Source organism: Lotus japonicus, chromosome 4 (genome assembly GCF_012489685.1).
Source record: "Lotus japonicus ecotype B-129 chromosome 4, LjGifu_v1.2".
Classification (NCBI taxonomy): Eukaryota; Viridiplantae; Streptophyta; class Magnoliopsida; order Fabales; family Fabaceae; genus Lotus; species Lotus japonicus.
The window spans coordinates 23,967,258-24,039,346 of NC_080044.1; the positions used below are offsets into that span (position 1 = coordinate 23,967,258).

Here is a 72,089-nt window from a genome sequence, read left to right on the forward strand (position 1 = left end):
TGTATTCCATCTCCTCTTTGCACTCTATTTGATGGAAGAAATCAAGAAACCGATGGAGGAGGATAACAATCTTGCTCTATTTTCATGGAATAATGGGCATCATCACAAGAACAACAACAGTGTCAATCATATTCATAGCAGCTCTTTCTCTTTGAAAGATCAAAGCTCTGAAACTTCACATCAGAACAGTAACACCAACACCAACCAAAGTGGCAGTGCTTCAACTGGATTGGGCTTAAGCATCAAGATCAAAATCAAAGGTCCTACAGCTCCTACTATAGCTGCAGCCATTTAGAATGAGCAACAACCTTGTTACGTGTGCCATATTTGCAACTAAGGGTTTACATCAGGACAAGCTCTGGGAGGACACATGGGAATCCATTCCCTCTCCATAAAGCAAGATCAAAAGGACACAAAAGACTCTTCTTGCATTGCAAAATCCAACAACGTTAACGGCAGTAGCAGCAAACACACTTGCTCCCTTTGCGGAAAAACCTTCCCTTCCAACAAGTCCTTGTGTGGTCACATGAGGGTTCATTCTCAAAGTGTGAGGAAATCAGGAATTGAATCTCCTTTGAGATGGCATGTGTCTCATAGAAGGCCCAGATTCAGCACAAGCAGCTTATCCTACAGATTCAAAGATAGTCCTTCTTGTTTGGAATTAAATGGGTTTCAAGAAGTTGATCCTCTTATGCAAGAAGCCGCATATACACTCTTGTTGATGTCAAAGGGGGAATTTCGAACGTGAGGAGCCAAATCAGGTTGCCAGTGGTCGATCAGGTTGATTTTTTCCTCTCCAAGAAGATCAAAATCCAAGAGCTAGTACTGTACAGACATGCTGATTGGAACGTTTTAGCTTCTTGTTAAATTGGTTTTATTCTAGGATCGATCCTTTTGTTTTATATTTTTGTATATATTTTTAGTCCCTACACAATATGACTTCTGACATATTGTGTAGAATACTGTACAGTCATATTATTGTATATGTTTTTAGGCCCTACACAATATGTCAGAGGAAGTAGACATGCTTCCGAATGATGAACAACTAGAGGTTGAGCATGTTCATTCGAGTGACGTGGTACACATATTGGCGACATGTGATGATCTTGTACAAGCCGAGTAAAGATCCTTTGACATTCAAGTATGAAGCAACTGAAATTAGAAAATTTGAGTGTTCTTTCAGACTAAAGGAAGACCAAGAAAGGTGGAAGGAGGGTGGTGGTAGCAAGTTATGTGTGGTATTCACAACCATGGAGCACTAAAGACATTAGTCGGTCACACATATGTTTGTCGAATAACACATGACGAATAGAGTTTGGTTGAAGATATGGCTAAGAATGTCGTTGCACCAAGAAACATGTTGTTTTCGTTGAAAGTTCATAATCTGGGAAACTTGACTACCATCCAACAAGTGTACAGTTTTTGTCAAATAATTCATAGGTCTAAAAGGGGTCACTAACATAAATGTAACATTTGATGAAGTTGTTGACCTCGAAAAATACGTTCATTAGCACAGGCTACAAGAGGATTCAAATATGTTAAGAGATATTTTATGGACAAATCTTGATGCTATATAACTTTTCAATAGCTTCCGTACATTAGTTGTAGTTGATAGGGTCTACATGACTAACAAGTACATTATTCCTATGCTTGGAATGGTTGGTATGATGCCAACCGGTATGAATTTCTCTATAGCCTTTGCGTACATGATATCAGAGCGCAGGATGACTTTATTTGGGCTTTGAGAAAAATGAAGGGCTTAATTCTTAAAAAAGAAAATTGGCCACAAGTGATTGTGATTGACAAAGACAACGCTTTATTAAATACAATAGCTGTTGTTTTCCCTACATCAAAATATTTGCTATGTCAGTCACATTGCAAAGAATGTGAAGGCAAAGTGAAAGTTGCTTGTACATCTAAGAACGCTTTGGGATTCAGTTATGGATGCATGGAGTGACTTGGTGTGGTCTTCGACTGTGGAAGAGTATGAAATATAAATCTCAACTCATGACCTTCAATAGTGTGTGTGAAAGCTTTCCTTTTGATGGCTTAGAGAAGGAACTTTAGACGGATTGTTTGTGGATCTGATTGCTGTGAATTGGTGGATGCTCTAAAGCGAAATAGGTACGACTTCCATGTGTATGGAAGTGCACTGTTGAACATGCATCTTCTTATCTCGTGTGACTGAGACATTCATATTCATCATGTTCTTCGTGAAGCTAATGCGCTAGTGGATTATCTCGAGCTTGGTGCGGAGTTGCAGTGCCCCATGGTAGAGTTGGATTCCCCACCTAGCTACTTATGTTTTGCCTCGTTTGGTTAGAGATTTGTTAGCTTTGTAATTTCGTTGTCTTTTATTCCCGTTCATTATTTTTTTTGTCATTAATTTGTTTTTTCAGAAATTGAATTAGTTTCAAATAAATAAGTTTAATGTTTATGCTTACATATAAGTGTTCCGGGTGCCGATGCATGTGATGACTAATCTCCTGAGACTCTTAAATTATGTTAAATGTCCGTCTCTCCCAACAAATTCTTATCTATACATACGGATCAGAAATCGACAACTAAGCAACACAACTATTTACTGATATTAGACTAGACGTTTAAGTAGCAAAATTATTTACCAACTATGCTAGACATTGTTGATACAAGAGTTTGCAATTAATGCTTTATACCTAACTTGAAATATATATTTTAAATAACTAAATTAATTTTTTTTTGTCTTTATGAGGATATTCCACGATTAATAGTTGTAAAACTAATCTCTCACCTTAAGAGTGTTAACTAACTCAATCAATCTAAATAATTTTTTTAAGTATCAATCTAAATAACTTATTCACGATAAATTTCAAAAAAAAAACTTATTCATGATAATACTAATTCCATTGGCCATTTCAAAAAAAAAATTCATCGGCACATTCTAAATTAACACCAAGAATTTGGTTTAACACCAAGAAGAGAAGCTAATCCTAATAAATTTATTTTCTCCTCCTTAAAAATTGCCTTACAAAATGAGGCTTTGGATTGATTTAGTTAATTAGGGTGAGCGATGAAATTATCATTTATCACATGATAATTTGATAATTTACTAACATTTCTAACCACTAACATTTACTTATAATTGTAAACACCAGCACGCGTGTAGTATTTCACATTTGTAATCCTAGTAAAACACCAGTTAGTTTGTGCTACTTAACTTACACAGTACGCTCAGCTTATGCTTTCTTATAGGAACATGCCTTGGCCGTACCAAATTTGGCTCTCAAGCTTGTATGGAAATCCTTGCTCCGTCTACTGTGAAGGCCTTCGCTTGGAGATGTTTTCTTGAGGGTTCCAACCATGGATAATTGGTGAGGCGCAGAGTTATTTTAAATAAAGAAGCAGCTTTGAGTTGGTTTTGTTTGGCAAATGAGGAATCTGTTTCCCACCTCTTGCTTACTTGTAATTGCTATTGGGGATTGTGGATGCAGTGTTATAATTGGTTGGGATTCCAAACAGTGCTGCCTGCTTCAATTCGCGATCATTTTCTTCAATTTAAGTTTGGGTGGAATGAGTCTCAACATCTGGTACTTTTGTTTATTTGGTTAGATATTACTTGGACAATTTGGGGATTAGAAATGGAATGATGTTTAGGGGAGAAAATGTTTGTTGGACTTGTGCATTGAAGCTGGTAAAATGGAGGTCTTGGCAGTTAAATAGAGCAAATATGAAAGGGTTTGAATATTCTCTTTTTGAATGGTCAACAAATCCAATGATGTGTGTGCTCGATGTAGTGCTGTGGGAATAGTACAGGAACCGGTTGAAGAAGCATTTTCAATTTGGCTTGTTAGTGCCATGGCGTTTTATTGCTTTGTGAGGACCTACTGGTTGGGCTTATTTTATTGGGATGGGTCATGATTATTTGTTTGTGATTCTCTTGGGCTGGTTTAGGGTTTGATTGTTGGGGCCATTTATTTACTGTGTTAAGGCTTTCATGTTTTGTGCGTGTTGAGCCTTCTAGATGGATAGTTTTGTTTGGTTTTTGCTGGAAGCTTATTTGGCTATTGCATTTTTTTTTCTTTGTATTTGGGTTTAACACCCCTTTACTAAGTGTGAATACAATATTTTGGCTTATAAAAAAAAACTTATCTGATTTCGATCTTTCTGATAATTAATTTTCACAACTGTAATACTCCAGTTTAAGTTGTTTTGATAAGATACAAATCTATTTTCAAAAGATTTTTATTGGTCATATAATTCTGACAAGTTTTTTTTTGCACTCTTTTTAAATCCTAACTAACTATCCAGATTCAGCAGAAGCAGCTTATCCAGCTTCAAAGAAAATTCTTGTGCGTTCAACGAGCTACTTACTAGTTTATGTTTATATAGAAGTACCTGTGACATATGAGGTATTTTCTAGTTAAATTTGTTACACCCCGATTTCAGTGGCGTCACTTTAGTAACTCAAAAATAAAATAAAGCGGAAAAGCAGGTATTTTTTTTTTCGTTTTGATTAAATAAAATGACTTGTCGAAATAAAGACTCAACCCAATCGCGATTAACAGCGACTAATATACAGTATAAGTACAACCCTCGCTGCAACTTAAAACATCGTCACGAGTGTCCTCAAGTGACGGAAAGTAACATCAAGTAACTGAAAGTAGTGCCCGCAGGCAAATAAGTGTGACCCATAGTCAGAGTCATAAGTTTTATAAATACAATCATCCAAGAAAGCAATTCAGGCCAGAACGGCTTTCAAAAGACCTCCTACGTCCGACAAACTCCCTGTGATCCTCATGGAAGAGAATCACACAAAAAGCTAATAGTCGGGGACCTACCCTGCCCCAAATTAAGAAATGAAAATCAGAGCTATGACAACGAAACCCGATATACTACACCCCTAGCATCGACCCTCATCCGATCCTGCATGAAGTCCGGGTCCACGTCGAAGGCTCAATAGTAGTCATTTCGCTCCGGGTCCTCCCCGAATGACGAAGCATCACGAAACAATCCGTCAACGGCATCTGACAAAAAGGGCATACATAGCCCCCCACACACAGGTAGCACGCGCAAGGGTCAACTTACAGAATATAGTATAATGAATACAAGACAAAAGGTAAAGTATAAGGGGGTATATATATATGTTGTATATATATATACATATAAGTTCTGCATTGTCTACCCTAAGGTATATACATAGCATGTTATCAAATCTCTATTACGATTCAATTATCAAAACACATAACGATGTTTATTAACATCAAATCATCCAAAACACATAACGATGTTTATCAACATCAAATCATCAAGATCTCAACAAATATAGTTAGAGTGCATGATATGTCAATGCAACGTCAATTCAAAAGGTTCCGGAAGAAGTAGGTTGGGCACGATCGAGTCGGTCCTAACACTGGCATCGTGTCGACCATAACCCTCGAGTGTCACTTACAACCTTGACATAGCCGGATCAGTCCTAACCCTGTGGGTCGACTTTTCCCTCCGCTATGCCTGACAATCAACAGGTCGATCCTAACCATATGGTCGATCATATCCCCCATCGAATGCCCGAGTTACCCGAAGGCATATACTGTACCCGAAGGTATATACTGTACCCGAAGGCATATACAGTACCCGAAGGCATATACTGTACCCGAAGGTATATACTGTACCCGAAGGTATATACTGTTTCTGCGACAAAAGACAGATAACTATAAAAGGAGTGCAATCACCCTGGATGACTTCTCGAGTCATCTGACTCACCTAATTCGATGGTCAAAACTGCTCAGCGAGCGAAGAGTAACAATGTACTTGGAAACCTATAGCTCCCTGACTTATCCTTTAGATAGTCGAATAAATAAACTGCTCATCGAGCGGAAAAGTATAAGCATACTCAGAAACTTTTGAGCTTCCCCAAAACTTCGATTCGGCGACACTTCTCATTGTCCAAAACTAATATCCAAATCCTAGGAGTTCATTTGAGATCCTTAACATTTAATTAGAAGAGTTTGAATGTTGTTTAAAGCATTATGGAATTTCTCATGAAAATATTTTCTTTCCGAAACTATAAGTTCAAAAGATCCCGATATCCCCGAAATCCCATGAGAAGGTCTTGAAACTACAAAAGGAGACAAGAGTCTGAACCTCAGTTCGTCTTGTCGAGATAAACCCTTAAGAATTCGCCACCAACGGGGCATAACTAACCGTTATTCCTCACATTTTGGTAGTCCACGAATAAACAATATAAATTGCACTATATGGTCAGCATATTCCAATAACAATTGCATGTTCCAAAATAATGCGCACAAGTATTCACATAGCCTAAGATTAACCATTTAACCACTTAGCAAGTATGGCATGTGAATCAAGTAATTGCGGTAAAACATAACCCTGTCCTATCCACTAGGAAGCAGTAAGACGGAAACCAGTAAACGACCGAAGCCTCTCAGAAAATGGAGACACACGTCTCATATTAGTTTCACACGGCCGAAGCCTCAAAACATTTTCTCCAGTCAAAGCGATAAAGAAACATAAATAAGCAAGTCGAAGTTATCGACGCCTAAAGCATTAGCTAGCAGTGTAAGTTGCCCTTACCTCTAGTTCTTCCAGAATCACAGTGTAAGTCACACTCCCAAGCTTGCTCAGTCAAGTCTAAGGTTTCCACAAACGAACCTTAGAGCAAACAAAGCAAAATCAATCAAAATAAGTCGATACACTCGAAACAATACTAACTAACATTAGACAAAGCTCAAGGAGCTTCAGAGTACCACATTTAGGCACGAATGGAAAGGATTTTCCCGAATGGATGAGTTTTGACTCGATTCAAGTTTTGTACAAAAACACTTTATTCGCTAAAACGTGCATAACTCGAGCTACAGAACTCGGAATGACACGAAACCAAAGCCAAAATTTCGACAACGGAGAGAGCTACGCTATAACTCAGGTCATACAGACCCAAAAAATATTTTTGGACACGGTACCATGGCATATAAGTTTCGGCCATTATCAAAATAGGGCTTCCCGAACTTTTTCTTCGATCTAATTTAATTCCTAGGTATTCTTAGGCGATATCTAGGCCAAGGAAACTCTCAGAAAAATTATCGGGTCGAAAACTGTCGCATGGGTATTTTGGTCAATATTTTCAGCTCAGAATTTCAAAATTGGAATTTCGAAAAACAAATTGGATGGGGACGTCACCAACGATGTTTATGACGACTAATCCTACTAGCACTAAGCTAAGTCGAGAGTTTTAAGCCGAAAGAACGAAACTTTGCCTCAAAATGGGTTTTTCAAGCAGAACTGAAACTCGGCGGCAATTCGGCGAGATTCAGCAGAAAACAACCGGATATTCATGCTCTTGGGCATGTAGGCAACAAGTTTAGACACTGAAATCAAGTTATTTGGACAGTTTTAAAAAAAGCTCAAAACTTTGAGCATAGAAAGGCATAGAGAAAAGCGACAGAATTGACGATCCGAAGTAAGGAATAACATCTATACCTCGAGGTCTACGCGTAGCAACGAACGGTGCAACGATCAGGCAAGAAACGGCGAAAAACTTTTTCTCCTCCTCCTCCTTGGGTGCTCGCGGGTTCAAGGGAAGAAAATGGTGAGTTTTTGAAAAAATTTTCATTTTCTTGCTATTTATAGGTTTTGGAAAATTTGGAAAAATGAAAATTTCGCGATTTCGATTTTTCCTGCGTATTCCTCGGAGAATTCTAAGATAGGTTCTGGCGACAGAATTCCAGAACTTAAAACAGGTTTCTTGGAATTTAACCAAACGATCAAAAGTCGGTGTAAATCGATTTTACCCGAAAAACTACTTTTTGCAGTTGATGTCGGATGAGAAAACTTCGTTCTGAAGAAAGATTAGGAATATCGGGAGAAATAGGCGTAAGCGTGTGGAATCTTCGTTTGAAGCTCCGAATAGAAAAAGTCTTCATCGTCCGTTGATTTTAGGGTTTTTGAACTATCAGGGTTTTGGTTTCGGCAAACTTCCGAGTATTGGAATTTGACGTTCGTACATTCCAGGGTTTCGTATCGAAACGCTTGTTTATAGACGAATAAGAGAAGTTCTAACATTTCTCTGAAGATTTTTGGAATTAGTTTCCATCGTGTCTTAAAGAGTAAATTAGCTATTTACTAGCGTTTTTGACCTAGGTTTAAGCGAGTACTAATCGTGCTATAACTTTTATCGACTTTGATACGATCCTTAGCTTTTTCCTGAACTTTCTCCTTCATAAATTTATTCCATTCAATAAACACTTGTTCAGGTTTTCCTCTACGTTACATCAAATTAATCGTGAAAAGGAATTTTATTCGGTTTATTCCAAACTTAAAAACTTGGGCCTCACAAAATTAATCAAGTGGATTGACCTAGTGTTCAACACTTTGTCAATTAAAAAGCAAGTAGTTGGGGTTTGATTCTCAACTCAATAGAAAAAACTCACAGGCCAGCCTCTTACTGTGTAGTACGTTAACAGTAAGGCGAGAGATTAATCTCATGACTATCGGTTGTGTTAATAACTTGGGTAACACGTAATAAATATGTTGGCCAAGTTTTTTTTTTTTGGGTTAAGTTAAAATACACTTTACTGATAATAATTGGATTTTTAATCCCATATCTCATAGAATTATAAATGTTGATTTTGAATTTGAAATTAAAATTATTTTAAACGAATTATGAATGTGCTTACTTTTTTTTTTGTTACAAATGGAAGATAAACAAAGAAACAAACTAATCTCAAGGTTGTCAAACTCGAGAGTTTACGTAAACTCGTTGAGTGCCCGTAAACTCGACTCGTGAACTCGACTCGTAAACTCGTAAGTGGTTACCTCATGCCAAAATAATACTTATAAGTTATAAAATCACAATAATGGTGAAAAAACTAATAAAATAAAAAATATGTGCTTAAATAACAAAATAATAAAAAAAGAAATGTTAGAGAAAAGAGGAAAAGAGACACAAAGCAGGATTGATTTGTGAATAATAAAAATAGTATTGCAAAGACTTTGTCATGAAATTTGTAATTTTGATAAATAAATGATTTTCTCCTTTTTTTGGTAAACTCGCGAGCTGAGTTTATCGAGTTTACCGAAATTTATAAAAAAAAGAGTTTACTGCGATTTAACTCGTTTTGATTACATAGGATCGTAAACTCGTAAGAGTTTAAGAGTTAAAACTAGGGGTGAACATGGGCCGGGTAAATCCAATGAACCCGCCCAACCCAATCCGATCCAATAGAAAAAATGCGGGTTGGATCGGGCAATCGGGTTAGTCGGATGAATTTTACTACAACCCAACTAAGTTCGGATCGGATTTCGGATTCAGTTCAAATCCATCCAACCCAACCCAACCCATAATCCATACATATAATAATAATTTTTATAATTTTACTCATACTTGGAGTGCTAGTGTCGGAGTGATGACTTTTTGAAACTTTGAGACTTAAGTATTTGTAGTTATTTGTCATATTTGAACTTAGAGTATTTGTTCGTAGTTATTTGTTACATGTTTATATATAGTTATTTGACATGTTGAAGAAATTTAAGTTCTAAGTGTCATGGCATGCCATTTAGTGTTGTTTTTCACTTTTTTGATACTATTTATAATAGATTGTTTCATGTCATTTGGTAATGAAGTTTTATGTTTTCATGATATTTGGCTATATGTCATTTATTTGGTATTATTTCTATAACTTTTTATGTCTTTTTCATGCTATTTAGTATTATAACATATTTAGTATTTTTTATAACTTTTTCTGAATTTATAATAATTTTTGCAAGGTTTTTTTAATATTTCAGATATATTATTATTTTAATATAGTGACCCAATAAATCCATCTAACTCAATCCAAACTTCGTCGGGTTGGTTCGGATTGGGTCCGAAGAAGAAATTCGTGAAATCCAACCCAACCCAACCCAGACAATTTTGATCGGTTCGGATTTTATTTTGACCAAAATTCATCCAACCCAACCCATGTGCACCCCTAGTTAAAACTAGAGTTTAATAAAACGTCCTAGCAAAGCAAGGACACAACAAGCGCCGGATGCAATCTCCACACCCGCCAGCTGCAGCTAGCTTGAGTCATAGTTGGATTTTTAATACGATATCTCATAGAATTATAAATGTTGATTTTTAATTTGAAATTAAAATTATTTTTTTTGAAAACTAAATTAAAATTATTTTAAACGAATGATGAATGTGCTTATTTTTTTTTGTAGGAATTATGAATGTGCTTATATTTTAAAATGTTTTCGCTTTTACATATATACATTTTAAAAATGAATTTCACATTTTTAATTTTTAAAAAATTTCCTTTTAATTTGTATTTTTAATTAACTTAATTTTAAAACATTCAACAAGGACTACAATTGGCAAGTCATGCTTTATAGATACCTAATTTTCACTATTTTTTTTAGTACTTTGGCCACCAGTCTACACGGGGGAAATGAGTTACACGTGACCAATATGACTCGGGATACGGTAGGGATGTCCCTGACCACAAAGGTATTATTTTTTACTTCAGGGGGGATTGAACCCGAGCAAAAAACCTAGGCGAAATCCCTTAAGGAAATAAACATTTACCACTTTGTGTCACCCCTTACTTATTCCTGATAATGATATGATAATTTCATCAGCACATGCTACTAATGATCAAAATTATGTAATTATTGGATGTCTAGGAAAGATTAATGGCGTATTTTTCTCTCATTTTAATGGAATCCAAATAGGTTTCTTTTCAATTCAAAAACAAAAATTCAGGGTGATACGCGTCCAATTTTAACAACTGTAATCCTAGTAGAACACCCCTTTATATGCTACTTAACATGTTTTGCTCTAACGTTAAAAAATAAAATAAAAAATGTTTTGCTCTAACTGTAATCAATGGAATTATTGGATGTGCAGTCGCAAGATTAATGGAATTCAAATAGGCTTTGTGATAGAAACGCTATTCAGGTGGGCACGGGTATTGTATTTCACAACTCTAATCCTAATAAAACACCAGTTATTTCACCAACTGTTTAAGTTGTTTTGATAAGATATTCTAATTTTCAAAAGATTTTTATTGGTCATATAATTCTGAAAAAAAAAATTACACTATATATTTTTAAATCCTAACTAACTAAATCAATCTAAAAAACTTTTTTTTGAAGGTCAATCTAAATAACAGTTACGATAAATAATAATTTCATCGTTAACCCTAACAAACTAAATGAATCTAAAGCCTCATATTATAAAACCCACCAAGGCAATTTTTAAGGGGGAGATAATTAAAATATTAGAACACCAGTTTAAGTTGTTTTGATAAGATATTCTAATTTTCAAAAGATTTTTATTAGTCATATAATTGAGTGAATTTTTTTTTCACTATATATTTTTAAATCCTAACTAACTAAATCAATCTAAACAACTTAGTCATGATAAATGATAATACAAAGCTACCAACTCTTTGATGGAAGAAATCAAGAAACCGATGGAGGAAGATAACCATGCTCTATTTTCATGGAAAGGGAAGAACAAGGATCATAGTTGCTCTGAAATTTCACATGAGAACAGCAACATGACCAACCAAAGTGGAGATGTTTCACCTGGAACACGCTTACGCATCAAGATCAAAGGTCCTACGGCTCCTACTATAGCAGCCAATGCCATTAACAACAACATTGAGCAACAACCTTACTTGTGCCATATCTGCAACAAAGGCTTTATCTCTGTTAATGCTCTCAGTGGACACATGAGAGTGCACTCCCTCTCCAAAAGGAATAAGGATCACAACAACAACTGCAGTAGCAAACACACTTGTTCCCTTTGCAGAAAAACCTTCCCTTCCAACAAGTCTTTGTGCGGTCACATGAGGGTTCATTCAGCTCAAAGTGTCAGGAAATCAGGAATTGAATCTCCTTTGAGATGGCCTGTGTCTCGTAAAAGAAGCCCCAGATTCAGCAGAAGCAGCTTATCCAGCTTCAAAGAAAATTCTTGTTTGGAATCAAAAGGGTTTGAAGAAGTTGATCCTCTTATGCAAGAAGCCGCATATACACTCGTGTTGATGTCAAAGGGGAAAGTTTGAACATGAGGAGCCAAAGCAGCTTGCTAGTGATCACTAATCAGGATGATTTTTCTCCATCAATTTTCCCTTCACTAAGAAGATCAAAATCTAAGAGTGTAGACATGCCGAGGAACGTTTTAGATTCTTCTTGTTATATTGGTTCTGTTCTAGGGTCGATGCTTTTGTTTTTGTTTTATATTTGTGTAGATGTTTTTAGTCCCTACACAATATGGCTTCTTTGTATTGGTTTCTACCTTTTTTATTTCTATGGTAGTTTTAGTTCTTATTTGCAAAGATATACTTCATCCGTTCCTATTTATCTGTTCAGGAAGAGAACGTTCACACAAATTAAGGAAGACAATTAATTGTGTTGATTTTCTTAAAAGTATTATTTATTTTCCTCTATAACCCTTTAGAATGTATTTTATCTTTCTTCATTTATTGTTTCTGGAAGGGCATTTCTTGGAAAAACATCAATTAATGCTCTCTTGAAACTTTAAGTGGGTATATAGGAACACAATTTTTCCTTCAAAGTGTACGGTTAATAAGGAACGGAGTGAGTATGTGATTTTAATCTTTGCAGTTAATTTTCGTTACAAAAAACGTGAGTTAGCAGACGAAGGGTGACATGGTTGTTGCCCACATGACATTTTAATCTTTCGAAGCTTAATAAAATGAAGAAAACAATTTTAACCCACACCCCTAAGACCGAGGGGGGGAACTTAGGGATTTGGGATAAAGTTTCATACACACCTCTCTTTTGAGGTGGAGAGGTGAAATGAGGAGAGAGATAGGAAGAAAAGAAAAAGTAAGAGAGAGAAAGTATGAGATGTGATAGATGATAAGAAGAGAGAGACAGAAATAAAAAGAGGTGGAGATGAAGTGTTTAAAAAAAGAGGTGTGTATATATCATTACTCGGATCTTAGTTATGATAAGAAGGCATGTCAATCCAAACTTTTCAAAGAAATAAGAATAAAATATAGTATGAAGTGAAAAAAAATGGTGAAACATGAAGATAGCTTATAAGAGAGGAAGAGCATTTTCAAATAATTTGACTTCCTAATTCCTAAATATGAGTAATTTGAAGATTAGGACTCTTCTGTTTTGTATCCTTTTCCCATGTCTTCCTTGGTGGTTTTTTCATTTACTTAATGAGTATTCTGATAAATTGTAGAGAAGGAGTGCTTGTTGCAGTTATTTTAGTATACAGGCCTTGGGGTGATCTCATACAAATATATATAGTCTATGGCTATATGCACACATTAATCGGTTTTCTTAGAGCTGAAGCAAGTTCTCTTGAGCTTGAGCTTGAGATTGCTCACTTAGTTAGCATGAATCCTGGTTCAGTCTGGTTTGCTATATAACTGGAATGGTAAAGACAAGGTTCATAGTCGTCTTTCTAGACTCAACATTAATTGATGCTATCAATATACCTGCTGTTTCATTGAATTTAATGTCTTCAAAATTCAATAATGGTTGTCATAAAAAAAAATTCAATCATGGTTTGCTTCCATGAAAATCAATAATTTCCTAATATACCTGTCTTTAGTCTTTACTAAGCGAAAATTACAATGAATTATGAGAATGCACTACACAAGGTTAATTTTGCATATTTATGTGGGTATAATCACCCCATAATCAGAAGAAAATGGACACTTAACAAGCAAAATGGCCAAAATCAAGCACATGAACTGAAAGAAAAGGAAAAATGTCAGCTTGCATACTCTTCTCTGAATCGTAAAACTCTCCTCAACTTGTAAAATGCCGCCACAGTATTTATCCACTTCATCAGCTCTGGTCTTCAGTCTTGAACCCACACTGTGTGCCTCTTCAAGATTGTTCGGAACCTGGACTTTATTTCCAGAGACTGTTTCTTGTTTTTCCATTAACATACAAGCTGATGCAGCCTTCAAGTTCTGCATCGTCTTAGTGATGGTAAGGTATTCAATCTCAGCTTCAACCTTTTGCCTGAAAAGGGTCTCAAGCTCAGACTCCACATTGTTAAAATTTTTGTCTAAAAATCCTGTGGGACAAGTAGATTCTTCTTTATCAAACTTTTCACCAGTAAGGGATATTTCAAGTTCAGAAATCCTGGAATCCTTAATTGCAAGCATACTCTGTTGTTCTTCTGACTTGCTTTGCAAATTGTTTTTCTTTTCTGTCAGGCATAATATCTTAACTTCCAAGGAATTTGATGAAACTCGCTTAACTTCTGCCCCAGACTGACCAGATAAGCATGACTCTTCATATCCAACAGCATCAGCAGTTGTGAAAGGTTCATTCCCAATCTCTGCAATTTTTTTAACTTCTGCAATAGTAAACATAAATTGGTTTAACTTTTAAGCATTCACAGAATGCAATGCCACATACCATACTTGATACTTCCATTAAAGACAGCTATTACAAGGGGTAAACATTTTTCTCTTTCTTTACATAAGCATTTGAATCAATTACTTTCAGCAGTAATAAAATAGCATAGAAAAATTCATGATATAAGCTGTTGTCAGCTTATTATGGTAAACTATGTAAAGCCATTTTAGGTAATGGTAATGAGAGGAAAATGGAATATTTTGGTTCCATTATGTAATTACTATTGCACATCCAATAATGAATCACCCATCAATGTTTCCTATAGCTAGCACAAGCAAGGTCATGTTCTAAATTGGTTTTAAGGACAAAAAGATATCAGTTGATCTTGGATTTATTTGATCTTTTAATAAGTAATTGATTTAAATTTAACTATTGTTGGGGAGATAGAAGAAGTCAAGCAACAATGGGCCAAGGAAACATGATACCAATAGAACCAGACATGACCATCTCCAGGCATTGGGTATGTGTGTCTCATCGCTTTGTCTTCATCTTGTAATTCTTAACTAATGTGAGACTTCACACTCACACTTATATTCACAACAAAATTACTATGAACAGAAACATTATGATAAAAGAAAACCAGATACAACAAAAATTTGCAACAGCAATAGAACACAGGACGTAAGAATACATTATCCTACTAATGATATAAAGCTTTAATAAAGGGAGTAAATGGGTGAGCCAGAGTCAGATTTTGAAGCTCCAAGTTCACATTAATTGTTCTCATTTTGCTACCCAAGTTTCTTCAATTTTCAAAGTGGATAAATTCAACTTAAGAACTTCATCGTAAAGGTGAGAAATATTCGGGATTGCACCAAAAAAAAGTCATAATTTCAATTCCATTAAACTCCAAATCAATATACTTGAGCAGAACCACATGCTGATTTTTTATCAAGGCAAAGCATGATATAATGCTTAGGCCACATTGTCTTTTTCAATCAATTACATCTAACCCATAAATGGGCATCTCTCAGTAATATTTACCATTTATGACCAAAATTGTACTAGACAGCCAGAACCCTGAACTGAATCCAGACCAGATTTTCATTTTCTTTCACCATACAAAATGATGCATAAGACCCTCAATGAAATATCCTATGATGTTATTAGGGGCAGTATATACAAAACTTAATTCCACTTTTAATTCCTCAATTACAGTTGGGGTGTGATTTTGATCCCCTATAATTTTTTAGCAAATTTAAGCCCTCATTCATTAAAATTGTTACAGCTAAGTCCACCAATCACTTTTATCCTACCTAGAACTCTCAAAATCTAATGTTTAGTGAAATCTTGATTTGATTAAATCACTATAAACCTTCTTCTGCCCAACCTGAACCACCAATTAAAATATCAAATTTTACATAAAATTTTGAAAATCTAAAAATTTCCCTATTTAAACCCTAAGGGGGACTTAATTATCTTGAAACAAACTAAGAAAATCACAAAAAGTCCAAAAGGGATCAAAACTGCAAATAAAACTTCCAATCATGGTTTCAACTTTTAACTATGCGTATCATAGCTATGTCAAAGTCCTTAAGGAAATTTCATGAAATTAGAAAAATAGCAATGTCAATGGCACATTGTAAAGTCACTAAAGTGGCATAACAAAAGAAAAAACAAAATTTGTGAGGAACAAAAATGGAGAAATTAACCTTGTTCAAGTGCGTCCTGCACAGCCTGAAGGCCGGTAGAAATGGAGTGAATGAAACTAGGGTTTCTTGAATGACACTCAACGCTTGAAGAATCATGAGAACTTGTTTCACACTCTCCTTCACTCTTCCAATTCATATTTGGAAATAACAATGGCTACTCCAATCCAATCCAATCAATCTTGTTTTTGTAAACTCTAAAGAGGATTGGGTTTAATTATATAAATTGGAACGACTTTGTTATGATCGTGGGTGGGTTGGTTCGGTTCTGTTTGGGAAAATAAACAACTGCAACTTTCTTTCAGTTAGTCCCGTTTACGAGGGCGGGGCATTCGCATTCCCAACTAAAGTAAAATCAACACGTTTAACTTGATATCTCCATTCAAAAAAAAAAAAAAACTTGGGGGTGTTTGTTTCAAGGTTTGAGATCACATTTCCGGGAATGTTATTCCCAGGAATATGATTACCGGATATGTTATTCCTGGGTAAATTTTATAAATGTGTTTGTTAAGTATTTTGTATTTCCGGGAACATTTTAAAATTTTCTTAATTTAAAAATTAAAAAAACTTAAAAATAGAGGTAAAAATGATAAATTGTGGGAGGAGTGAGAAGTTACATTCATCTTTCCCTTGGGAATGTAAGATTCTCAACCCTTTTCATGGGAATCAATATGAAGGAAATCATGGGAATTATGGAAGTTATTTTATTCCCGGGAATGATTGATACCCAGGAATCATAGTTTCCAATCTTGTAACAAACGCAGGAACGTTCATTCCCAACCTTCATATTCCCGGGAATCTCTTTCCAAATCTTGAAACAAACGCCTCCTTGATATCTACCCTTTCAAAAAAAAAACTTGATATCTATATTTTTTTTGGTACATCGGAAAATTAAACAGACAAGAAACAAAAACTACAAAGCTAACAAATCTCTAGCCAGAATCGACTAAAGCTCTTGAGGAGGGCTCTCAAGACAAGTCAGGGGGCAAAGGAGGCTAGCTCCAAGTCCTGCGAGGCAATCAGCTGCTGCATTCGCCTCTCTAGGGACATAAGCAAGAGTAACAGTCCAATCCCGATCCAGGAGAAGACGAATATCCAGGAGCTCAGACGCCAAGGCATGAAACTGATACCGATCATTCTCCAAAGCTTCCACAATATCCAAACAATCAACTTCGCAAGTAGCTCTCCTAATATTGGCATTCCACAACAGTGTTAGACCATGCTTTAGAGCTGCAATCTCCGCCCGAAGAGCATCTCCTCCGAGGCTACCTGCATAGAAACTGGATATCCAAGCACCATGGGCATCCCGAACAATGCCACCCATTCCCATTCGATCATCATCATGCTTAAACGCTCCATCTGAGACTGGAGCATCGTCGACCATGGACAACGACAGACCTCTCGTGAGTAATAGATCATAGTCCCTGTGCTCCGTAATAATCCAATTCACAGTGCTTACCACTGTCCAATCGTTTATCGCCTAGGACTTCATTATTCCTCCATCTCCATATACCCCATATTGCTGTAAAAAACAGAGAAGCATGAGGACCTTGAGCTTGGTATCTATATGTCATTAATTAATAACTTAATTACTTTTATTACTATTTTCTGGATTTTCTGTCCTATTTAACTATAGTTTCTATTTAATTTTTAATAAAAAAACTACTGTTCGAACCGGGAACATCTACATCATGGTGGAGCTAACTCGCCTAGGGATTTTTTTTTCCATCCACAAGACTTGAACCCGAGACGTTGCTTAAAGGAAATCAAACATATACCACTTGAACCAACCACTCGTTGGTTACTAACTAAGAAGGGTTTTATGTACAAGGGCATTGAATTTATTCTTAATTTCAACTCCTAAAATGTCTTTTAACACAATTTTTTTAATTTCTATCTATCATGAATGCTTAGTTAGGAGAGTAAAAAAGAGAAAAAAAAAGTTTAATTAAATAAGGGTATATTCTTGTTAAAGAGTAATTAATGCTTAATGGACTATAAACTTCAAATTGGTTCTTATAAAAAAGGATCAAGTAAATCTCTCATTTGGTTCTTAGAAATGAGATCAGAGATAGCAATAATTACAATGATTCACTCTCTCAGTTTTTAATATTTTGAAATTAAATCATGTATAGGTATTTGGTAAATAATTTTTTTTTAACATGGGTGATTTTTTGAATATTAGGATTTGATGGTGTCATTTTCTCATGTTTTGTCTCAACGTTTCTAATTCAGCCATGATCACCACTGAAGTGGTAACCTTGACCCATGTTGTTGCCGCTTCAAACATCCAGATTCAGGCATCATCATCGTTGAAGCAAATAACCTAGATCCCTGTCATCGCCGCTTCTAACACAACGTTCCTGGCCAATTTAACCATCGTCGCCGCAAAAGCAATAACCTCAATAACTGTCATCGTCGTTCATAGTTTATAGGTTGTTTGACTTTTCACCGTGGATTACGTTGTTAGCTCCTATTTCATTTCCTCTCAACTGCCCTATCCAACTATATAATTATCTAAGCATCAATAGGAAGTTGCAACCCATGCGTGGATTTTAGTTCATATACATAACGAATCAAACCTTTTTTTCGTATTTACTATATGTATATGTTGTTGAAATTGATTTAATGAAATTTCCCTAGTTTTGGGTTTTTAGGGGCAATTTGAAACCCTAATTTTTCTAGGATATAAAGTTTAATTTGGCTAGTTTCCTCACCATATTAAGCAAAGTAGAAAAAGATCTCTAGCAGCCATGAGGTGTTTAACCCTAAGAAAAACAATGAGGTGTTTAACCCTAAGAAAAACAATGAGGTGTTTAAAAGAAAGGGAATTGTTCTATGATGTAAAGTTAACTTTACAGCAGAACAAACTACCCAATTCACAAATCTAAACACCCCAAATCAACAACAAAACACAACAAGCAATATCCCAAAAAAAGAGAAAATAGGGCACTTGCTAGGAGAATTCCTTTACCCAGCTGCCAGAAAACAACGCCCAGCCCAAACACAAGACCAAACCAACAACCGCCAAAAAACACCCAAAAGACCAAAATATGAAGACAAAATTAAACAAATAACAAAAGAACTACCCTAATTAAGCTGACAAAAAGAAACAGAAAAATACAGAAAACTACAACGGAAGGACAAAACACACTAACCTGAACAACTCCATCCAACCACTTTGCCACACAAAACCAGCAAGCAAACAAATATTTCTTTGCAAATAAGAACTAATATTACCATAGAAAGGAAAATGTAGAGACCAATATAAAGAAGTCAAATTGTGTAGGAACTAAAAACATACTACACAAGAATATAAAACAAAAGCATAGCTAGAACAAAACCAATTTAACAAGAAGAAGCTAAAACTAGTTCTCCTCTCAGCATGTCTGTACTCTTGGATTTTGATCTTCTCAGTGATGGGAAAAATCAACCTGATCGATTACTAGCAAGCTGGTTGGCTCCTCAAGTTCAAAATTTCCCCTTTGACATCAACACAAGTGTATATGCGGCTTCTTGCATAAGAGGATCAACTTCTTGAAATCCGTTTAATTCCAAACAAGAAGGACTTTCTTTGAATCTGGGGCTTCTTTTAGGAGACACAGGCCATCTCAAAGGAGATTCAATTCCTGATTTCCTCACACTTTGAGAATGAACCCTCATGTGACCACACAAGGACTTGTTGGAAGGGAAGGTTTTTCCGCAAAGGGAGCAAGTGTGTTTGCTGCTACTGCCGTTAACGTTGTTGGATTTTGCAATGCAAGAAGAGTCTTTTGTGTCCTTTTGATCTTGCTTTATGGAGACGGAGTGGATTCCCATGTGTCCACCCAGAGCTTGTCCTGATGTAAACCCTTGGTTGCAAATATGGCACAAGTAACAAGGTTCTTGCTCAATTTTAATGGCTGCAGCTGTAGTAGGAGCTGTAGGACCTTTGATGCGGAATCCTAATCCAGGTGAAACATTACCACTTTGGTTGCTGATGTTGCTGCTGTTGCTATGATCATGGTTGTTCTTGTTATCTTCCTCCATCGGTTTCTTGATTTCTTCCAGCAAAGAGATGGTAGCTTTGTCACCAAGTGAGTCTATAACACTGCTTCTCTTTACAGTTTTGAGGGTTAACACCAAGAGACGCTAATCCTAATATATTTATTTTGTCCTCCTTAAAAATTACCTTGGTGGATTTTATAATATGAGGGTTTGGATTCATTTAGTTAGTTAGGGTTAACGCTGAGATTACCATTTATCATGACTAAGTTATTTAGATTGAATTTAAAAAAAAAGTTATTTAGATTGATTTAGATAGTTAGGATTTAAAAATATATAGTGCAAAAAAAAACTTTTCAGAATTATATGACCAATAAAAATCTTTTGAAAATTAGAATATCTTATCAAAACAACTTAAACTGGTGCTCTAGCTACTAGGATTAGAATTGTGAAAATTAATTATCAGATAAGTTAAGTATCACAAACTAACATGTGTTTTACTAGGATTACACTTGTGAAACTACACGTTCAAAAAAACAATTGGGAAACTACACGCGTGCCCACCTGAATAGCGTTTCTATCACAAAGCCTATTTGAATTCCATTAATCTTGCCTCAGCCCATCAAATAATTGCAAAATTTTGATTTTAATTAGAATGTTTCGAGAGTTCAAAAAACAAATTTAGAATGTGCCGATGGAATTATTATAATCATGAATAAGTTGTTTTTTTACAATGAATAAGTTATTTAGATTGATTTAGTTAGTTAAAACTCCTAATGTGAAAGATTAGTCCCACAACTACGGTGAGATCTCTTGCTAAAGAAAAAAATAATTCAGTTAGTTAAAATTTAAAATTTAAAATTAGGTGTAAAACTATTTTACACTGTCAGTGCATATCCATTAAACTCAAACTTTAATTGGAAACTCTTGTATCAACAAGGTCTAATATATAGTTGGTAAATAACTATGCTAATTAAGCATTTTATCTAAGGTTTGATTTCTGGATAAAAATTTATTGGGAGAGACATACTCACTCAGCTTGATCTGAGAATAACTTTCATCACTTGCTTCGGCATCCGTTGTGCATTCATGGATACTTCTATATAAACATAAACATTAAACTGATCTTTTTGAGACTAATTTAATTGCTGAAAAATCATACTAATGATTAAAAATTAAAAATTATTAATGAATACAATATTTGATGTTTTTTTTGTTACATCGGAAAGATAAATTGCACTCTCCCAGGATTGATCCATGGACCTCCACCACCCAACCCATAGGTCCCCTACGTCTTACTGTTGAGCTATCATTCGAGTACAATATTTGATATTGTTTGAGGTTACTAGAGAATTTATTTAAGAAATTTAGAAAAGTAAAACAATGCTCAAATGGAACTATTAATTAAGGTCAATATTGTTTCATAAAAAATTAAGGAAAATTTATTATTGATTTTTTTGTATTTAATATGTGAACTAGTGAAACTTATAATACCATTAAAAACATGCAATTGTGAGAATCAAGAGTATGATGGGTTCCTCAAAATTAAGAATAATAATTTGAATTTTTTTGACAAAACTATAATCAAATTCCGATTGATAAGGGTGAATTAAAAAAAGTTATTGATTGCTTATTCAATTAGTTAAAAATAATATGTATTTTTTATTATTTTCATTCAATAAAATTTAGTTAATAACTAGTGTGTAGTCCTTGGATTCATTCATCTACCTTGATGTCGAAATTGGAGATGAAGAAACCTTGTGGGGTGATTGGCAAAGGGCCTCCATCAATAATCGCAGTGTTGAAAGTAATATGGCTATTATCAAATTACTTTTATGGGTTAATCATCAAATTAGTCAATGTCTTTATAAGGTTGTTTCCATTTAGTCCCTCCTTGGAAATATTTTGATCATTGCCCTACAATTGCATCAACTGTGGTTAAGGCGATGACAACGATTTGCCCTCCATGCATTGATGCTCTAATTCAGGATTGTAGGAGTATGGCGAAGAACTTTAGAGATGTGAGGTTCTCACATGTATGCGAAAAGGCCAACATGGTTGCACATAGGCTAGCTGGTCATGCTAATATGTACCCAATGAATGAATGGTGGGATGACCCTCCTGACAATTCGTAACTCATGCTATCTTTGCAGACAGTTGTCTAGCTTAACAATATTACGAACTTCCTATAAAAAAAATCTAGGCTTCACTTCAATTGATTGATTGATCGCATAAAATAGTAAATTGCTCGAAGAGTAAACAGAATGCAAGCAAGCATCATGGAAATATACAATGTTGGAATAGCGAGTAAGAAAGTTTTAGTTTCCACGGGCCAAACTGATAGTATAAAAAATGATAAAACAATTGGGGACATGTTTGTATCTGCTTGAAAAATAAGTGATTTTAAAGTTGAATAAAAAATAATCAGTTCCTGCCCCTCTTTTTTTTCTTTTCAAATTCTGCTTTTTGAAAAAAGCATACACAAACTTAAAAAATTACATATTAAGGGTTTGAAAAAGTAAGTGATTATATTATCAAATAAGCAATGCCAAATGAGCCCAATAACATATATCACTTATTTTCTTTCATTCACTTTCTATCAATCAAAACAAGTAGCAGAAAGTTTACTTCTCCTTCCTATCATTTTCTTTCCTCTCATAGCTTGCCTTTCATTTCCCCCTCTAATCCATACTGAAGCCCTAAAATACCTTGTTGCTAGGGATAGTATTGACATCCCAGGTAGGCTATGTAGTATAGCCCAATAAAACAAATATGTGAGTGAAGGATCTCAAATGGGGCTCTAACTGAAGAGTCTAGACTATTAGGAAGATGAGAGCATTTTAGAGCTTCATAGGGCTCTACAGTCTACACAATGGAAGACAAGAACGATAACATTCAATATTAAAATTTTTGGCACGCAACCAACTCCTTTAAGACCTGTTGTTATGACATCAGCGCATATGGTGCCTAAGAATTGTCAAACACCAATACCCTAATAAATAATCAATGGCAATGCAAACTACAATCATAAATTATTTTAAAGCACAAGCACAATAAATGATCAAAGGTAGAGAAGGGTTTGTTAATGAGCCATTTGCTCCACCCCCTCCCCCCTCTTTTGTTTTCTCTTTTTTCCCACTTTACCCCTTCAAATCCCTTCCTATTTTCCCTTCTGTAGACTACCCTTGTCATGAACCCAAATAATAGTAAAGAAAAGCCAAGCTGATCCACTGAACTGAAATCGGCTAGTCTATCCTTGCATAATCTTTTCTTGTGCGCGATGCAGGTGGTATGTTTGAGACTGGAGGGTTCATTCTTCGCCCTACAATAGATACCAGCCAAGTTAGAGTGGTGTACGCACATCATAATATAATATTTGAATAAAAGTTGAAAAAGAAGGAGATGCAGATGAATTGCCCTAGGGGCTAGGGAAGTTGCTAAAGTAGAATTACCCCAAGGACCTTATCACTGTTATTTTATGCAGATTAAACCATTAAATTATTTTTCCTCCCTGAAAGATGAATAAATTGATCTAGTCCTTTTGCGACGTCAATTTAGTTCCTGAAAATGTCTAAACTGATAATCTCCGAGGGGTAAAATTAATTTACTTTTTTTCAGAGACTAGAGTAACTGATCCAAAATCTTCCGAGACAAAAATGATGGTTTATCCTTTTATTCTCCATTAATTCTCAATAAATATTTTATGGTCACCAAGTTAAACCAGCAAGTACAAACTTCACATCTAATCAGGATAAGGGCAAAGGGTCATAGAAGAAAACTAGCATATTCGAGTGATCCTAATGCGTGGAGTATATTACTTTGAAGGTAATAAAATCCAAACACTAAAAAAACAATTGGAAAACAACGAGGATGGATGGAACAAAGAGGCACATACCCCATGACATACTGTTGGTGAATGAGGTATTCCTGGGAGAACGTGGCCCCACACTGTTGAAACCAGAAGGAGGAGCCTGAAGCTTAATTTGATTCCAGTCACCCCCTGGGGGGGGTCTCCCATGTGTGAACCTTTGAACAGATTGGTGTCCAAGACGGCTTGGAGTATTTTGTGAAATATGAGGCATGGCATGAAAAGGCTTTGACATAGAGGGTATATATGATGCGTGAAGATCATGTGTTGGAGGACTACCCATCTCTACATTAGAAAATGTTTGACCTGGTCCATTTCTTCTGAAGCACACAGTAAAATACAGTATAAGGGATCAATGAGGTTAAACAAGAATCCAGATTTAGTGGACAGAAATTATAAGGGAAGGGAAATATTGCATAGATTCTTATTTACCCTTTTAAGTGAATCAAATCATTTCATAAATTGCAACAATTTCCATGTTTTCATAATTCTATAACACAAAAAGGAATGTCACATTAACACGTACGTTGATACAGTGAAATCATTTATTTTAAGTAATGTTATAAGGAGTCCACTTCATATGCAAAGCTTAAACTTATGAGGTAAATCATTAACATATTAACAAATCAACCCAGGCTGCAACCAAGGAAGGGACAATCTGTATGTGGGGAAACCAGAAGAACAAAGTATAAAAGTAAAGGTAAGTGAGTAAAAAAAATCCAACAGCAGACAAACCCACCTTTGCACGAATATTGGAGTGCTAGAGTTGGAGACGGGATTGAACCTTCCAAATCCAGACCATGGTTCAGTGGAACCGAGATTCATACTGCCGAACTCAGTTGTCAAGGAGCTTTCATCTGAACCATCCTCTTGAAGTAGTAGTTCATCACTGGAATGAAATTAAAATCACTGAGTCTGCCTCATGACCATCATTAACAAAAAATAGTTGAATTCCTCCACAAATGGATTCTAGTGTCATTCAATTCAATCGAGGGGAAGAGTATATTCTCTGATCACTTGTCTATTTAATTTCTTTTTCCCTCTTAACCTCTTGTATCATCATATTTTTGTATTTCGTTTTTTTCAAGATATCTCTCGGATTCAAGCTATCTTCTATTAAAATTCTCCTCATTCCGTATTTCAATTAAAAGGAAAAAAAACAGTACCTAATATTACTCACACATTAGGCCCATTATTGCTGACATGAATTACATCCTTATTTCTTGTTAGTCTCAAACTTGCACCAAATATTCAGTCTTGTTTACTATTTAAAAGGTCTCCATATTGTTAGTATCAAACAGCACAATACTTCGTCTCTACTGGATCTAGCAACTATGTTCTGTATCTTAATTGTCAATGAAATTAACTTACCTCCGCCAAAGACAGAATACCCCAAAATTGATCTTTTATTATAACGTTAACCTGCCCCCTCAGCATCATAATAGTCAAGAAAGTGAGTATTGCATTTGTTTTCATGCCCTCTCTACTCAAGTTCCCTCTTTATTCTATCCATTCAAACCAACTGTTTATTCGTTTTACCACCTAAGTTAAATGCATCTTGCTGCCCAAATTGTATGTTGTAAACAAATAAAACTTTCAATAAGACAGTATGAAAATTGAGACTCATTTTGTGAAAGTTAACATTGCATAAAACATAAAAAATCAGACATCCAAGATAGCAGTATAATATAAAAGATTAAAAATAAGCTGGTTTGGAACCAAATGTGTACCTATAATTAGGATCCCAATCTCCAGGATCAGGCAGTGAAATGCCTGTCTCCACATCATCACAAACCAATTCTGTCAATTGTGAGTTTCGATTAGAACTAGGCATCATAGAGCATGTGATATTCTGATTAGCAGATATGCCTCCACTTCCTCGCTGCTTCCAGTTTCCAGGATTAGTATTTGGTTGTAGATAAGATGGTGAACTGCCAAGAGCTTGTGATGTTCCCTCAGCATGGCTTGAGCTGTCAGGATATTGACCGTGCCAATGCGAAGAAAATGTTGTTTCCTGAGTTTGAGGACTTCCGGAATGTCCCCAATTCTTTCTTCTATTAAATTGGCTAGCTGCAGCTGTCTTTCCCAAAGGTGATCCATGAGTAGTTCCTCTCGCGGGAGATGTAGGTCCATAGTGTCCTGGAGAACCAACAGATACCTGACTATAGGAATTTGGCGGAGTAAACTGTGAGGGGCTAGCACCAAGGGGCAGAGGAGCAAAATTTCCAGCTGATGGACTTACACCAAGCCCATTCCCCGGTTGATACTTAACTCTTCTCCGAGCATCAGGACTATTTCCAAGCATTGACATACTTCCCTGACTGTGCATGTTCATACCAGATGGAACAATAGGTGAATAGTAAGCAAACATGTTACTGCTCTCTCCGTAACTTCCATAGCTGCTTCCAAGCCCAGCACTCTCATTATAGCTCCCATGGCTTCCTATGCTGCCATAACTATTAGCAGATGGATGTTGCCCCATCTGAAAATGTGGACTGCTATAGAGGGAACCTCTTTTGCCTGGAACCTGTAGGAACAAAACATACTCAAAAAATTGGATATCCTTGTTTGAAAATTGACTTTCCAAGTTGAGGTAGCCCTATTAGATTGGAATTCAATTAATGGCTAAGTATCAATTATCAAATGGGCATTCAGCAAGAAGAGTTGGGTATTAGTAATTAGTGGTTATAAAAGACATACTTTTATGAGCAGCAAAATATCATTGTGGATATGCGATGAAACAATGTATTTGGTGGGTTTTAAATATAATACTTCAATGATTTCAATAGAAAATGAACTACTAAGTTTCTCAATTTTCTTGTCAAGATCAAAGATCGAAGTTCCTGCTCAGGAACCTCGAATCCTTCCCACGGTAAGTCACTCATTTGAATTTCGAACACCCTCAATATAATTAATACTAACAAATAACAAGAAGTTTTAGATCTGCACTCCTAACAAGGTTGTCTTGGCCACATGTACGATTTGCATTTTCAGTTAAGAAATAACTGCAAATTTAGTTCTACATTGCCCAACTGCTATCCTACAAAAAGTTTTAGGAAGCATTTAGTGATTATTGACTACATCCATGGATGGAAACAAATGCTTTGTACTTTGAAGCAAAAAACCTCCTAAGTCCTAACAGGTCAAGCAATCCATACCTTTTTGGGAATTGAATTGATGATTGGCTTTGATACAAATTGTATTGAGCTCTTACAACTAAACCAAAAGCAATTGCTACTGGTTAGGGCCAACTTCTTCTATTTTAGAACATCAGCAAGCACCAAAGTTTGATCGGGTCCGGCTCGTCTAAAGTGAGGGGTAAAGTAAGTCATCGCAACAATTGATTGAGTTGCTTTGTTGACTTCAAAGCAGGTAATCACTATTAATGGTTGTAGTGACTTACTTTAACCTCTAAAGTGACTCTAACCCTCTAAAGTGACTCTCACTTTAGAGGAGCCAAATCCGTTCATCAGAATATGGTTTTTCTTCACAACACCTCTGTAATCATATTAATAGTGTGCACGGCTAAGCTTATGTATGAAGCTTCTCCTGCTTTATTTAACTGTATACTCACTAGTTAGAGCACAAAATTTGTAAATCAGTGAGACATAAATTCTCTAGGCAATCACGAGTTTGAGTCACTATAGCTTTTACTCAACAGGACTTTTTTACTATCCTTTTGTCCAATTAGAGGTTTGGCCTGCTGCCCCATCTTATGGATAAAATTATTTTCCCTTTGAAATCTATTTAACATGCTTTCTTGTCATTTTAAAGTTAAAAAGTTATCATAAATGCACCTAACTTCCCTGTACTTGAGATAGAGGTAGTAATATATACAGTAGTAGCAGGCTTACGTTGGGTGATAGACCAGCAGCAAACCAGTGCCCTCCTCCTGGATGATTATCAACCTTGATATTTTGAACTACCGGCTAAAAAGTCACAGATAAATTAAATGAACATTAGATCATGGAGAGATTGGAATCAATCTCAATCAAACAACTTACTGCAGTGACAGAACAGCAACATCCAAATAAAATAGGACATAATTATAATATCTTAAAATTATATATTTCTTGACTTATTTAAAGATTTAAGCATGTTGGAATAGAGTTTTGAGCCTATAAACCTAATTAGAAATAAATTATGACGTACTTGAGTATCTTATCATAAAATAGGCTTTTGAGAAGACTTTCAGGCCAAGCCAGACTTTAAAAAAATGATAGGCCATATGATAGAACCAGAGATGAAAAGAAGAAACTGAGAATATTATAGAAAGAAAAATAGAGCAAAGCTCAATTACAGATGAGTATGCACTACCCAGAGCCCCAGCTCCTACCAGAGAGAAGAATCTCTCCTAACAAACTAACCAATTCTCATACTGACTCACACACTCCCCTCACCTCTCCCTTCATACCCCAGATTCCTTTCCACGTCACTAACTAATTCTCCTTTTGATAGCCTGATTTTATTGATAGAAAACCCTAATTCCCAATTGGAAACTAGGGAGAGATACAAGAGAAAGGGATACCAAACACCCTTCCAAGCCTAAGAGAGAACCACTTCTCTCTCTAACCCAATTCCTAAACTGAATAACCAAGATACTAATGTTCTCTACCTCTTTCTTATTTATAGGCAACCAGCCTTACTAACCCTCTTAACTAACTAACTAACCCCTAACCTTGAGTTCCTATCAATACTCCCCCCCTGAAAATTCACCTTGTCCTCAAGGTGAGGAACAAAAAGCAAACTAAAACAGTGAACAAGTATGCCTACTATACAAAAGTGACAAATTCAAGCTAAAACAATGAACCACCCAAAATACAGCATGCTAACAATACAAAAGTGACAATAATCACAGCTTCCGCCTGGATCCCACAACCTAAAGCAAAGAGTCCAACACAATTTGCAGAAGATCTCATTGATGCAAATTGGTTGAGGCAGCAAGATAGCAGCATCGTTCAAAGCAAACCCATAACCAGCCAACAAGTTCTCAAGTAGTCCAGTAAGTGAATCAACACCAACAATAAACCCTCCTCCAAGTGACCCAAATTGGGTGAATGTCCAACTACCACCAATATGTTGATGCCTCCAATACGTTTCTTGCCTCCAAACCCAAACATTGAACTCAGAAATTTGAGAATTCAAACTCTGATACCCAGTAACTAAATCAGCTAAGACATGTGGGTTACATGACCAAGCACTTTATTAGAGTACATCACATACCGTGTAGTAGAAGCTACTATTAAGTAGCTGCTGACTGTGTATACAGTCAATCTTAGAGTTAGTTATGCTAGCTGTCAAAGTTAGTTTTGCTTAGCTGTCATGCTGAGTTGTCATAACTGTTTTTGTTAGAGTTTGTTAAGATTGGTTAGCTTGATTGACAAGCTAGAGTGTTCACTATATAAACTGTATTCACTCTTGTATTCAGTAACTTTGAAAATCAATGAGAATGAGATTCATAGAATAGAGTTTTCAACATGGTATCAAGAGCTCAGTACGATCCCTGAGATTTTTCTCTCATTTTTTCTCTTCTTCTTCTTCATCACCATGGCTGATGAAGAACCTGCTCAGGAAACTGCGATTCCTGCAACTCCAGTTCCAGTTTCTGTTGCTGCGAGTGCTTCTTCTCTGACTCACAAGCTTACTCTGAAGCTTGATGACACTGACTTCCTTTCATGGAAGCAAGACGTTGAAGGCATTGCTCGCACTCATCGATTGCAGCACTTCCTCAACAGTCCCGATATTCCACCTCGCTTTCTCAATGAAGTTGATCGCATGAACGCCATTGAAAATCCTGCGTATCTTGCTTGGGAGCAGCAAGATTCTGCTCTATTCACATGGCTTCTCTCCTCGCTCTCGCCATCGGTGTTTCCTACGGTGGTCAATTGCACTCAGTCGTGGCAGATCTGGGAGGCGGTGCTCGATTTCTTCCAAGCGCACTCACTGGCGCAGAGCACGCAACTCAGATCTGAGTTGTGATCCATAACCAAAGGATCGAAGAGCACGTCGGAATATCTCAAACGCATCAAATCGATCGTGAATGCGTTGATCACCATCGGTGATCCCGTCACCTATCGCGAGCACCTTGAAGCTGTCTTCGATGGACTTCCCGATGACTATAGTCCTCTCATGACGATCGTGTACAATCGTGAAGCTCCGACTCCTGTTTCGCAAGTTGAGGCGATGATTATCGCACATGAAACGCGTTTGGATCGCGCTCGATCTCATCAGTTGAATGCGAATCCTCCATCGGCGCTACTGACGCAGGCTTCGCCACCGCCAGCGACGCAACCTCCACCGTTGACGCCGTCGCCGGTGGCTTCTGAGGCAAATTATGCTTCCAGCTCCGTTGATTCTTCCTATGAGGAGCGCTCGTTTGATGAGCGCGGTGATGAACGCAGTGGTTTCTCTTATTCGCGTGTTCGTGGTGGTTACAATGGACGTGGTGGAGGCAACAACTCTCGCGGTGGCTACAATGGACGTGGCGGAGGCAGAGGCAACAATCGCAGTGTGCAATGTCAGATCTGCAAGAAGTATGGTCATGATGCCAGTATCTGCTATCATCGTGCTTCTTCCACTCCTTCTACTGGCATGTTTGGCATGAACTCAGACTATGGAATGCAATTTCCTAATTTCCCTATGGTTTCTATGCCTCATTTTGGTTTCTCTCCTTACTGTGGTTCTCCTCAGTTTGGAAATCCAACTCAGTTTGGACAACAGCAATATTCTGGACCTGGTTCTTCTTTTCCAGGATTTCCTTTTGGTCCTCAGCAGTTTGGTTTTCATCCTTTTGCTGGTACACCTTGGAATAATTCATCCTCTTCTCAGTTCACAAGTGGAGGGCACAGATCTGGGAATTACAATGCAAGACCACCTCAAGCTATGATTACTGGTCCATCACAAGCAGGAGGCTCTTCTGCTTCAGCAAATCTGAGCACTTGGTTCCCTGATTCTGGTGCTACTCACCATGTGACTAATGATGCATCAGTTGTCTCAGATAGTGTTTCTCTTGCTGGTAATGATCACATCTTCATGGGGAATGGACAAGGTTTGCCAATCCTCTCTATAGGATCTGCTTCTTTTCCCTCTCCCTATCATCCTAACACCACACTCACTCTCAAAAATCTGCTTTTAGTTCCTGATATAACCAAAAATCTGGTTAGTGTGAGTAAATTTGCAAGAGATAATAATGTTTACTTTGAGTTTCACTCCTCTTTTTGTGTTGTGAAATGTCAGGTCACCTCTAGGGTCCTTCTTAAAGGTCTTGTTGGTCCAGATGGCTTGTATGCCTTTGAAGGCATGCACACTCCTTCTCTTTCCAAGAGTTCTTCTGTTCAAGTTCCAAATTCCTTGCCTCCAGTTGCTGTTTCAGATTCAGTTTCTGCCTTGTCAGCTGTTTTACCTAGTTCTACTATACCTAGTTCTAGTAACAAGTCATCTACTATTGTAAGCCCAACCTCTTATGGTTTATGGCACTCTAGACTAGGTCATCCTCATCATGAGGCTTTACATTCAGCTTTAACTTCTTGTAATATTCCAGTACCTAATAAAACAAAGTTCACTGTTTGTTCAGCATGTTGTCTTTCAAAGTCACATAGATTGCCTTCTCATTCTTCTAATACTGTCTATACTTTACCTTTGGAACTGGTTTTTGCTGACCTATGGGGGCCTGCTTCTATTGAGTCTTCTTGTGGTTTCTCTTACTTTCTCAATTGTGTGGATGCCTTCTCTCGTTTCACTTGGATTTTTCCAATGAGAAAGAAGTCTGATACATGTTCTGTTTTTCTCCAGTTTCAAGCTATGGTTGAATTGAAATTTAACTTGAAACTTAAGTCTGTACAAACTGATAATGACACAGAGTTCAAACCACTCACACCCTATTTTACAAAATTAGGGATTGTTCATAGACTAACTTGTCCCTATACACACCATCAAAATGGTAGTGTAGAACGAAAGCATCGCCATATTGTTGAGACTGGTCTTTCCTTGCTAGCACATGCTCATTTGCCATATCAGTTTTGGGATCATGCTTTTCAGGCAGCTGTTTTTCTTATTAACAGATTACCTACCTCAGTTTTAGGCAACATGAGTCCACATTTCAAGCTTTTTAACACACACCCTGACTACAACCTGCTTAAGGTTTTTGGTTGTGCTTGTTATCCACATTTAAGGCCTTATACACACTCTAAGCTGTCTCTCCGGTCTAAGCTATGTGTGTTCTTGGGATATTCTTCACAACATCAAGGTTACAAGTGTATGGACAATGAGGGTAAGATCTATGTCTCAAGAGATGTGGTCTTTGATGAGTTCAACTTCCCATACTCTCATATGTTTCCCTCTTCTGAGGCTGTTGTTTCTGACCAAGGTGTTTCTTCAGTTATTCCTATTGTTCCTACTACTGTGACTGCTGAGCAACCTGCTGCTACTGTTTCACACCCTCCTGCAGCTTCTGCCTCATCTTCAGAGGCTAGTCATCATAGTGACTTTTCAGTACAGCAGCAGCTTAGTCCCTCTTCTATGCCTGCCTTACCTTTTGGTTCAGCCAACCAAGTGGACAATCACACAGAGTCTTCTGCTGGAGCTATTCCTCAGCCTATTGGGAATGCTCATCCCATGCAAACAAGGGCAAAGTCTGGCATTGTTATGCCAAGGTTGTTTCCTACTTTACTTCTCACACAGGCAGAACCTACAACCTCTACTCAAGCTCTTAAGGATCCTAAGTGGAAAGCTGCTATGCAGGCAGAATATGATGCTTTAATGGCTAATGATACCTGGACTTTGGTCCCTCTTCCTAAGGATAGGAAGCCTATTGGCTGTAAATGGGTATTCAGGATTAAAGAGAATCCAGATGGGACCATCAATAGATACAAGGCAAGGTTGGTAGCCAAGGGTTATCATCAAGTGAAAGGTTTTGACTACTCTGAAACTTTTTCTCCAGTAGTAAAGCCTATAACTATTCGTATTATCCTCACATTGGCCATCACTAAGAAGTGGCACATTCATCAGCTTGATGTGAATAATGCCTTTCTCAATGGGGCACTTCAAGAGGAAGTCTATATGACTCAACCCTCTGGTTTTCAATGTGCAGATAGGTCTCTCGTGTGCAAGCTGCACAAAGCCCTCTATGGCCTCAAGCAAGCTCCAAGGGCTTGGTTTGAGAGGCTGCGAGCAGCCCTAGTAAAGTATGGTTTTGCTCCTAGCAAATGTGACCCTTCTTTGTTCACATTTTACACTAAAGGGTGCTGCATCTACATTCTTGTTTATGTGGATGACATTATCATCACTGGCAATTCACTGCCTCAGGTTCAGCAAGTGGTTCAGAACCTTGATTCAGAGTTCTCTTTGAAGCAATTGGGGCAGCTTGATTATTTCTTGGGAGTACAAGTTCATCACTTGAAGGATCAGTCTTTACTTTTAACTCAAACAAAGTACATTACTGATTTACTTGAGAGAGCTGAAATGGGGGATGCTAGAGGCATTTCTACTCCCATGATTGGAGGTGCCAAACTCAGCAAATATGGCTCAGATTATTTTGCAGATCCTACTCTATACAGATCAATTGTTGGTGCACTGCAGTATGCTACTTTGACAAGACCAGAAATTAGTTTTGCTGTCAATAAAGTGTGTCAGTTTCACAGTCAGCCCTTGGAAGATCATTGGAAGGCAGTGAAACGCATACTTAGGTATCTTAAAGGCACTTTACATCATGGTCTTCATCTTAGACCTTGTTCCTTGCATACTTCTGTTCCCCTTGTTGCTTTTTGTGATGCTGACTGGGGATCAGATCCTGATGACAGAAGATCAACCTCAGGGACTTGTGTCTTTTTTGGTCCCAATCTAGTCTCCTGGAGCTCCAAGAAGCAGACCTTGGTGGCTAGGTCTAGCACAGAGGCTGAATACCGCAGCTTGGCCAATACCTCAGCAGAGTTACTTTGGGTTCAATCCTTGTTACAGGAACTTCAGGTTCCCTTTACTCCTCCAAGAGTGTTCTGTGATAATATGGGGGCTGTTGCTCTTACTCATAATCCAGTTCTTCACACCAGAACTAAGCATATGGAGCTTGATATCTTCTTTGTGCGGGAGGAAGTTCTTGCTAAGTCCCTTTTTGTTCATCACATTCCTTCTGAGGATCAGCTAGCAGATCTCTTCACTAAAGCCCTCTCTCCTACCCGGTTTGAGCTTCTTCGTTCCAAACTCAATGTGATTGAGAAAGTTCCTTCTCCCCCACCTTGAGTTTGAGGGGGTCTATTAGAGTACATCACATACCGTGTAGTAGAAGCTACTATTAAGTAGCTGCTGACTGTGTATACAGTCAATCTTAGAGTTAGTTATGCTAGCTGTCAAAGTTAGTTTTGCTTAGCTGTCATGCTGAGTTGTCATAACTGTTTTTGTTAGAGTTTGTTAAGATTGGTTAGCTTGATTGACAAGCTAGAGTGTTCACTATATAAACTGTATTCACTCTTGTATTCAGTAACTTTGAAAATCAATGAGAATGAGATTCATAGAATAGAGTTTTCAACACACTTGTTTGCCAATGGAATAGCAATTCTGGAACTGAGTACCACTCCAGCTTATAGCTTATCCTCCTTTGCAAAAGTTCAGCCATGTGTGATGTGTTGGGCCAACCCCCAAAACAATTAAAACAGATTCTGATGTGGTTCCTTAACCTTTGAAACCCAGCAACTAATTCAGCAGAAACATTTAGTTGGCATGACCAAGAACTTGAGTGACCTTGTGTTAGAAATGGTGGAACAAAATAATTTCCCCAAACCCAGATTTTTATCACCTCCCAACATGCAAACCTCCAAATCTGTTCATGTTCCCACCTCAGCAAATTGATCTCAGTACCCATGAATTTCCACTCACCAAATTTGAATTCATTTGGAATAGCAACCTGACTCAATGTAAGGTCTGAATCTTGGTAAAACTCCAAGCTCTTTTCAACATATAGTCGACCATTTGAGCTCTCATGGGCAATTCCAGCTGCTTGTTTAATTCGACACATCCAGACCAAATCCAAATTTTCCTGGGCTTTCTGTGTCTCCGGAACCCATTTTCTAAAATGGCCTTGGCTCATTTGTTCATTAAGTAGTTGGAGTGGACATCCCCTGCATGTTGCTCTCACCAAACTCACCCATTTGTTGTTCCCTCCTTGAGCTGCCAGCAAATAACTCAAATACTTTGCCATCAAGACACCTGGATCCCACTGCAAATAGCTTTTTAACCAAACATATATTCCAAGGTTTTCAACAACTCCTGCTAGTTGAATTTGGCACAGAAAGTCCAAAATTGTATGGGCTTTTACTTCCTGCCAACATGTAATCATTGCTTCCAAACCAGTCTGACAAATCAGAAACAACACACATGACTCACCTATCTCCTTCACTCTTGCTATCGTAAGTCTGTTCCCCAAAGCTGCAAACTGTGGAAGAGAGTCGCAGATCAGAAGATCTATCAACAGAAGTGGGATTACCTCGTCTTCCAGCAGAACTCTGGCCACCGTACAACCTTGGTTTGGTGGTTTCGCCGGTGAACGAGAATCCTTTGCCAACAATTCCCGGTCTGGCGGTTGCGGTGGTGTGAGTGGCCTCGCCACCCTCCCTCGATGAATCTTCTTTGACGACATTGAGAATCGACGGAATCCACTACCATTTTTGAATTTCTGGGTCCTGCTTCTCTCTACCCCCAATTTCAGAATTCTTGTTCCGTCGAAGAACCCTAAATCAACAATTTGGGGATAAACGGCGAATCCTTCCTTCTTAACACTTCGAAGGTTGCAATTCTGTAAACCTTCGATTGCCGTTTGATTCCTTGTCGCAATTGCTACGCTCACCCCACCATATCTTCCTTCAATCTCTGTTTCAAAGGTCAAGTTTTTCTCTGTCATTGATGCAAACTCTGAATCCTTCTGCCACTCCTCCGCTGTTTCTTGATTTCCCTCTGCAACTTCAAGAATGAATTTCTGAGTCGCCTCCACCACCGCTGAATCAGTCTCAGTCGCGGTTTCCAAATTCGCCGGAGATACTTCCGCCGCTTCAAGATTTGGTTTCTGCGCCTCCAGAGATTAAGACCTCCTCTGCTATAGATGCTTGTTCAGCCACCGTTGCGACTTGTTCTTCTTCCGCTGCGGTCTCCGCTCCTCTCAGCGATGTCGCCGCCCCTGTTCGCTCCGCCTCGATTACCGCCTCTGATTCTTGCCTTTCTTGTTCCATCTTCTGCCTCTTCTCTTCAAGTTCCCTCCACTGATTCTTCATTGACTCTAGTTCCCTTCTGCTCTAGGCAAACTCCTTATGCAATTCCTTTACAAGAGAAAATATCTCCCTCTTTTCCTCATGTGAAAATGAATCCATGAATCCTCTAGCCATGGATGCTGTTGCGGTTGAATCTTCTTGGCCAGGGCACCTGAATCGGTGCTCTGATACCAATGATAGAACCCTGATTTTATTGATAGAAAACCCTAATTCCCAATTGGAAACTAGGGAGAGATACAAGAGAAAGGGATACCAAACACCCTTCCAAGCCTAAGAGAGAACCACTTCTCTCTCTAACCCAATTCCTAAACTGAATAACCAAGATACTAATGTTCTCTACCTCTTTCTTATTTATAGGCAACCAGCCTTACTAACCCTCTTAACTAACTAACTAACCCCTAACCTTGAGTTCCTATCACCTTTACCCGATCTGTCCCTATTTTCCTTCTTCTAGAATAAACCAACCATGTAGTGGGCCTTTTTGAACTCGGGCCCAACACCTCTCCCTGATTCTCATTGTCTACGGGTCCAGGTATCCTATCCCCATACTTTGAAAATGAGCTATTGCGTCAGGCCAAACTCATACCTTAAGTTTGGAAAGTGGGTCAGACTCAACCTTTATAAAGCCCAACCCAACCCAACCCTTAGAGATAAACTTTCCTAATTATATTTGTATGATATATCAACCCCAAGCACTTAACACTGAACGTACACACATCATGATTCATGACATGTTTCTAACATAGCAGAGATACTAAACTTTAGTCAAGTGTAGATGAGGCAGGTTCAATAACAGATCGCACATCCACTTCTGGCTGTTACACTTTTATGAGGGGAAATCTGATAATTTGGAGAAGCAAGAAACAATCGGTGGTGGCTCAAGGCAGCATTAAAGCTGAAAGCCGAGCAATGTCTCATGCTAGAAGAAATATGGTTAGAAATATTACTTAATGAACTGAAGATCACATATGAAGGGTCAATAAAATTATTGTGTGACAATCAATATACAATTAGCATTGCTGTTAATCCTATTTATCATCACAGAACCAAACGAGTGGATATTGAGAGACTACAGTAGGGAGAAGATGAAAGAAGGAATTGTCAAAATGGTTTACACTCCTTCAAGTCTTCAAACTGCTGATATCCTCACAAAAGCTTTAACAAGAATCATGTTTTACAACTAATTTTCAAGCTGGGAATGATAAACATATACTCTTAAGACAAGAGGGTGTGAAGATTACAGGAGACTCCAGTCAAACAATCAAGCCTTAATTGGGTTGATTGTGATACTAAGCAGCACTTGATAGACACGCCAGTACAGAAGATAACAGAGTATTTGAGTTTTCTTCTATGTGTGTATATTAAAAGTAGAATGGAACAGGACAAAGGAGCAAAAAATTTATAGATATGTCAACTATCCTAAAAGCTTAAACTATTAGGACAAGGCATATCAAGGGTTTTATATTCTATTTATAAAACACACATAAATAAGAAAATACTCTTTGTGACATAAGTCAAGAATTAAACACCTGGGACAGAGTAACTAAATATTATTTTTGCATGAGAAGTTAAGAAATCAAAAGAACAATTTAAACAACTATAAGTTTGGAACAAACAGTTTAAGCTAACTATTAAACTGCAGATGCTTTAAAATTGAGATATACTTACGACATGAGGAGTCTCAGGGGCAGGCTTATAAGGGTGTGTAAAAGGCTCCCCAGTTACAAAAGGATGTTTTGAAGCCTGCAGGAAAACAAACTAACAATAAGTGCTTGCAGTGAAAACTCTGCGTTAATACAAGCCAAAATTTAGTTTCAAAAATGGGGCATTGCAGAAAACAAGACAAACCCAAACTACCTGAAAGGGTGACCAGCGTTTTGCAGGATCAAATTCAACAAGCCCTTTCAAGAAGTCAATAAGAGCCAATCGTATTTGACTTTCTATAACAAGTTCAGTTTATACAGCATTCATTAGTGCAGTCAACTCATAATAGGAATAAAACATTAAACACACGCACACGAAATAAAATACCAAAGAAATGTAGAGCAGAAATTTTCAGCCTTCCCCAGAAGCTAACCTTTGACAATATCTTCCTTAGGTAGATTTTTCCTGTAGGGATAGTTTGTAACAATGGCTTCAAGGTTCATATGATTAAAATACTCCTTTCCAATTGCTGGCTTCTTCAGATCTCTCTGAACAGGAACCATAATATGACAATAAACATGTAATCTTTTAAAAAGAAACTAGAAGGAGAAAATGATTTGAAGAGTGTTCATTTTGGATAAAGATTGTGCGGAAAAACAGTAACAAATAAAACATACAGCTTCATATTCTTCCCCGGTCAATGCTTGATAAACACTTGCAGTATGGGCACTCTCACTGTTCTCTATGCTCTGGAGACTCCCGATACACTTAAAGAACTTACTTGTGTTTTTGGCATCCCTTAGCAGATAATCAGGTGGTTGTCCTCTACAATATATTCACAAAACTATGACGTTATTCAAAATACTCAAAAATATAGAAAGCCATTGTAGATAAGAACTAAAGATAATACTTTTGTTTCATTTGCAAACTAATAAATATGCTCTGTTTCCAAGGGAGACAAAGATTCTGCAACGTGGAAAGACTGGGGGCTGGGAGGAAGTGAGAAACACCCTAGGATGTCCCCCTGACTCCACTGCGTTGTTCTCCAAGGGTCTAGTTTCGGACTTGATTTTAGAATAGAAAAGGCTAAATGAATTATGGAAGATCATAGATTGTTTGGCCTAGTATGCAATACTTCGGAGAGGGAAGCCAAGGATAACACTCTACACTGATACGGTGAAAGAGCTTTGTTATTTCCTTGAATCAATTTATTCAGGAAAAGATAATTCGACTCCAATTATAATCTCAGCCAAGCTTAATTTTAGTCAGGTTTCAAATGAAAGAACTCGTCTCAAATTTATATTAAAATGTTAATCAAGTCTGAGGAATGGAACTCTATTTTTCTCACACAATAGATGTAGAAACCATGTGCTCAACAACAACAATAAGGGGCAAAATGTCAGTTAGAATATGTGAAAAATATCACAATTGTATCTTAGAGTACACAACTTAATTATATCTTAGCATTGATTTCCTAGTTGTAATATGTCATGATTTATTTCCTTACTCATTCACATCATTCTCACAGGTGTTGGTGTTCTATAATGTCAAGGTGAAAAAAGTGGCAGAGTAGTAATGCTGGATGAAAAAAACATTGTAGGATCAGCATTCGCCTCTAGAAAAGCTCTTATAAAAGGTTCCTTCTCTTCTGGGAAGACCTCTAGCAAGTCTTACCAAGAAGATAGGTGGTGCAGTTATTGTCAAAGTCTTAGCTATAAAAAGGAAAACTGCTTGCTTCAACCTTCATGAGAAGGACTGCATGCTTAGTTGGATGGTAATTGAAGGCATTTCTTATAACCACATTTCAAAGTAGGTAAGGCATTCTCCCATCAGAGAGAAAATAATATGTAGGTTTCGTACAAGACTATGGCCTCATGGATGCTAAACTACATCATACTCCTACAATCCTCAATGTAAAACTTTTGAATTAGATAATGGGGACCAAGAAAAGAAGAAGAAAGATACAGATGGTTGGACAGGAAAGTAAATTATCATATCAATACAATAATTGGCATTACTTTTGTGGTTAGTGTAGTAAGTTATTTCAGGAATCACCAGGATGCAATCATGTAAATCTTGAAATATTTAATAGGGCACCCAGGCATGGAATCATGTACACAAAACAAAACATAGTCATTCTAATGTTGATTGGGCAAAGTGTCCTATAGACTGTAGAACTACTTTATGGTAAAGCAAAAGCAGGCAACAATGTCGTAGTGAAGAGCCGAATCGGACTATCAAGTTGTTAAATGAAAATGGAAACTTGAATTTAAGTTTCATTTGACCATTTTTCTTCTGGCTAATATTATGAAGTATACTTTGGATGGACAAAAGAAAAAAATCTTCAAGGTGATGTCGCATATTTGCTATATAAATTGAATAGCCACATAATTGAAATTATATTTCTTCCTTGAGAGATAGTAGCATACCCAAGTATTTCAATCATCCGCCGCAAGAGATCAAATTCTGAAGCCCCAGGGAACAATGGTAAACCAAGAAACAATTCCGCCACTATGCATCCAAAGGACCACATATCAATAGCTGTTGTGTATCTTCTAAGGGTTAAGGTCCAAAATAAAGCAAGAGCCACAAGAACAGACCTGAAAACTATTTATTTAAAAAGAGAGAAAACGTCTTCTGAAGAGTATATCATTAAGAATATCTGGTAAACCATTAGTTTAAACAAGGGCATGCTGCTTGGTAAATCTAACATCTCTATGTAATCAAGGCGTCCTATGGATGTTTGAATTATTTTACACTAGGCATACTGAGGATGAAGGTAATGCATATCATGCTAAAATGTAACTAAGAAAACCTGTTATAAAATTTTACTAAAATTGAAGCAATAAAGAGTAATGAAGAAAGCCAAGGCTTCTGCAAATAAAACAAACCCGTCCCAACCCCTAACAAAAATGAGGAAAATCACAAGGAGATGGACTGTAGTTCCAGTTTAACTAAAGTTTAGAATTTTCTTCAAAGATGCTCCACAACTAAGTCCTAGAAGTAAAATACCAAGCAAAAACTAAATGCAGAAGCTTTAGTTGTCTGTAGATGAAGCTTTGGTAGAAACTTCAATAGCTTCCTAGTCTAACAAAATAATAGTCTTTGCTTCGCTATCATCGATACCCAAACCTAGCTCCACATCATACAGCACAATCTTTAAAAAAAAGTAGTTGAGAACATGCAGCTTGAAACGTAGAAAGATGAGGTAAGAATTACAAAAACATAAAGCAACAAAATAAATAATGAAATGAAACCCCGAATATACAAAAATCTTGAAAAGAAAGGTATCAGCTACTGATTTCATTGTTTAGGATACTGATATCCAAGAAGGACCTCAGGAGATCTATAGTATCGACTCTGCATAAAAAACAGGAGATAAGTGCCTCTGTGCAAGTACCGGACAATTATAGCTTTAACTGGAAGTATCATAAAAGCCTACTTTCCACAGCAAACACATGCCTGAATATAGGAGTAAACAGTGCGGTTTTCCATGCATGCTGATCCAAAGTCAATAATCTTGATTTCTGCTGGCTTAACAGCGCTACACATGGAAACATACTTGCATCAAATCTCAAGATACATAGCTGCAGCATACATGAAAACTTAAGAAAATAGCTGCAGCATCCAGTCTTTATGAGCGCCTTCATGTAAGAAACCAACCTCGTGCATAAAAGAATGTTTTCTGGCTTCAGATCACAGTGAATAATGCCAGCATCTTTTAACAGAGCCAATCCACATAAAATCTTAAAACATAAATTTAAGAAAATAGATTACTGTAAGATACCAAAACCAACAAAAGGACCGAGCAGAAAGGTCGTACAGAGAATTGACATACCTGCTTAGAGAACAGCTGAACAATGCCAAGTGATAATCCCCTAAAATGGTTCAACTTGATAAGCTCATACCTGTATACTATATGATGTCAATACTAAAACATGCAAGAGTGAGAAGATAGAAAACTAGGATAGCAACATAGCATGATTCATCCAATATTTGTAGTTCAGTTAAACTTTAACACCATTCCAGCTTTGATACACTCTCAATTAAGATTAGACCGACAAATGCTAAATTGTAATGAAGTTCACAACTTACAAGTTTGTATCCAGCAGTTCAAAGCATATGCACAAATGTCGTTGATACACAAAAAAATCATATATACGAACAATGTGATGCTTATCCTCAGGATCATACTTCTTATTTAACTGCAGGAAAAAAGAAAGAACATTTTAGTACTCCTCATGGCTGCGCTTCCAAAAAACGAATGGCGTCTTAAAGAAAGATAATGATAATAATAACAGATTACCGTTGTTAAAATAGTTACTTCAACCAGTGCTTGTTGATAGTATGCAGGTTGATTTTTAATGATCTTCACAGCAACAAAACTGTTGGATTCTGGATCCCAGCATTTAGCCACTTGTCCAAATGTCCCTTGGCCAAGGACATCTTTGACAATATATCTGCACCATAACAGAATGCAAATTTTATAAAGACAAACTGATGTTTCCTAGAGGAATATATAGTGATAGGCATGAAAAATGTATTACAATTTACAAACCTTTTACTTTTCTCTAAATGGGCCAAGACAAAATTCACTGTCAGAATAAGGTCTGAGTTTACATTATCATAGCCATCATTAAGCACTCCAGTAGACGGGCTTGTCAAAAATCTTTTTGGATTTAGATCTGCAGAATATTTAAACTGTGGATCGCATAGTTGGTATGTTTCAACTATTTCCTTGGTCAATCTTGTAACCAACTGCAAATTAGAAGAGGAGCATCAGTTTAAAATGTTAGGTACTCTAAGCTCCAAACATTCTGATACTAATGAGCACATCACAGTATATCAACTTGCCATGCTATATCAAAATGATGCAATATGTCCATGTGATCAGAAACAAAAAAACGAGACAAAGGTGATACTGATAGGTATTCTTAAAATTTGGGCTGTGCCTAACTCAACCCCAAAAAGAGCTCGTAAGGTGAGGATTGACAAAGTCTTTATAAGAAATATTTTGACCATATCTCTAGTTGATGTGGGATCTTAACACATCCCACACACCAAGGATTAAACAACTAGAGTGCGGAGTTTCTAGAACTGATATCTACAACAAAGGCAGATGATAGAAATAGGTTAGATTACCTAATAAAGGATTGAATAATTGTGGGCCTGGGCTTGTTAAACAGGGGACGATAGTTAAAGGGCTGGACCTGAACCAATGGTCTTGTAATATTGTTAGTTGTCTAGATTGATTGTTAGCTGTAACTGTCAAATTAGTTAATAGTTGGTAGTTTGTTACAGTTACAATATTAGATAGAAGATTAGTTAGAAAGGATTCATTCTGGAAACTGGGATCAGTTCAGGAAAGAGAGTTGAGCCTCTCAAAAGTCTCAAAAACTTGTAACTCTTAGCTCTACTTTCCTAAGTCCTGTCTACATTGGGAAGATTGGGAAATTAGGGTTATTCATCAATAACACATTCAGCTTTCTTGCTCAATGCCGGTACCTATCAGCAGCCTAGAGTGGTCACAGTAAAAGTGATATGAACCCGCAACGAAGGCAGGATTTTGGGGGCAGACGCAATGAAGCCAGAGTTTTAGGTCCAACATTAGATCTATGTTAGGCTCTGATACCATTTTAGAATTTGGGCTCCACTAACTCACATCCTAGTAAGGTGAGGATTGCAAAAGCCTTAATAAGCTTTTGGTCATGTCTCTAGTCCATGTGAAATCTTAACAGCAATAATAAAATTGTATTAGGTAGTAATCTATCTATATTGTCTTAAGAGTTCAGACTCTGTCTCAAACTGGCACTTAGATGCCAATCATGCACAACTGGTTACATGTAGCATTTACTCTAATTTTCTACGAAGGGTCTAGTGAAGATATCAGCCAACTGTCTCCAGTTTTGGAAGAAGGTCACAGCCCATTTTAGGAAAGAATGGTAGAAATAGGATATGTACAAACGAGTCTAGCTTAATTGAGAGCAATGGGTAAATCAAGACATGAATCAGATGGTGGTGTGATGATTCACAAATGGTGGACAACTATCCATAGAAGTATATACAGATCAGGATTATGGAAGATCAATGATTAACAGTAGAATAACCTCAAGTTATTGTATTTTCATTGGTGGTTGCTCAACCAAGTGCGAAAGCCATGTTTTGAGCTATGACACAAGCAATTTGTAAGCTACAGTGGATGAAAATAATATTGGATGGCCTTAATTTAAATGCAACACAGAACGCTCCTATAGGGCTGTTTTTGTGACAACCAAGTGGCCATTAGTAGGGAGAAAATTAGCTTTACATCAGATAGAACCCAGTCACCCAATCCCAAAGCAGATGCTAAGCAAAAAGGATTTTGATAGGTACCAGCAATCTAATTATGAGGATATGTTCCTGGGCATATGTTCCAACCAAATGCACCCAATAGTAGGATAAATCGTTCATTATCATAAAAATCTAACCTCTATACTCAATCGACAAACCAATGTCCATAAAGACTTCGCCACTATAGTTCTACCAAAACCACTAAAGATAGTAAACAAATATTGCACCAAGGGCTCACTTGGTATTTACGAAAAAGGCCAAATATTTTATTCAACAAAGAAACAGTGACAAAACAGTGCAAGAACAGATGAGGAACAGATTCTAAACACGCGCAATACCTAATACTCATATGAGGGGAAAAAGCCTTACTGGGCCTACAAACCTGGAACACCAGTAGTTCAATTCAAAAGAAGTTATCAATTAAAAAGGATTTGCACAAAAACACCCCAAAAGGGTCAAGAGATAAAACCCTTTAATCCATAATTGAAGACAAATGAACATAATCAACAAGACCAAAGAGATTCTCAGATACTCTAATTCAAAAACTTCCTATCATTTATGAATTATGAAAAATCAGTAAATTCCAAGAAAAAATTGAATCTTCAACACCAAAAAAATTGTGGATAGGGAGTTGCATAAGAACATTGGAGCCTTTATGGTCATCTTTTCACAAGAGCAATCACATTAAGCTATTCTAGAGCGCGAAAGAGCACAAGGATCCGGTACAAAGCATGGATTGCCATAATTTAGTTTATTAAACACGTGATAACCAGAAAGTCATAAACGTGATAATTTACTCTCTACTGGGTAATGAAATACTGTGATATAATTCCACTAGGAATGCTGCTATCTCCTAACCTTCCATTTTTCCCATTTGACCTGCTTCTTCACTTTCATTTTCTCAAATGTTGCAGTGGGGAAGACAGATAAAGACTGAGGAGGATGAGAACCGACTACCATTCTAACAAGATAGTAACAACCGTGTCTCCAATATTAAGTCCACCACCCCAAGAAAACTATCAGAACACACCTACAGACTCCACTAACCACAACTCAAAGATCAATAGCTCCATGCTCACACACGCCCTCCACTGAGAAAAACCTACATCACTCTTATAGTATGCACTCCCCTTATTCAAACAATGACATATGTCCCATAAATGGTAACATTTTCCCCTTTTCAATTTTAAAACTGTGCAATGCAATTGTGAGAGAATTAGCATTTTCAGTACTAAAGGGGTACCCAAAATTTGCTCCAGCATCCCAAAATCCCAACATCCCACACTCTCACTAAAAAATACACCTTTTTCAGTCAAAAGTCAAAACCTCTCTCACAGCAACATTTTTCATCATTATCACTTGCAAAACGCGAAACTAAGTGAATTCAAACGCTCACTTGTAACAAAAACCATCAAAGGAGTCATCCATTGACAACCAAAAAAAAATCACAATGAAACTTACTGGTTTCCTCACAACCGCACGCAATGTTGGGGACTTTCCAGCACTAACATCTTCACGACGCTGCTGCTGCTGCTGCTGCGGCACACAAGGAGCAAACACGGCAAACACGAGCCCCCGAGGACGCCATCCCGATGAAGATGACGACGAAGAAGCCGAGTCTCTGGACTGAGGCTGCTCTGCTTCACTACTACAACTACTACTACTACCAGTTCTGACCCCATCCATGACCCAGCAGCGAAACCCAAAAGAGAAAGAGCAGCCACAACCTCAAATTTCAAACCCTTTTCTCCAATTTCACTTTCATTCCAATTCTTCTTCTTCCTCTTCTCATTCACACAACCATCATCACACAACCCTCATCACACACAACAACAACAACAACAATCAAAACAAAAACACCACAGAAGAAAAATCAAGGGCTAACCCCACCTGCACCTGCACCTGGTTGCTATGCTACAATTCGAGAAACCCACCAACGGATTTTAACCCCATCGTGAACAAGAATCTCCAGAATCATCGTACGGTCAGAAGAACCACAAGATCCATTGATGGCTGGAGATTGATGATGGTGATGGTGATGGTGATGGAGATTGGTGACCGGTGGTGAATTTCTCTCTTGTTGGGTTGAATCGGAAAGATGAAATTGACAAGGTAGAAAATGGATCGAAAGTGATGTTGTGTTGTTTTTTCGGTTTTGTGTTTTGGGTTTATCTGTATGTATCAGGAGTGGGAGTAGATTTTCATTAATTTACTATCGTTGGTGTTTTGTTTTGTTTTGCTTGGAAACAAAGGGAGACAAAGGAGAGTGTGTGTGTGTGTGTGTGTGTTTGTGAGATGGGTTGTGTTGTGTTGTGTTTGATGGTCTTGGAGACAGGCAAGCAAAGGCACCAACAAGCTATATTGCTTAGGACTTTGGTCCAAGGAGAGAAATTGATGAGAAAAATTGTGTGGCCTTTTAAGTATTTTCATAAAACTATAATTTAAAATCTCTCCTCATTTATCTCTTGGGAGTTGAGATATTGTCACTTCCACCAACAGAACTCCCACTATTTTACACTAACAAATTCCTAAAATATTTTCTGTCTTCGTTGATTATTGAGTTCTAAAAACTCGTAACACCTTTAGGATTTACGCGTACCGGGATTTAAAACTCGGTATGCTATAAGACACATTAGCTTCCGAGTTCTTATTTTCGGTACAATTTTTGAAAAGATTTACTTGGAAAACTTAAGTTCTCAGAATACACTCTTAGTGTTAACAGACTTTTAAGAATCCGGTAGTACACACTAACATTGTAGGGTTTTAAATCCTAATAGCGTGTTTGTGTTGTGTTTATACATTCTGGGTACCTAAGTTCCTAAACCAACAACTCAAACAATATTGGGAATTGTAAGACCTGGTATTTTATTTTTCCGAATCTCCTACGTACCGGAATTTCGAATCCCTGGTAAATGACTAAAACCACACATCGCGGGTTTTAGAACCTAGCAATGTGCTTATAACATACTGGGATTTAGAACCCAGTATGTAAACATGTGCACATGATAACTGAGAAAAAACTAATAGACAAATTACTGACACACCGGATTTTAGAACCAAATAGTGTGAAAATCATGACAGTAACCTTGTTTCACAGCAACCTTGTTCAAAAATACAAAGTGCTTCAAATGTGCTTAAATTACAATGCAACTCAAAAATCAAATTAGAACAATGAGATTGTCAAATATAAAATTATAGTTGCTCAATCATTTAAAATTTCTACCTAATGACATATGACATGAATATACAGTCTATAAATTAAATCTCACTCCTCTCACACCCTTAAAGTCTCAAATTCCTTTCTGAATTGGCTTCCATAATCAAATATGGTGATTACAACAACAAAGTCATTTTATTTCACTACAATTCAGACCCAATAACTAAGGCATCACGAGATGCAAATATTTGTATCAACAAAAAAATTCAATTTACCTCCATAAATACAGTAGACACTACAACTACAGTATTGAAACAAAATATTTACCAGAGTAGACACAATATCATCTATGCAATCTGCATTTACAAAAGGAGGTTCGGAATTGGAGTGATCATCTTCATGGCTTGTGTGTTCATCATTTGGAAGCATTTTTACTTCCTCAGACCTAACAAAATCCATATTGAACAATGCATATCAAAGAGAAAGGGTTAGGGTTTGCTTTCTACTGTTAGAAATTAAATGTCGAAATAATAAATTAACTTACAGAGAAATCAAAACCCCAGTCAAATGTAGATCTGTTCTGCCAAGCTTGCATGAGAACTTCTTCGACGAGGATAGCAGAAGTGGCGGAAGATGGTAAGAAGTGATGGTGAGAAAACAAATAGTGGGGAATGATGGTGAGGAGAAATGATGGTGAGGGAAAATGGAGAAGAAAAACTATGCAGGGAGACAAAGGGGGTGTGCGATGCCAAATGGGTTGTATTGGGTGTTTGATGGTCTCGAAGACCAGCACAGCACGCCACGTCGATGTGATCCCAGTTTGGCCCAATGAGAAATGAGGAAACACGTGGGGTCTTTTGAGTATTTTCCAGTAATAAAAATATATAAATTAAAATCTCTCCTCATTTAATTTTATATATATAGTTTATTATTATATTATATCATATTATATAATATTTTATTATTATTTATGCGTACAATATATTATATATATGGGAACGGCCACGTCAGACAACAGTTTTATGAGTATGATCTTCATACACTAGCAATGTAAAACAATTTATGATAATTATTGATCATGTTAGGACACATACTAGTTTGTGTTAGGTAATGGGTAAATGTGCGTGGGTCGGGTCAGCCCATCAAGCTTAGCACTAAAAATTATTAAAATTTTATTATTATTTATCAATGTCATAAAAAATGTAATATGATTAAAATAGTAAGATTTAGATCTTGATGATGATGACAAATATGATGATGGTGGTGATGGAAAAGTTGGTGTACCTTCTTCTAAGATAACATCTAATGTTTTGAATTATTGTTCAAAAAAAAAATTTAATGTTTTTTTTTAGAACAAATGGATTATATTGATAAAAGAGAAAAATCATAAGAACAATACTCTCATGTAGGATGATAGAAAGAAAAATCAAGAAACTACATTCATCCCCCGCCCAAACGAACAAAGCAATAAGTTTTGCCAAACCAGACTATTTTGGTGAAAAAGACAGCTTATGCAGAGCCACATTAAAACCCCCTTAGGAAAAACCTAGTGGGAAAAATCCCAAAAGGAAAAAATAGTACTCACACAAAATCTAACTCCAAAAGTAGTCACTAAACAAACCTATGGACTCTTACCATACCATGACCTTCATTAGCAAAAATCTAGACCAAACCCAAAAAAGGACTAACCAATCTGCTGCACAATATATTCCTATGACAGTAATCCCTTTCCAAGTCTTCTTTACCACCCGTGGACCATGCCTCACAGCCAAAAGATATTTCATGACCCTGTCAATTATGATTGCACTAAATGCCAAGACATCTCAAAATGCCAATCTACCTATAATGCCAATCTACCCATCTCAAAAACCCACCAAAGCATAGCTTCACCAAAGCTTTAGAATACCAGAACTGTAAGTGCCCCATGGTAGAATGATTTCCATGATGGTTTCAGATCATGACATAATTACCATGACCTCCTATAGCAATTGAGTGAAACACGTCTCTAGCCTTTAAGAATTTATCAAATCAAGCACTCCAACCACCATGCTACTTGAATCCACAACACCTCTTTACCTACTTCTTGGCATACCAGACAGCTTCTCAACCACAACAAAGATCTCCTAGCCAATCTACCCATCTCAAAAACCCACCAGCAAAGCTTCACCAAAGATTTAGAATACCAGAACTGTAAGTGCCCCATGGTAGAATGATTTTCATGGTGGTTTCAGATCATGACATAATTACCATGACCTCCTATAGCAATTTAGTGAAACACGTCTCTGGCCTTTAAGAAATTATCAAATCAAGCACTCCAACCACCATGCTACTTGAATTCACAGCACCTCTTTACCTACTTCTTGGCATACCAGACAACTTCTCAACCACAACACAGATCTCCTAGCGTGTGTCAAAAAAAATTAATCTTTTGAATTATAATGTGATAAATGGATCACTTTGAGACTTTGGTTTAATTATCCTTGGGTATAGGACAATATTGTTTGCATTTTTGTGCCGTTATGTTGTCTAAAAAAACATTTAAGATAAATTGTGGTTGTGTATTTAAGAATAAATTTAAGTTTAATGCGGCAGCGTAACTTGTACTATTGTGAGACTCGTTATTTGTAAGGTTTTGACATAATGGAATATAGATAGAGTTGATATTCATTGTTGAGTAATTGTTCTTAAGTTGTGAATTTACAACTCATGAGTTCTAATGATTGTTTATTGTTTTTTTTTATTTTAGTCTTTTTTTTTAGAGAGCAAAAGAATTTATTGACAGACAAAAGCAAAGTACAACCCCCAGAAGGAAGGGACAAGGCGAAGGAACCAAAAGAAAGGACATGCCACAAAATACAACCACCAAACGAAACCAACAGAAAAACACTAGATACCCCAAAAGCCAAGATACTCCAAAAACTAAATACAAAACTTAATAGATATGGAGAAGTGATAGAAAGAATTAGTGATGGACAAAAGGACAATGAGTACTAATTAGAGCTTTTGAGTGCAGATATAACTCTGAAGTAACACGCCAAGACAATGCAAGAACGCTACAAACCCACACGCCCATACAGAAGTCCAAGATATCAATTCTTTGTCTAGATTGGAATCTTTACGAAAACAAGGGAAAGTTCAGTTAAGAAAGAGAAAAAATGGATATCCAAGAGTTTTATAAAACTCTCTTGATGGAAAAAAAATGTGAATGTGTCGATATCAATGGTGACTCATTATTTCGATGAATAATTTTTTCGGACAGAAGAAGATTATATCCCTAAGGTAATCCGCTAGATCATGAATGATGTCTTCCTCATTGCCAAGGAATTCCAAACCCGCGCGTTGCCTCATAAGCCAAACCTTCTTTGCACGCGTAAAATACGGGCCAAAAGGAGAGGGAGGACCTCCCCCCAGAGGACCACACTCGGCAACCTCGCAAACAACCTTCTTAGGACGACCTTTGGGTCTACGAGGAGTCCCCTCCGAATCCCGCTTCGTCGCAAGCTTCTTTCTTCGTCTACCTCAAGGCCGAGGCCTCAGAGGAGAAAACTCAAGAAAAGGGTCCCCAGAACAAAAATCTTCAAGAGATGACTCTGCCAAAACCTCCTCCTCCACAATAGCAGCAAAGCAAGATCCCTCCTCATACCTAGATGGAAAACCTGATGGAAGAGGGGGGCATAGGGCGAACATCTTCAATTTGAAATGGATATGCAGAACCCACCACCACCATCTCCGAGACAAGTCCACAATCGGGAGGAAGAGGATGGAGAGGTGGCGACGAATAGGAGCCTCAAAAGGAGAAGCGGAAGAGATCAAAGCCTGTGAGCTAGGAGAAGGCAACTCCTCGAGGGGTCTTGAGTCAGCGACATGAAAGAGCGAATCTGTGAACGAACAAGCCGAACTAGACAAAGACGGGATCTGAACTGTACAGAAAGGAGATGAGAAACTGCTGATCAAATTAGAAAAAAAAAAAGAATATTTGTTGCCCAACATAATCACCAACCCACGACCAAAAATTGTGCATACAACCAAGAGGAATATTAAATAATATATTAACATTAACTTCCCCTTTATTGAAAACCAACAAATTACTGTTCCCAACCTCATCCAGATGCATGATTTTAGGAGAAAAAACAACTCCATCATTACGTGTGATTAAATAAATACTCTTCCCTTCAGTTTCTCACTCCAGAACCTTTCCAACTCCCTCCCTGAGAACTGAACCGTCTTTTATCTGCCAAATGGTCATCATAGCTCATTAATGAAGAGAGACAAAATATCCTCACACCCGATGCTTGCACCCATTCGTTCCTAAACACCTGCAGCGTTTCAGCTTCAACAGCAGGAGAAGGAGAAGTAACAGACGCTGACTCCCTTTCCTGGCCAGACCAGACAACCAACTCTAGAAAAAGCAAGATGTCATGTGCTCGAACAGCCTCCCAACCAACCCTAAAATATTTTTCTAGTTTCACTAATAGAAAAGCTCCGCCTAGCCTAACCCCATCCAGATGCTTCATTGCACTGATGGTGTTTTCCTTGAGGGAAAAACGAACAAAACCGAACCTAAACTTTCTTCCATGCTTCTTCTTACGCTGAAGAAAAACATTGGACATTTTCCCATGCTGCTGGAAAAGGTCCCTCACCTGGAAGTATCCCACGGAGTCTGCAATCCCATCAATAAACAAGGTGTAGCAAGGCCGGGAAATATCACCAGCTCCCCAGACCTTCCTACGCGATCCATCCACATGCTCCCCATCTTCACCCTCCTCCTCGTCAGCATTCGAAAGGCTTTCGCAGACCGCAATGGCACCCGAACAACCTTTGGACGCTTGGGATGAAGAAGCCCTAGCAAAGAACAACTTCATTGCTTTTTCCTTAACTTGTGTGTGTTTGTTAACCGATGGATTTTGCTAAAATTTTGATTTGTTGTTCACAACACATAAACTTCAATCTGACTGGTAGGATTATCAATAAAATATCTATGCAGGAAGAACAAGTTCACACAAGAAGCTGCGACATCACTTCAGTGAATCTACAACCCTAAATAAAATGAAAAATATCACGAAAATCTGAAAGCAACAGTTTAGAAATAAGACTTTTTTCAAATTTGTGACTTATTTATTATATTTTTAAATGTTTTTTAATTATTTTATTTTTTATGGGCAACCGACACAAATTATGTTATATATAATAATAATAATAATAATAATAATAATAATAATAATAATAATTATTATTATTATTATAATTATTATTATTATTATTATTATTATTATTATTATTATTATTATTATTATTATTATTATTATTATTATTATTATTATTATTATTATTATTATTATTATTATTATTATTAGACCAACCTTATTAAACAACACTTTTATATGTATAAATTTCATGTTAATGTAAAATTATTTTACACTAACACTTAATTATATAACGTAAGTGGTAATTTACAACTTGTTATTTGTGATGACTATTAATTTTGAACATTTTTAAAGTTGTGAATAATATTTTTCATTTTTAAATTTTTTTCTAATTATTTGATTTTTTATGGTGGGCCCACCCAGATATAAGTTAGACTGGGAATTCCAACCCAAATATCAAAGTGGGCTAGCCAACCCAACCAAGTTTTTTATAGGTTAAGAGGCCCACTTGGCCATTCCTTGGTATGTAGTACCAATAAATTCTCATGGGGTGAGCTTTTCCTATTGTAACTCTACCCGGATCGAGCAAGATTGTCTCATAGAAAAAAATAAAAAAATAATATTTTTTCAATTGGAGAAGAGACATAAATAGATGAAAATAAGCTACTTGATGCATGAATATTAAATTAAAGATTCTATACTCTTGAGTTTTAAATGATAGAATGAATATTTCGCTATAAACCTTGATAACGTGTATTGGAGCTTTAGTCAATCCCATATTAAATGTGTTACTAACTTGGGTTGGCACTACTGTCACTCTCACGTCCCCAAATGTCGAAGGCTCGAATCCTCCTGCCTCAACTAAAATTCAAGTTGTTGGGCAACCCTTCTCAGAGAGTTCCCCTAACACTTCTACCTAGGATTATGCTTTTTCTAGTCTCCCAATCATGTCATTGGCGCCCTGTCTGCTAGTGAGGAGATGCTTTCTCTTTGTTCTAAAATTTTTGTAACCAATATTTTTTTATCAAGTGCGTTAATTTCTTTTAAAACCGAACAATTTATTTCGCTTTGACATGTGCACGAATGATGGAACTTCGAAGCTGAAAAATAAGCTGGCAAGATTTTAATTTTATTGAAGTAATTGTATTTTTAAGAATCAAGAGGAGCCCTCAATATGTGTCTCTGCCCTTCCTCTAAGAAGTAATAGGGTCCAAATTTGGTACAGGTATTGATGTGTACAACAACACAGACAATAGAAGAAGATGATGACTTGAAGACTTTGTCTTACATATCTTAATACAGTAGAAACTCTTTAAATTAATAATGTCAGGACCGGAGAAATTTATTGATTTAGAGAGTTATTAATTTATCGATAAATTACTAATTATTAATTTAAAGAGTTTTTAAGTAATTATACTGTACATACCAAACAAAAAGACAACTTTATGATACAATACAAAAAATACAACACCTGAGCTATTGGATGCAATAAGAAAAGTTAGAGATGAGCTCCAAATAGACTTGAACTTTAAAGGAAAACAGACAACTATTGAATCATATTTCAATAGAGTGTAATATTTTTTTTTAGTTTCTATGAATTATTAATTTATGATTTTCTTGAGACCGAAAATTATAAAGGGATCTCCCGAAAAATTATTATCTTGTTATTTTATAGAGTTTTTCAATTTTTTACATTGGCCCAAGTCGGGACCGGACAAATTTATTATTTTAGAGAGTTTATTAATTTACCGAGTATTAATTAAAGAGTTTCTACTGCAGTTTTCTATTTCTTATTTTCGTTTATGAGTTGAATAAGAATGAGTAACTTACATAGTTTTACTCTTGATTAAAAAGTTTTTAGGAATTATATTATATTATATATAGGTGCTAGCGATGACAAAGCGACGGAGGAGCAGCAGGCCAAGGGAAATCTATTTTTCAGGTAAGCAGAAGAAGCTTGAAGCTTTGAATGAAGTGGTTGCCGAGATTCCGGTGGTTGAGGTTTCACCGAAAATGAGCATTTCTTTGATTCTCCCTAAGCTCGTGGTTCTGATTGGGCTTTGACGAGAGCTCGGAAGGACTTTTTGATTGCCAAACGATTAGGTGTTGTCCTCGTCGGTTCTGAAGAGGAAGCCATCCAGAGCTTGGATGACCACCTTGTTGCTAATCATCCGAGACTCTTTGGCGATCCTTAGTGGAGTTGTTCGGTGTTAGGTCGTTTTATTTTAGGTTGGGTTCTTCCTGGTTTTTTATGGGTTTTGTGTTACATTTCTGTTTCTGCCCCCTTTTCTCGTTCCTTTTTTTATCTGGTCTACAGGTTGTTTGAGGATTCTCTTTTCCGGACTTTTCTCCTGGCGGGGGGCTTGTGCTTGATATCGTAAAAAGTAACACAAAAAATGGAGTTTTGAATTGTGTTCACTAAAAACTTTAGTTTTCAAATGATTATAAGCTTTGAAAAAGTTTTCGCAATCGTTTGATGCAGCGGATATGAAAGCAGATAAGTAAAACATGATAAGCCCACGACGATATATCATGGTTCACCCGCAAACGATAAGGTCACGTCCAGTTCTTGGCACCACCAAGATTTTCACTAACAAGTATCAAGGACTTCTCCTACAACAATTATTAGACAAGACTTCTCCAAACAAGTATTAGACAGGACTTCTCCTACAACAAGTATTAGACAAGACTTCTCCAAACAAGTATTAGACAGGACTTCTCCCAACAAGTATTCTACAAGACTTCTCTTAAGTATTATCCAGGACTTCTCCTAACAAGTATTAGACAAGACTTCTCCCACAATAAATATTCTACATGACTTCTCCTATGATCTTTTGCAAGATTGTTTGGCTCTACATGATTCTCTTCTCACAAGATGGATTGTAGACTTTTACAGCGCAATGAACTACAAAGTGTTTGGATAAGATTTGACGGGCGTTGTCATTTCTTGCATGGCTTATCCTGACGCTTTTAACTCTTCTCGTCTTCGTGATTTTATCTCTGTTCTTGATCAACATATTAGACTTCTTTTTGCTTAGGTACTCTTCTTTGACGCTTTGATCTTTCTCTTTCTTTGCTTGGTCAGACAATCCACATATTTTTCTTTTCTCGGCTTGTGTAGTATGTTGCGTCGCTTTGTCTTTTCTTGTATGTTGACTGATTGAGCATTGATTGTAGTCTTGTACTTTGTCATCAAACGATGCGAATGTGATTCATGAATGATATTTCCTGAAAATGAAATTATCACATTGAAAGTTTGAGTATAGCATTGTTATCACTCCTTGAAAATTGTTATCATTCAAAACATGATAGACGATGTATGCAACGTTTGAACTTAACAATGTCGGGGGCTTTTATTGTTTGCTTTGGTTGTTTTTTAAGCTTTTGGTGTTGGTTGTTATTTAGTTTTTCCAGTTTTGGTCCCTTTGAGAAAGTTTGTCAACTTGTTTATTTCCTCATCTTCATATAATATACTTCTACTTTTTAAAAAATAAACAACAACGTTAAGAACCACGTTTACGAGTATAACCTTCATGCGTTATTACTATAAAATTGTTTCATACTGATACGCAATCACACTATGCCATATATGTGGGGTAGGGTGTATTCAACCTACTGAATCGATGGGTCAATATTGGTCGGGTTGGGCTAGCCCATCTTGCCAAACGTTATAATTATTAACTATCAATTATTAATTTGTATTTATCAATTTTATAAAAAATATAATATGATAAAAATAATAATAGTAAGATCCTAAGAGTTATGATGGTGATGGTGATGGAAAAGTGGATATACCTACATCTTAAGAGAGCATCTAAGGTTTTGAATTGGAATTTGAAAATTGAATCACTTTGGGGCCTGGGTATAACTATCTTTGATGTAAGAGAATATATTGTCCGCATGTAATTTTGTTGTGTTGTTAAGAAAAATGTAGTAGTGCAGTTTAAAAAAGACATTTAAGGTTTTTCCGAAGCAAAAAAAAAAGACATTTAAATCAACTATGGTTGTCTAACTTGTATTATTGTGAGGTTGTTGTTTTCTATGGTATGGACATCAATATCAATATATATATATATATATATATATATATATATATATATATATCTGTGTTGTGTGTAAAGGAGAATTAAGGTTTTGAATTAAATACATATTGTCATCACTACATAATTCTTTTAATATCGTTATTTTCATAACTTTTTTACTAAGTTATTATTAGTGGTTAAGTTTTTCTTTTTGACAGCAAAAGAAACTTTATTAAAAGGAAGAAAGCACATGGGAACTTTATTATTAATGGTTAAGTTATCACATAGTAATTTTTCTATTTAAAATTTATATTATTCAATATGATAATAGATAATTTAAATAAATTTAAAATTAAGTTTAAAAAATTAAGTGATATGAATAAAATAAAATTCATATCATGTTAATTATAAAAAAATCAATAGAATAATTTAATTACCTGTTAAAATATATTGATTAGTACACATTTACATAAAATTTCAACTGAAAATATTGCTTCAAAAACCAAAATGTAGTTTACAGAAACACGCACTAAGTTATTCAACTCTAATTATATATGTTTTTTCTTTTACTTATTATAGAGATTGCATCTCTATTACTTATACAAGGAAAAAAAGTTCATTATACATTTAAATATCATTACATATATTTTTAACATAGTACGTACTCATCAATCAAGCAAAATACACATCTTTCTCGGTCAATTAATAATTCAAGTAGATTTGATATTCTCATGCAAGAACAATATTACCAAATGAATTGAAAATATTTTTCATGAAATAAAATGAAAAATATGCTTAATATGCTAAAAGATAGTGTATGATAAATTTTTACTAAACACTCTTAATGTAATTACATTTTATATACTTATCGTTTTATTAATCGTCTACTATTTAATAACTTTCTTATAATATCATATAAATTATTTTTACAAATAATAAATTTAACATATAAAACTTAAAACAATCTCGTGCAACGCACAAGTTTAATTTCTTGTATATATGTAAATGAGACTTGAGTTTGGTGGACTGGACGAAATCCTAGGGTCCCTCGCCCAGGCGCGCCAACCTAGAGCGACGTGCAAGTCAGGATATTGGTGCTTCTCCCGGGAGGCCCAACTGGCCCATTAAGAGAAATTAAAGGCGCCAAGCCCATTCCCCAAATCTATAAATAAGAGACGGTTACCAATTGTAAAGGACTCTTAGCTCATTTGAGAAATAAAAGCTTGAAATTCAGTTTCTTTCTCTCTCTAAGCGGTTACGCTCTAAACTCTCTCTAGATTCTCATATCACGATCATTTCACTATGGGTACCGTACCTCATCTCTATGTTCTTGGATAGAACATTTGGCGCCGTCTGTGGGGATCGGTAGACTTCGATTCCCGAACTACGTGGATTGTGATTTGGTTGAGAGAAGTTCGATTTTCCGTGCAATTCTCTTCAATTCTTGAGATTTTTGGTTGAATTCCTTGTTTGCTGGTGAAGCTTAATGGAGACACATCGTCGATGAAGTGGAGGAAGGCGGGGACACGCGTGCGGTCCGCCATCGCGTCACGCATGTGGAAGGCAGCGCGATGAATCAGGAGGTGAACTGCTATCATTTCAGGCGCTGGACGCTCACAGAGATTGGAGATGGTTAATTCGCGACGTTAATATCCGCCTGGAGCAACAGGATAGGGAAGAATGGTGCGCTTACCACTGGGCAACAGGCCACGTTACAGAGGAATGTCACGATTTGCAGCGCGCGGTTGAGCAGCTGATAGCAGTAGGGGGACCTATTAGAGCTCAAGGCGATAAGGCCTCAACGACTAAAGAAGTGAGTACGATCGCAGGAGGATTTGGCGGCGGTGGAGTCACTAGTGCAGCAAGAAAGCGATACGCTAGGGCGGTGAACACGGTAACGGAGATTCCTTTCGGTTTTTCACACCCAGACATTACATTTTCGTCCGCGGACTTCTGCGGAATAAAGCCGCACCTAGACGACCTGATTATGGTCTTACTCCGTGTCAACCGGCTCAATGTACAACGAGTTCTTCTGGATCAAGGAAGTTCGGTGAACATTATTTACGGTAACGCGTTTGATCGGTTCGGTTTAAACGAAGGAGACCTCACTCCCTACGTAGGGCCTCTTGTGGGGTTTGAGGGCGAACAAGTATGGGTAAGGCGCGTCCTCGACCTTGATACTACATTTGGTGAGTGTGAGGACGCTAAGACGCTGAAGGTACGATACCTAATCCTGGGAGCGGTAGGATACTACAACATGATAATCGGCCAGAATACCTTGAACCGTTTGTGCGCCGTGATCTCAACAACACATCTGGCAGTCAAGTATCTGTTACCAGATGGGCGAATTGGGAGAGTTGTTGTGGACCATAAAAGTGCAAGAGAATGCTATTGCAACGCGGTGGAACGATATGGGATAAAGAATGCCTCAACAGGACACCGATGCAACGAGGTCGATGTGCCATAAGAAAACCTAGATCCGAGAGGCGAAAGGCGCGTCAACAGGCCCACACCAATCGAAGAAACTAAGGAACTGAAATTTGGCGAGAAAGTCCTCAAAATAGGGACCAGGTTGATTGAGAATCAAGAACATAGGTTATCGAAGCTACTGGGCAAAAATCAGGATCTTTTTGCTTGGAGTCACAAAGACATGTCGGGAATAGTATCTGGAACGTGTTCGGTTCTTGATGGGTCGATTGAGGGAGGTAGTGGTTGAGTTCGTACCGAGAACGCAGAATCAAAAGGCGGATGTCCTGGAAAAACTAGCAAGCACCCGGAAGCCCGGAAATAATCGGAGTGTGATTTAGGAGACATTCGCCAATCCAAGCATAGAGGGAGAGCTGGTAGCCTCTGTTGACCGCCAAGAGACTTGGATGGACCCCATCGTGGACATCTTGGCGGGAGAGCCAAGTGGGGTAGTGAAGTACACAAAGGAGCAAAGGCGAGAGGCGGGGCATTACACACTGCTTGACGGAACGCTTTTTCGAAGGGGATTTAGCTCGCCCCTCCTAAAGTGTCTCCCGCCCGGGAAATATGAGAGCGTTATGGCGGAGGTTCACGGGGGGGTTTGCGCCAGCCACATAGGAGGAAGATCTCTAGCGAGCAAGGTCCTTAGGGCGGGATTTTACTGGCCCACGATAAGAAAACATTGTGCGGAATTTGTTAAGAAATGCGAAAAGTGTCAAATGTTCGCAGACTTACCCAAGGCCCCGCTAGAGCAGCTGGCCATGATCAACTCGCCATGGCCCTTCGCCATGTGGGGAGTTGACCTTGTCGGACCTTTCCCAACTGCCAGGTCACAAATGAAGTTCATCCTCGTGGCGGTGGACTACTTCACCAAGTGAGTAGAGGCCGAGCCCCTAGCAAGTATTACCGCAGGCAAGATCGTAAACTTCTACTGGAAAGGAATCGTGTGTCAGTTTGGGGTCCCAAGGGCGATTGTCTCAGATAATGGAACGCAGTTTGCAAATAATCAGGCGAGGGAATTCTGTGAAGAAATGGGTATCCAGAGAAGATTCTCTTCAGTGGGGCACCCTTAGACCAATGGGCAAGCAGAATCAGCTAATAAAGTAATTTTGCGGGGTTTGAAGCGCCGACTATTCGAGGCAAAGGAAGCTTGGTTGGACGAACTTCCGGTGGTGATCTGGTCCTATAACACAACGCAACATTCAACCACAGGGGAGACTCCTTTCAGGATGACCTATGGGGCGGGCGCCATGCTGCCCGTGGAGATAGACAACAGCTCTTGGAGGACAGCACCGCAGTTTGAAGGCGAGAACCCATCCAACATGGCAGTGGAACTAGACTTGTTATCTAAAACGCGAGACAGAGCTCGTATCAGAGAGGCCGCGATGAAGCAGCGAAATATGACACGAAGGTTCGCCCAAGGGTGATGCAGGAGGGAGATTTGGTGCTTAAGAAACGAACCGGGAACACGGGGAACAAGTTGAACTCGATCTGGGAGGGCCCTTACAGGATTTTGAAGGTATTGGGAAAGGGGCCCTATTACCTTGAGAGCTTAGATGGGAGGCGAGTGCGGTCTTGGAATGCGGCGAGCTTGAGGTACTATTACAGTTGAAGATTGAGGAAGAGCCCGACTTGGCACGAGGGCGAGCAGCTAAGTGCGACTCATGAAGATTGTCGGATTTAAAACAAAGAAACACGTTCTTGTTCTCCCTCTCGGGAGTTTGTTGGCAAAAACGCCTAAATAGTAAAAACAAAGACACGTTCTTGTTCTCCATCTCGGAAGTTTGTTGACATAACGTCTGATTGAAAATACAAAAATTGTATCAAGCTATTTCAATCACACTGAATTGCGGAAAGAGCTAGGTGGGAAAAATTTCCTGAAGGTGACGATACCAACACGACCTTGATGTATGGGGATCGCTCCGGAAAAGCCGACGCAACTTGTCGTCACTCGTTGCCGATGTGTGCGGATAAGCTTCTTATCCATACAACCTCCCTGAAACATGGGCGAGCAAACCTAACTAGGCTAAGTCTCGGGCAACCTATATGGCCATTGGGACCCTAGCAACTGTAAGTCCTCGCCAAGAAAAGCTGGCCAGGCCATACCTGATCTTACGAGAAACATGGCGTGAACAAATCCTCAGTTCAAAAACTGAGCAAATGTCCTTGTTAAACCCAGCACACCACCAATGTCATCGAACGTAATTCAGAGACAAAGAAACTAAAGGGGGTGCGAGAGAAAGCGATAGAAAACGTCGAGAAGCGTTAAAACAGAAAGCGAGAGAAAACGTCGAGAAGCGTTAAAACAGACATAGGAAATAAAACTGAATTGATTAACTAAAGTCGAAAATACAACGATAACGATCAAACAAAGCAAAAGAAGTAGCATTACAATTATTCAAAATAAATTAACATCACATCTTTTTCTCTTGTTCCACAGCATCCCCGAGATTAACGTGGGCAAGGGAAATGCCTTAGGGGGATCGACCATGGACTTAGGACATTGGGTCCAGTAAAGAGGGAAGAGGGCTTTCCCTTCTTTCTGTGTGAATGCCGAGGGGTAAGAGGGATGAACAACGACCCGAAAGTACCGGCGGGCTAAGCAGGATTCGGAGCCAACTTGGAATGGAACAAACCGTTCTCGACCCGGTCGGGGCGCCAGAACAACCAAGTCGTGGGACCCTAGAGATCGGGAATCGACTTCAAAGAAAAGGGAAAAGAGGGCAAGGGAAGGCGCTACATCGACACTACTGCAGAGAATTTCGAAACACTTCAGATAGGTCCTGGCGTGGGGGTGAAGTTGACAAGGAGAAACATTGACATCACGCAGCACTTGTGTGAGAAATGGGGAGAAAGGGAGTTTAACGCCAAGATCAAGAAACAAATACTCGTATACGAAGAAGAAATGGGAGTACTTGGGGTTATTGGACGCGTGGTGTTGCCAGGGGCGGTCTTGGTCCCGGCATCCGGTGCTACAGAGACCGTCAGCCCTGCGAGCAAGGTCGGAAATAGAGTCGCTGGTGGAAAGCTCTGATGGCTGGTCAAGGATTCCTTGGTTAGGAGCATCCTGGACAGGGGAAGGAAGAGTGGCGAAGGTTTCCAAGCGATGAGCTTTGATTTCCTCCATAGAGGAAAGGGTCCCTGTCGAGGGCATCATAAAAAATGAAGAGAGAGGGGACGAAGAACTAACCGGAAGAAGGTTGTGTGAAGGGGAGCAAGAAGGGTCAGGGATTGCAGAGTCGTTGAAGGAAGCCGGTACGATAGCCAGGAGCAAGTATGAGGGCAGTTGGCAATAGATGGTGAATGACAGGGTAAGGGGGAATTTAAAAGTTAAGGTGAGTACCAATTGGGAAATCGAGCCCCATCGTGGCAAGATGAAATGATTACACTTGGGAACGGGAGCAACACATTAAATGAAAATTTGCAACGACTGAAGTTCATTGGTTTGAATTCAAATTGAAAGGCTTTATTATGTTTTGAAGGGACATATCAGAGATAATGGTTGAAATTTTACGGATTCGTTGGCTTTTTGTATTATTTCAGTACATTGCATGTGGCTCACACGCGTCAATCCATCATGGTCCATGGCGATCACTGCTGAAGAAGGGCGAGGGAGCCAAGCACTGTTGCCACGAGCCCACTTGTGGACTCATGGGGTCGAAGAAACTTGCTAAGAGAACCAAAAATTAGTCTTAGGCTCTAGTTGACAAGCCATGTTGGCAATTGATTTAAGTAATTAGGCTTTGGCATTAGTTAGTTTACTCATGATCGTCACCTCAGGTTTCTTCTTAAAGACACACTCAGCTCTCATGCTTCGAGCTCGCTGTCTTGTGGACTGGGCGAGATCCTAGGGTCCCTCGCCCAGGCGCGCCATCCCAGGGCAACGTGCAAGCCAAGATATTGGGCCTTCTCCCGGGAGGCCCAACTGGCCCATTAAGAGAAATTAGAGGTGCCAAGCCCATTCCCCAAATCTATAAATAGGAGACGGTTACCAATTGTAAAGGACTCTTAGCTTATTTGAGAAATAAAAGCTTGAAATTAAGTTACTTTCTCTCTCTAAGCGGTTACGCTCTAAACTCTCTATAGATTCTCATATCATGATCCTTTCACTATGGGTACCATACCTCATCTCTATGTTCTTGGATAGAACATTTGGTATTAAATACATAAGTAAAAACACTTGCACATGACAATGGTAGTGGCGTGGGTGAATAACAGGTGGAATAAACCCTGGAAATTAGTCAATATTTTGAGGCAGATTGATGCTTTGATTCCAATTGTAAATTGCCTGGAAATTAGGCATATCTTTCATGAAGCAAATTCATTTGTTAATCTCCTTGCTAAACAGGGTCTAATCACCCTAATACTTTGTATTTTCTGAACAGCTTTGTTGGTTGCTAGATTGCTAAATTCATCTGTTAATCCCCTTTTCTTTTCTTTCCATGCATTCAATAAAACTTTAGTTCTCTTAAAAAATGATCATCTACATTACCAAGTTGAACTTTTGCAATCAATACATTAAGCAATAATAAAATTGAAAACTTAAAAAAACTATACCTACTTTATTATTTATTATATTAATTACTACATTTGATTAATATTATTTTAATTTTTAAATTGAGAAGAAGTTTAAATAATAATGATAATACTTTTACATTAATAACAATATTAGATAGTCAACAATAATTTTTATATTTATAACTAATTGTACTATTTTCCAGTTTTTGTTTTAGAAAATAGAAATTTGATAAATTGCAGAATGGACAAAAGTACAAAGCCTAACTCCAAAAGGAGAAAAGACCCCAAACGAGGCTAAAATCAGACAAACAGCAACCGACCCCTCAAAAATCCACAGAGGAACAAAACCAACAAGCTCCAAGAACATGACCAGAGACATGAAACCCAAATAGAAACAGACGCAACTAAATCCAAACAAACCAAAACAAGAAAAAGGGGAAACCCAAAAGAACCACTGTTGGGAGGACCAAGAATGACTGTCAAAAAGACGAAACAAACACAACCAATTTCTTATACATTAAAGTTAACAATAATATTTTTTATTTTGATTACTAATCAAAAGTTGAGGAATGTTTACAAAATGACAACTAAAACTAATTATTATTTAGAATTCACACATAGCGGGATTTAAAACTCGGTATGTTAAAAGACACATTAGCTTCATGGTTCTTATTTTCGGTATAGTTTTTGAATAGATATATTCAACAAAACTTAAGTTCTCGAAATACACTTTGAATGTTACCAAAATTTTAAAAATTCGGTAGTACACACTAACATTGTCGAGTTTTAAATCCTAGTAACATGTTTGTGTTGTGTTTAAACATTAAGAAAACCTAAGTTCCTGAAACAACAACCCAAATAATACCATGAATTGAAAATCCAGTAGTTTACTTTCCGAACCTCCTACGTACCGAAATTTCAAATCCCCGGTAAATGACCAACACCAGACATCGCAGGTTTTAGAACCTAGTAATGTTCTTATAACATACTAGGATTTAGAACACAGTATGCAATCGTGTGCACACAATAATTGAGAAACAAAATACACAAGTAACTGACACACCGAGTTTTAGAATTCGGTAGTGTGAAAATCATGATAGTAACCTTGTTTCACAACAACCTTGTTCAAAAATATAAAGTGTTTCAAATATGCTTAAATTACAATGCATCTCCAAAAATTAGAACAATAAAATTGTCAAATACAAAAATATAGTTGTTCAATCATTTGTAATTTCTACATAATAACATATGACATGAATACATAGTCTATGAATTAAATCTCATTCCTCTCACACCCAAAATTCACAAATTCTTTTCAGGACTTGCTTCCATAATCAGATCTAGTGATTACAACAATAAAGTCCTTTTTTTGCCACATTTCAGGCCCAATAACTAAGGCATCACGAGATGCAAATATTTGTATCAGCAGAAACTATCAATTTTGCTCCCTATAAACATGAGACACTACAACTATAGTATTGAAACAAAATATTTACCTCATCGGTCATAATATAATTTGTGCAATCTGCATTTATATAAGGACGTTCAGAATTGGAGTGAGCATTGTAACGCCCCAATTTTTCAACTGAGGAGTCACATTAGTAACCTAACAAAGTCTAAGGACTATTTCGTAATCCTAAGAAAACACGATAATTTTTTCCTTTTCAAAACAACTAAACACAGTTGTAATACATAACATAGTCTTAATTAAACAACCCGTTCCCGACATATAATAATAGTGTCTTACAATATCATAAGCAAGTTTCCAAAATAAGTACGCTCACTTAGACAAGTGGCGAAGATAAGGTTTAAACAACAGAGTTTTCAGATGGAAAAAGAAACTCAGACACAGTCCTCCAAAAAGGGAGAAGCAACTGCTTCATCCACCATTATTCGACCGCCCACGGTCACGATCTTCAACTCGAAACAGCTAAGCTTCAGCGGAAGGCTCTCCATCGCCTAATAGCGTTAAGCGCCCAAACAACAAGTAGCAAATAGAAAGGGTTAACTCCATGCAATTACCATGTATAAAAGAGAAAATCATGCTATTCAAATTTAATTACCTAGCATGGTAAATAACCTAGCAACATAACTCAACTCATGTATCAACGACTTAACATAGATTAGCTCAGATAATAATAACCTCAACCATATAACATCAAATCAGATATCAATAAACCAATAATTAAAATCCAACAACATATAGGGGCAGGTGTTAGTTCCCTATAATGCAACTATATGTTGCTACCAAAATGGATCGATCAACAACGTCTCTCAAGACGGGACAATCACGCGGGACCACACCCACCTCATTGCCACTTAACGCCACTCCGGACGGGACAATCGCGTGGGACCACACCCACCTCATCGCCACTTTAGAACATCTCGAAAGATGGGACAATCCCGTGGGACCACACCCACCTCATTGCCACTTTATAATGCCTCGAAAGACGGGACAATCACGTGGGACCACACCCACCTCATCGCCACTTAAGGACCAAAGCCTATATGCCAAGTCAGTCAACAACAATGCCCAAACCAATGATTAATTCGGAGTAACCACATGTTATTCCTATTATCAACGAACATAACTCAATTAAATTGCATACCAACACAGTTCAATGACAGAAACCAGTAAACGGCCGAAGCCTCTCAGAAAACGGAGACACACGTCTCAATAAGTTCACTCGGCCGAAGCCTTCAGAAAACATTTGGCACAAGCCTCAGAAACAGTCAATATAAGCAAGCATACAACATTGCAAGCATAATAATCACAATCCAGTGCCAATCAATATAAACATCTTCATCTCAAACGCAGGCAGTGCGATAAAAACAGGCAAGACTCAAATGACGCTCTAAAACTGAGTTACCCTTACCTTCGTGAGTAGAAGTTGGGCATGGAAGTTGTGAACCTAGAACAAGGAAAACACATTCATCAACACAAGCTTCACTAGGAGTAACACGATCTACTAATACTAATCGAAAGCGTAAAGAAAGCCTCTAAAGCTTCAGAGTTCCTATTTAGGCACAAATTGACAACGGAGACTTCGTTCGCTAAAACGAGCATCACTCGAGCTACAGAACTCGGAATGACACGAAACCGGAGCCAAAATTTCAAAAATTGAAAGAGCTACGCAATGGCGCAGGTCATAGAGACCCAAAAATTAGTTTTGGACACGGTACCCTAGCAAATAGATTTCGGCCACTCTCAAAAATAGGGTTTTCGAACTTTTTCTTCGATCTAAATCGATTCCTAGGTATTCTTAGGCGATATCTAGGCCAGGGAAACTCTCAGAAAAATTATCGGGTCGAAAACTGTCGCAGGGGTATTTTGGTCAATATTTTTAGCTCGGAAACTCAAAATCAGAATTTCGAAAAACAAATTACATGGGGTCGACACCAACGGCGATTATGACGACTAATCCTACTAACACTAAGCTCAGTCGAGAGTTTTTGATTTAAAAAGCGGAACCTCAGCATAAAAATGGGTTTTTGAGCAGAATTGAAGTTCTGCGGCGATTCGACGAGATTCGGCGAAAAGTAATCCGCTAAACATGCTCAGGGGCATGTAGGGAATAAGTTTAGACACTAAAATCAAGTTATTTGGACAGTTTTACAAAAAGCTCAAAACTTTGAGCACAGAAAGACATAGAGAAAAGCGACAGAATTTACGATCAGAGGTAAGGAAAAACATCAGTACCTCGAGGCCTACGCGTAGCAACGAACTGTGGGACGATCAGGCAAGAATCGACAAAAATCACTTTTCCTCCTCTCCTCCTCCTTGCTCACGACCGTGTGTATGTGTTTTGTGATTTTTTTTTTTTTTCATTTTCAAGCTATTTATAGGTTTTGGAAAATGCGGAAAAATGAAAATTTCGCGATTCCGATTTTTCCTGCGCATTCCTCTGTGAATTCTAAGATAGGTTATGGCGCCAGAATTCCAAAACTCAAAAGAGGTTTCTTGGAATTAAATCAAACGATCCAAAGTCGGTGTAAATCGATTTTACCCGAAAAACTACTTTTTGCAGTTGATGTCGGATGAGAAAACTTCCTTCTGAAGAAAGATTAGAAACATCGAGAGAAATAAGTGTACGCGTGTGGAATCTTCGTTTGAAGCTCCGAATAGAAAAGTCTTCATCAACCGTTTATTCTAGGTTTCTTGAGCTATCAGGGTTTTGGTTTCAGCAAACCTCCGAGAATTAGAATCGGACGTTCGTACATTCCAGGGTTTTGTATCGAAACGCCTGTCATGGAAGGATTAAGAGAAGTTCTAACATTTCTCTGAAGATTTTTGGAATTAGTTTCCATCGTGTCTTTAAGTGTAAATTAGTCGTTTACTAACATTTTCTTCTTCATAATACTAATCCAAACATTAAACGAAAGTCAAGTTCCTCTCACGCTTACACAGAATCCTATGCGTGAGCTGGGAATCATTTATTTATTTAATTCTAAAATTTTGGGTCTTACAAGCATCTTCATGGCTTGTGTGTTCATCATTCGGAAGCATGTCAACTTCTAGAGAGAAAGGGTTCGGGTTTTCTTTCTACTTCCAGGAATTAGATGTCGGAATACTAAATTAACTTACAGAGAAATTAAAACTACATAAAATGTAGATCAGTTCTGCCAAACTTGCATTAGAACTTCTTCGATGAGGATAGGAGAAATGGTGGGAAGTGATGGCGAGAAAAATTTGTGGGGAATGATAGTTAGGGCAAATGGAGGAGAGTGTTGGTGAAGGAAAATGGTGAAGGAAAACTATGAAGGGAGAATGAGGGGCGTGTGTGATGCGAAATAGGTTGTGTTGTGTGTTTCATTGTCTCGGAGACAGGCACGACACATCATGCATGGGGCCTTTTGAGTATTTTGGAGTAATAAAAATATATAATTTAAAATCTCTCCTCAATTAAATTTTATACATTTAGAAAATTATTATAGTATATTATATCTTATATTATTATATTATTGTATACGTGTACAATATTATATATATATGGGAACAACCTTGTCAAACAACAATTTTGTGAGTATGATTTTCATACACTAGAAATGTAAAACAATTTTATGTTAATTCTTGATCATATTACGCCACATTGTCGTTTTGTTTTGGGTAATGGATAAATGTGTGTGGGGTCGGGTCAGCCCGTCAAGCCAAACACTAAACATTATTGAAATTTAATTATTATTCATCAATGATATAAAAAAACTGAAATTTTATTACAACAGTAAGATTTAGACCATCATGAAGATGGTAAATATGATGATGTGTGGTTGTATTGTTTAAAAAAATATTAAAGATAAATTGTGGCTGTGTATTTAAGTTAAATTGCAGCAACATAATTGGTATTATAATGAGATCATTATTTGAAAAATTAGGACATAATATAATATAGATAATGTTAGTATTCATTGTTGAGTAATTGTTCTTGAATTGTGAATTTTCAACTCGAGATTTGTTATAATTGTATATTATTTATTTTTTTATTTTAGTCTTAATTTTTTTTGTTCGAAAGAACAAATTGTATTGATATAAAAGAGAGGAGATAAACACGACGATATACACCCTCCTCAAAGGAGATTAAAAAAACAACGAATCACCTAAGAAACCTCAAAAAACCCCTAGAAAAAGACCTCAGCCAGGACATAAAAAACCACCCAAAAAGGCCCATAGGGAAAAACCAGCCCGCAAAGCCAAGCACGAAAGAAAACCCAAAAAAAAAATCGAGCCTACTAAACCCACCCAACAACACCAGAACTGCAGAAAGGAACCAAACAAACACAGACTCTACCCTCCTTTCGTAAAAGCTAAGAAGACCTCCCAGCCAAGATTTGAGCCGCGATCTGGCAATAGGTAATGACGTCTGGAAAATCGTACGTCAAGCCCAGGCGCTTTCCCATCAGGATGGTCCTTCCGGAGGAGTTAGTTTAGTCTTAGTTTTTTCAAAGTTGTGACTAATTCTTTCCATTTTTAAATGTTTTTAATTATTTTATTTTTTGTGGCAGCCAACCCAAAGATGGGTTGGACATGGACTTTCAATCGAAATACTAAAAGTAGGCTAGCTTGCCCAACCCACTTTTTGATGAACGACTTGCGATCCTACACTAGCCAACATCATCATACCACTTTTCCACCCCTAGGTATGTAATCATATTTAATACTCAAAAGGTGAGCTTTGTCACTCGAAGTAACTTTACCGAGTCAAGCATGATTGTCTCATAGGAAACTGCTCCATATTAAATATATAATTTTTAAATTTGGAGGAGAAACCTAAACAGATGAAAATTGGTTACTTGATGCGATAAATATGAAATAGAAAATTCAACGTACATGACTTTCATATGATGAAATAATATTTATTATAAAAATTAATACCGTTTATTAGAGTTTTAGTCAATCAAATATTTTTTTTCGAGAACAAAAAGTTTATTCATAGACAAAAAGAGTACAACCCGTCAAAGAAGGGACGAGGCAAAAGAAAATGCAAAAACCCAAACAAGGAAAGCACCCAACAAATAAAAAACTAGAAAAAACCCAAAAACACAAACACCCCGAAACCAACTGAAAGAACCCAAAAAGCCAAAAAAAAAAAGCCTAGACGGAGCAAAACCCCTACGGCATCACAGGCCCATTTACTCTAAGGAATTCTGCCAAACCATTAATGACCTCTTCATCGCTGCCGGGGAACTCCAAACCCGCATGTTTTCCTACCATCCAAACCTTCCTAGCGCGCGTGAAAAAAGGGCCCGAGGGAGGAGGAGGATCCGCCGGTGGAGGTACAGATACCGAATCCTCCTGGGCAGCTTTCTTTGGCCGACCTCTAGGCCTATGAGAAGACCCTGTCAAGCCACCCTTCTTCTTTGAAATCTTCCTCGGTCGACCACGAGGCCGGGGCCTCGGAGGGGAGAACTCTAGAATGGGATCCTCAACATTGATCTCATCACCCGACCAAGAACCTACCACCTCATTATTTTGATCTACAATTTCTTCCTCCACCTCATGCACATAACTAACAGCGCCACAAAACTCAATAGAAGCCGAGCTAGAGCCCTCCTCGAAGCAAGACGGCAGCGAAAACTGATCTTTAGAACCCAACGCTCCTACTTCAGAGAAAGGAGGAACAAGAGCACTATCTTCCTCTGAGCCCCTAGAGCTTAAGACAGTTGTAGAAGAGAGAGCAGAAGGTGCAGGGCCGCAGCAAGCCTCAGAAGAAGGAGGCAAAGCGCACAAACCATGCGCAAGAGAGGCAACCGACGAGCTTGATGCAAAAAAGCGAGAAAGATGATGCATCACGAGCTCATGAAACCAACCCCACCAATTTCTCCTAGTCCCTAGAGGAGCAGATAATTCAAACTTGAATTTTAAATTACCATAATCTAAAAAAACCAACCCTTGCCTATAATTAAGCCTAGTATTATGAATTGGCTGAGGGACAGGAGCATTAAAGCATTCTAAATTGTCATCATTGCTCAGTAAAGAAGAGAGATAAACGCTCGACAAACCCAAAGCCTGCGACCCATCTTCTCCAAACAACGGCAACTCTTCGGCTTCAACAGCACAAGTGGGAGAGCTATCGCACGCCGACGCAGCTTCCAGGCAAGACCTAGCCGCCACCTCTGGAAATAACAGAAAATCATCATCGCGAGAAGCCACCCAACCGAGACGCCCAGTTCAGGGAAGAGAACGCCATCGGAGAGCCTTTCCTCCGGCGAGCAGCAATCGCCCAAGCCAACACAACAAACATGACTGCGCAGTCCAACGACAAGAACTCCATTGAACGATCATCTGAGACTCCCTTCACCACGTCGCTCCAGGATCTTCAGGACAAAGAGCCACCCACTCTTTTCTGACGAAACTGAGAACGAGCAAGCTTCGTCGGAAACAGTCGCATCAGGAACAGAGGAAGCACTTCGAGCAACTTCTTTCTTCATGCCAAACGATTTTTCTGGTTTCACTGATAAATACGCACCACCCAATCAAACCCCGTCCAGGTTTTTCATGGCTATGATAGCATTTTCCTTGAGAGCATAGCGAACAAAGCCAAATCGAAACTTTCTTCCATGCTTCCTCTTACGTTGAAGGAAAACATTCGTCAGTTTCCCATGCTGCTGAAACAGGTCCCTAATCTGGAAGTAGTTCACAGAGCCTAAACAGGGTGTAACAAGGCCGAGAAAAGCCGCCAGCACCCCTAGCTTCCCTAAACGACCCAACCTCACGATCCTCATCTTCTTCAGCCTCCTCATCACCAGACGAGATGTCTCCAGCGTTGGGACCCAAACCTCCCTTAGAAGCTTGGGCTGAAGCAGACCTAGCAGAGCACATTATTGAAAAAGCAATGAGGATTATACCATTGAAGTCAATCAAATATTAAATGCGTTAATATATGAAAATAAGTTACTCTGCCAATTCACTCTCACAAGTGCACGAATGAAGAAACTTCATAAATTCAATATAAATTTAGAATAGTTTTGATTTTTGTGAAGTAGTTGAATTTTTAAGAACAAACAAGGGTCACCAACATGTGCCTTTCCACTTGTTGGGATAAGTGATTTGATCCAACTTTGGCCGAGGTTTTGATGAGAACAACAACACTGATAAAAGAATAAAATGATGACTTGAAGACTTTCATTTACATGCTTTAATAATTTTACATTTTTAGTCTTTGTT

The 72,089-nt window shown here is 37.7% G+C and overlaps 3 protein-coding genes across 4 annotated transcripts; 1 reads left to right on the forward strand and 2 right to left on the reverse strand.

Moving 5' to 3' along the window:
• Positions 1-11,450: 11,450 nt before the first annotated feature.
• On the forward strand, positions 11,451-12,044 carry LOC130712512 (zinc finger protein ZAT10-like). Its single transcript, XM_057562346.1, has one exon. The coding sequence runs from the start codon at positions 11,451-11,453 to the stop codon at positions 12,042-12,044; it is 594 nt and encodes a 197-aa protein (XP_057418329.1).
• Positions 12,045-13,637: 1,593 nt separating this feature from the next.
• LOC130712513 (WPP domain-interacting protein 1-like) lies at positions 13,638-16,182 on the reverse strand. Its single transcript, XM_057562347.1, has 2 exons — positions 16,047-16,182; positions 13,638-14,332 (listed from the first exon to the last, which is right to left on the reverse strand). The coding sequence occupies exons 1-2, from the start codon at positions 16,180-16,182 to the stop codon at positions 13,638-13,640; spliced, it is 831 nt and encodes a 276-aa protein (XP_057418330.1).
• Positions 16,183-22,902: 6,720 nt separating this feature from the next.
• Positions 22,903-46,422, reverse strand: LOC130711956 (dual specificity protein kinase YAK1 homolog). 2 transcript variants are annotated; one of them, XM_057561761.1, is made up of 18 exons: positions 45,582-46,422; positions 42,349-42,548; positions 42,097-42,250; positions 41,886-41,995; positions 41,629-41,698; positions 41,454-41,536; positions 41,253-41,334; positions 41,110-41,150; positions 40,220-40,342; positions 38,468-38,615; positions 38,224-38,338; positions 38,004-38,086; positions 37,815-37,889; positions 27,750-27,824; positions 25,626-26,422; positions 24,635-24,784; positions 23,923-24,212; positions 22,903-23,349 (listed from the first exon to the last, which is right to left on the reverse strand). In XM_057561761.1, exons 1-18 carry the CDS (start codon positions 45,804-45,806, stop codon positions 23,273-23,275), a joined length of 2,898 nt encoding a protein of 965 aa, XP_057417744.1. In that variant the 5' UTR covers positions 45,807-46,422; the 3' UTR covers positions 22,903-23,272. The 2 variants fall into 2 exon arrangements, with proteins under 2 accessions (XP_057417744.1, XP_057417743.1); XM_057561760.1 differs by having other exon boundaries at positions 23,923-24,215; positions 45,582-46,419.
• Positions 46,423-72,089: the final 25,667 nt, after the last annotated feature.

Bases quoted from the DNA above. Each gene is read 5' to 3' on its own strand.
- LOC130712512 (XM_057562346.1), top strand. From the start codon at position 11,451: ATGGAGGAAGATAACCATGCTCTATTTTCATGGAAAGGGAAGAACAAG.
- LOC130712513 (XM_057562347.1), bottom strand. From the start codon at position 16,182: ATGAATTGGAAGAGTGAAGGAGAGTGTGAAACAAGTTCTCATGATTCT. The intron at 14,333-16,046 runs GTTAATTTCTCC...TTACTATTGCAG, and splicing joins GCAGGACGCACTTGAACAAG to AAGTTAAAAAAATTGCAGAG.
- LOC130711956 (XM_057561760.1), bottom strand. From the start codon at position 45,806: ATGGATGGGGTCAGAACTGGTAGTAGTAGTAGTTGTAGTAGTGAAGCA. The intron at 38,339-38,467 runs GTATGTTTTATT...GTTCCTGTTCAG, and splicing joins CCGGGGAAGAATATGAAGCT to AGAGATCTGAAGAAGCCAGC. The intron at 24,785-25,625 runs GTACACATTTGG...ATTTCATTCCAG, and splicing joins GATTGGGATCCTAATTATAG to TGATGAACTACTACTTCAAG.